The sequence below is a fragment of the Anas platyrhynchos genome, chromosome 2, assembly GCF_047663525.1.
Source record: "Anas platyrhynchos isolate ZD024472 breed Pekin duck chromosome 2, IASCAAS_PekinDuck_T2T, whole genome shotgun sequence".
Taxonomy (NCBI): Eukaryota; Metazoa; Chordata; class Aves; order Anseriformes; family Anatidae; genus Anas; species Anas platyrhynchos.
The window spans coordinates 12,634,722-12,706,810 of NC_092588.1; the positions used below are offsets into that span (position 1 = coordinate 12,634,722).

General features: G+C 40.0%; 2 long non-coding RNA genes across 2 annotated transcripts in view; both read right to left on the minus strand.

Moving 5' to 3' along the window:
* Window positions 1–13,369, minus strand: part of LOC119716186 (uncharacterized) — a 17,660-nt gene extending 4,291 nt beyond the window's left edge. Inside the window, exons 1-4 of the long non-coding RNA XR_011807353.1 lie at window positions 12,567–13,369; window positions 5,918–6,039; window positions 3,468–3,628; window positions 1–2,366 (exon numbers count right to left, since the gene is read on the minus strand). The exon at window positions 1–2,366 is cut by the window's left edge and continues 2,187 nt beyond it. This is a non-coding gene — a long non-coding RNA (uncharacterized lncRNA). The remainder of the gene's footprint in view (window positions 2,367–3,467; window positions 3,629–5,917; window positions 6,040–12,566) is intronic.
* A 12,923-nt stretch (window positions 13,370–26,292) lies between these two features.
* Window positions 26,293–55,344, minus strand: LOC106016957 (uncharacterized). The gene is made up of 2 exons (XR_011807175.1): window positions 55,201–55,344; window positions 26,293–26,650 (listed from the first exon to the last, which is right to left on the minus strand). It is a non-coding gene; the product is annotated as an uncharacterized lncRNA (long non-coding RNA).
* Between the last annotated feature and the right edge of the window lie 16,745 nt (window positions 55,345–72,089).

Here is a 72,089-nt window from a genome sequence, read left to right on the forward strand (position 1 = left end):
TTCTTAACCATGAGATGTAACAAGACTTTATGAGCTTATTGTTTTTAAAGGAGGAAATAAAATGCATTAAAACAAGGAAATACTATTTCATCTGGCCATGTGTTGCAGATCAGGAAAAAAAGTCCAAGTTAAACCCTGTAAAATTATACCTTTACATCTTCAAACAAAAACAATTTTTTCCTTCTGAGTCAATTATATTGTTTGCTGTGTAATGTTATCACTAATAGTCATAGTGTGTTAGCAAGAGAGGCCATGAGTGGGTTCAAGCAATAGACACTTTTGTGATTTCTGTTGTTAACAATCTGTCAGTCAGGAACCTAAAACAGCACAAGGAAAGAAAGAGAGAAAGAGAAGAAAGAGAGAAAGAAAGGAAAGAGTGAAGGAAGGAAGGAAGGTTGGTTGGTTTAATATAGAGACACAAATTAAAAGCAGCAAAAAAGAATGAAAAGAGACCAGGATTTAAGGAGGAGAGATGAAAGTAAAAGAAAAGACAAACATACACAGCTAAGGCCAGAGTGCAAGTCCTTTCAAGTCCTCATTAACCCCACAGTAAAGAGGTTCCTTGTGAACATTTAGCCTTTTCATTGAGCTCTGCTTTTTCGGAGACAAATGTCAGCTGTGAAACACAGAACGTGACACACAGCAGTCACCCTCTAAAACCTCTTTCATATAGTGCAAGCCAAATCCTCCATGATGTTTCAGCTCCACAAGCTGACACACTGCTGCGAACTCTATGTTAGACTCTATGTGTAGATGTGAAAATTACATCCACATCTGTGTAAGCAGCCATGGGAGAACTGGTAAACCAATTCCCCTGTTATTTCTCAAGTTGCTGAAGTGTACTTGTGATTGTGGAAGGTGTACGCTTCCTCAGGGCTTACTGCTTTGAAAACCTCCAGGGAGAACATGACTTCCTCATTCATCTTTGAGGGCCTTAGGAGCAAGTGTCGTGAAATTGGATGATGGCAGCACAGCCTAGGAGGCCTCTTTCTTGTAGGCACTGAGTCAGCATCCAGGCACTCTGTTGGGCTCTCTCAAGAAGTGCTTAAGCCTTGTGAATTAATGTTAATTTACAGTTTAATACAATTTAATGCTAATTTACGAGTTAATACATTAACTTGCAAATTAATGGACTACCCCATTAACTTGAGTATGGCTTATCATAGGCCTGAAGCTGAGCAAAACCTTGAGAGGGCCAGAGTTTGTTGGGAGCCTTGTAGCACATATCCTTGACAGAGTCTGAAGCCTTTTGAATTTAAAAAGTCCCTTCCCAGGGAGAATTTTCAAAAAACTCTGCAGATAGGTTTGATATAGAGTGTTATATGATTTAGGAGGGACAAACACAGAGTGATATTTACAAGAGCTCATGGAAATCATAAGAGAGTTTTGTTTACTAGAAGTTCTTTCCTTGCCAATAGTAGTTAGCTTGTTCATTCTTCATTTATTCATGCTAAGGAAAAAAAAATAAAAATAAAAAAAAATATAAAAAAAAAAAACACTACATAGCCAATTATTTAGGAAGGTCAAATGTGTCCCAGCCTAAACTGTGAATTTCTTAAGTAACAGGACATGTCACAAAAATGACATCAGTGCTTCTTTTCAGTCCCACCCAATGATAATGAGAAGCCGTTTGAACAATTTCAGCAGAGCGAAATAAACAAAGGATTTAGTGTAGACCCTATAGGGAGCTTGCTCCAGCAAACCTGTAGTCAGCCAAATAGCTCTTTTTCAGACCAGAAATCCTACTGATATTTCCTTATTCAGCAAATAGAGAACATTTGGATTACTGCAGTAATGAGCATGAACAGGATCAAATTAGAGCAATCAGTCCACATTTCTCTTTACAGTGACTGTCACCACACAGAAGACAGCTGTCATCTTTAAATCTTGCTTTAGTGAGAATCAGATACAACTTTTGTGGTAGGGAAGAGAAAAAAGCAGCTGCTATAAGTACTTCCCAATTATTTTACTAGCAAACAATACAGGGAGAGAACAACAGGGGACAATAAAAACATTCCCAAGAGAAACTATAGGAAAATGTTCTTTGTAACAAGGAAAATGTAAGCACTGAACTTGGAGGAAGGGATCCTCTTTCTACAGGGATGAGAAGCAAATGAAAGGAGTCTCTGAAATGGAAGCACATGTGCGTACCGGGAGAGCTGATGTCACTGGGCAGCGCAGCTTGGCCTCCGTCAGCCAAGCACGTCCTTGTGCAGGCAGCGAGGGAGGGTGTGAGAGAGAGCCCTGTCTATGGCTGAGGTGAGGTGACGTCAACAGCTTGGCTCCCCTGTCCTTTGGTCCACACCAATACGAGAAGGTTGTAGCATGGGATGGCCCCTGGGTAAAGGTTCTCCTGCTCTGCCCCCCTGCCAAGGAAAGGAAAGGAAAGGAAAGGAAAGGAAAGGAAAGGAAAGGAAAGGAAAGGAAAGGAAAGGAAAGGAAAGGAAAGGAAAGGAAAGGAAAGGAAAGGAGAAGAGAAGAGAAGAGAAGAGAAGAGAAGAGAAGAGAAGAGAAGAGAAGAGAAGAGAAGAGAAGAGAAGAGAAGAGAAGAGAAGAGAAGAGAAGAAAAGAAAAGAAAAGAAAAGAAAAGAAAAGAAAAGAAAAGAAAAGAAAAGAAAAGAAAAGAAAAGAAAAGAAAAGAAAAGAAAAGAAAAGAAAAGAAAAGAAAAGAAAAGAAAAAAGAAAAGAAAAAAGAAAAAAAGAGGATAAAAGAAAATTTAAAAAATGTTAGTGCAAAGGACTGCAGTTTGGGGACACTTTCAATAATGGCCTATTGTTGGTTGTAGGCATGCAGAGAAATTTTTTAAAGCATGCCCCAAAGTGCCTGCCCCATAGAAGATACCTTCCAGGCACCTTTGCCTAAACGACCAAGCTACAGCCTCCTCTCTGCCATGTAGCATGCTGGTTGTGACCACTGCCATGCCCCAGCACAGGCAGTTGTCACAGCTTGTCATAGCTTGTCAGGCAGCCCATGGCAGAGCCCAGTTGAAGTCAGTGCAACCATGCCATCAGTGCAAGGCGGTGTTCTTGGAAAAAATGAGCCCCTTGGAAACTACCCTTTGGAGCAAATCCTTTCCTCCAGGTGAGTCAGAGGCTGCATGTCCCAGGCTCCACGTCCCAGGCTCCACGTCCCAGCCTGGCCACCAGGCAGCCTTTTGCAGGCCTCCTGCCTGCACAGTCCTACCCTACAAAGATTAGATATAATTTCTGGCATGTGAATTTGTTCTTCCTATTCGTTTTATTCTCTCTCCTCATATTTTAAGCCTTAAGATAAACAATCATTTTGGGCTCTACCAGCAGTTCCTGAGGACTGCTGGCGTTACAGAAGTTTCCACATACAGGCAAAAGCAAAGGCTCAATGCAATGAAAAGGTTAATTGATGTCAGCATGCTTTGGAAAGGGATGCTAGGAAGGAGGAGTAAGTGGTCGCAACAAATAACCAAGACAAATCAGAGTTCTCTCCTCACCTGTGCGGCAGCCTTTGTGCATGAGGTAGGGGGAGCCACTTATATCCTTGGCTGATGTTCCTGCTCCTTTGCTGTATTTCTGGGGATGCCTGTCTGATTGGGGCCACGTAGTTCTATGTGTCTTCCATACAGCATGAAAAGCTGTGAAATTAATACCCAGTCTGGGTGATAAGGAAAGAAAAGAGATTAACATAGCACGCGGAGCAGAAGGCTGTAGATGCTGCTTTGGATCAGAGCATCCAGCAGAGAGCACAGACCACCAGCTGCTACCAAGCATCTCAGCAGAGGTGAGTTTTAAAGAGCCAATATAACAGACTGGGGAACTGGGGAGCCCTTCTTGTGCATACTAGTGAACAAGGGAGACAATCCAAACTTTGTAGAGAAAAAAATTAGAGTAACAGGCAATAAGAAGTGGAAAAGCAGGTGGGGGAATTGACAGCTGCATACTAATAATAATGTCATTTGCATAATCTTATCAAGTTGCAGCTCTAATGGCTGCAGCAGTTGCATCCCCCTCCACACCTCACTTCCCACCTAATCTAGTATATTGCCTCCTCAGAAGTAGGGACTGAATAGCTCATGGAGTCTCTGCCTTTATTATTCTAATCCAAGTGAGTTTGCTTGGTAAAAATCTGTTATTTAAAGGCTAGAGTAAGCTAGACTTGATTTAGATAAAACGGATTTGGGAGTGTACCAAGAACTGGCAGGTCTGAGGAAGTGGTAATTTTGGATGAGGAGGTGGTTGTGTCTGCTGTTGGTAAATGCTATGCTAGTACACCTAGGAAGTATGGGTGTGTCGCCTGAGAGAGAGCAGGAATGAAGGAGAGAGAATGCTTATAGCCGAGGATAGAGCATAGGCAGGTAAGGCAGATAACATTTAACTAGTGGCACTAAAAAGATTAAAGCTTTACTGTACTTCTTCGGCTGGAAAGCGCAAGATGATTACAAAGCGTTATTATCCCATTATCATAAGAGCTCACTCAACACATAAGGAAAAATGAATAGTTCACTTTGTGCATTTAATTTAGTCTTTTGCCTGTTTACATTGAAACCTGGCTGCTTTAACTCCCCAAATGTTTAGTATCAAGTAGGTTCAAAGAGAAGTTTAACTCCTCAGCAATGAATTTCCTGACTTCACTCTTTCTGTTTAGAAAAGATGATAAAATGGATTGCAATGTTTTACAGAATTCCAGTATTTATTACATATCGAAGCTATTGGCCTAGCATTTTAAAAAGATTTATAGGTTTTTGTCTTCAGATGTCACATAACAACTACAAGACTAATCTCAACCAATGATGCTAATTTGCCAAAGTTGTTTCACAACTGTCTGGAGCCTTAAACCTTTCACACCGGAATTTAGCTCTTCAGGGCCTGCAAAGTATGGGAACAAAGGGAAGAAAAAAAAAAGGAAAGAAAGAAAGAAAAAAAAAGCTAATATGTGAGCCAGCTAAATCATTTGTACAGCAATTAGATGAAAAGATTGAAGCGACCCTTACGCTGACACAAGGCAGGAAGCAGAAAAGCAATAAACAAAATGGCAGAAGCTGTTGAAGCCTATGGACAAGGTGGTGTTAGCAAACACTGAGCCCTGAGGCAGACCCTACACAGCACCAGAGGCACTGCCTTCCTTCCTCTCCTCTAATGCAGAAGCACTGTGCTCTACTGGGGTTCCTCAAACATTTATAAAGCACGTTTCCCTTTCAGTTCATCTTTCTCCACATGACCTTCCTATCCCAAGCGCTCTGCAGCTCCATCCCTTCAGGGTGAGAGGGGGTGTCACTGCTGGGTGCATGTGCTTGTGCTCTCCTCTATGCCCTGCCAGAACAGAGCACTGATAGCAATTAGGGGTGGTGTAGTTAACAATTCCCTCGCCAGCGCAAGCACTGACAGCCAATACTTACAGCTTATTCTCACTTCACCTCTCTGGAGGAACTGAGCTGCTGCTGACTTCTGCTGTCTAAAGTTTCATGACCCTTTTGAATGCTCTCATGACCTTCAAAGGGTTCATGACCCTGGCTGAGAAACATTGGGTCATTTCTGTAAAACACTATTATTTTTGCATGGGTAAATATTCCTGTGTACTGAAGTGCACTAACAGCTTGAAATGGGCCTTCACATCTGTTGGGCACTGGGGTTAGGCTCATACAACCTTGTTACTGCACACTCCGGCATCCCACAGCACATCATATATCTACCTCGGTGGCCAGTGATCACAGATGCTGTACAGCATCGCGTCATTCTAAAGGGGATATAACACCTGAAAAACAGAAAAACTTTTCTTCATGGTTCAGTTTTGCTGCTAGAGAAAAAGGAACCTCTGTGTGAAAGGGGAATGGAGAAGAGTCATGTGCTGTGACCACAGCACAAGCTGCACAAACACAAAGACCACATCACCACATCATCTAATGTCAGCTGGAAAGCTACAGACAGCAGCCTGAGTCCCACATACATTTGCCCTTGCGATGCCATTGGCTGAATCCTTCTTTCACCTGGGGCAGAACTGACTGGTGCTGTTGGTGGGCATCTTGTCCTGCCATGAGGTTCTTCCATTTGGAGATTACTCTGGGCCAACTGAAAAACAGAAAGGTAACAAAACCATAGGAGAGCAGTATCAATGTGCAGGATCTGCTGGCTAAGAGTGAGGCAAGACAGGAGAAGAGAGTGGTTAATGTCTGATACAAAATATGTAGGAAGAACATTTAGGATACCAGTGTGAAAGCTCTGCACATGAAGGTTGCCTCTTCTAATTCATAGGCATCCAAAGCTGTTTCTTGGATATGATCATCCAGAAGTGATATTTTATGTCTTAAAGAAAGATAATACATCCCCTGTAAAATATTTATAGAGTAAGAGAGGGAGAAAGGCGGAGTCTCCTACAGAGAGCAATTCAGCACAGAAGTGGTGTAACAGTAATATTCTCATGAAGATCTCTGGTTTGATTCACAAATTCCAGTGTAATGGGGGAACCCCTGTATTGTACTAACAGATTTCAGACTCAGTCTTGCACCATTCAAGTCCACCGAAGAGCATCGAGCCCTGGGAGGATAGGCGGACAAGGCAAGGGAGTCAGCTCTGGATCTGGTCCCAGCTTGACCTCCCTGCTTGATTTTAAGCAGCCTGTGAACAAACACTGACTAAAGTAACAGCAAACAAGGGAGTCTCTGTAAGGTGCAAAGCTTGGATGCAAATTACAAACTTATGTAAATTGAAATCATTTAGGTTAATTTTTTTGCTAGTGAATTCAGTGACAAAGTGCTTATTTCAGAATGCTCATTCCATGCCTTAAACTACTGCTTTGTCCAACCCTTCAGTGGCAGAAGGCAATTTAGCATAATCCTTCTACTGTAATGTCCAGTTTTTCCACAAAGATTACAGATGAAACCAAAAGACCTCATTCTAAAGAAGGCTTACTGCTTTGCAAAGCTGGCCACTGTGTGCTTAACCGGACCAGAATGGCCCATTGGGGAAGAGAGGAAAATCTCACATTTGGGAGGATGCGATAGAGGAGCCCCAGACAACCAAAACAATTCTTGTTTGCCAAACAATGTGTGTAAGGCTTAAAAAATGATGAATTCAAAACACATTTCCCACTTTGAAACAATTGGAAAATACCTTTCAATCAAATGAATAATAAAGCTCACTTCCCGAAACCGGTGAGGACGATTATCAGCTAGCTTAAATCACTGTAATGCTACTCGCATGAATGTAGCTGCACCCAGCGGCTGATATCATCTGGGGATCTGATCCAGCAATCTGCGTAAGGGAGAGTGTAAGATAATAACGGGAGACCTTTAATTTTTTGGCACACAGGCCTAGTTGTTAATCTGGTCAATGTCAGTTCCCTTACCTCTTGTGTTGCACTCGGCTTGAAATACTACTTTTTTTTTTTTCTCACGGTATTTCTCCTTCTATCTTTGGCTTTCTTTGACTTCCAGCTGAAATTTGCATGTTAAAAGAGGCACACAAATTATTTTTAAATGTGACTTTTTGTAAACTCAGAAATATTGCTGAACTGGGGGACTGAATATTCTGTTGTTGCTAGTTTTACTCCACATAATGAGAGGCTACATTCCTTTAGAAAAAAATAAAGTGTGGGGGGCTATTTATTTGGAGAGAGAGTCAACATTATAACATTATAGGCCTTCGCCTGCATGAGGTGTGGTTCATGCAAGAAGGCCAAACCATTCCTGCAGTGAATATAAAGCAAGTTTTAATCAAAAATCTCCTGGTTTTAGTAAATTTGAATTTGTTACAGAAATTCCAGACTTTGTAAAGCACAGGAGAAGGGGTTACTCTGTGGAGTCACAACTATAATAAAACTTTTCAAATGTACATGTAAAAAATGGGCATTTTAATAAAATTTTGTTTTGGGAGATGTGCACTCTGTTTCACTCTCCTTTCAGTGGTGGCGATGGAATTATTTACGTTACTGTTCCCATCCCCAAGAAGGTCTGCAGCTTCCCAGCATGAAGCTGGGAGATGTAGCTTTACTGTACTAGAATAACCTTTTTCCCTGGAAAAGTTGGGCTAACTCAGAGCCGGTTCCTCTGGTCTTTTGAGTTTGTGCAAGTAGGAAAGGCCATAATTTAAGTGTGGGGAAGAATGTGTCTTTGAAGAATAAGATATATGTACTGTACACAGGCAGCAACTGACCACCCAAATTTCTTGGAGTTCATCCACTCTGCTGTTCCCAGAGTGCTAGCAAAGTGTTTTTCAATTTATTTATTTAAAACAAAAAATCATTGCTGCTACCATGTTTGTGCAGTGGCCCTGGAAAGGATATGATGTGGTTTAGGGTGTTTTTAAACAGCTTAACTTGGTTTTGTCCACTCCAGCTGGCCCCAGCATTTCACTAGAATTCAGTAGAAGGTCTTTGCATCCAGTTGTAAGATCTGTCGTGACTGTAAGAATTTAGGGGCAGCGATCAGCTCAAGCTGGCTCAGGGTGAGCTTGGAGAAATGGCTGAGTTTATGTTCCGCCCATGTTATAACTCAGCTTACTAAAAGTACAACTACTGGGGTCACGGTACATTTGCCCTAAGGAAAGTGGTTGAGGATGTTGACTTTCAAGCACAGTAGGACACAGCCCAGCCTGCAGCAGCAGCAAGCACCCCCAGCTGTGGCAGCTGCCACACCTCTCCCTCCCACTGCCACTGCAGGCTGCAAGCCCAATGCATTTTGCTCCTAAATGATGTAAATGTAGCGCACGCCCCCAGACTAGTGACAAATTCAGTTTGATCTCATGATTCAGAATACTACAGGCACCCACGTCTACCAGTGATTTGCCTTTTCTTGCCACAAAGGGTTGTAACAGCCGTGGGTGAGGCACCCAGGGGGGCAGCTGGAGATTGCAACCACCTTGGCTATCAATGTTTCATCTGCTACGTCTGTATGTCAACACCCGAAATCCAATCTGGGCTCAACCAGCTAGCGTTGGCGTGATCTAATCTGAAATTCCGGTTCTGGCCAGTCACTACTAATGAACCATGCTGGGCAGATTTTGCTTTGCAAGCGGTGGCTCTTGTGGCCAAGGCAACATGAGCAGCTGGCCACCACAGTTGGGCACGTTGGCTTAATCATCCCATAACCGTCAGTGCTACCACCTCTAGGCTGCGTAATGTGTCAACACCCTTCCTGTCCTCCTGGTAGCCACTGGCAGAGGAAAGGAGATGGCAGCTGCAATGCCAAAATTTCTCCTACCACCACACTTGAGCAACACAGACTTTGTAATCACAGTCCTCGGATGCTTTCCCCAACCTAGGCAAAACCTGAGCTGTTCATTTTTCATGCCCAGCTCTCAGCTGGTGTTGTGGTTTAACCCTTGCAGGCAGCTGGGCACCTCCCAGCCGCTCGCTCACACTCTCCAGGTGGGATGGCAGAGAGAATCAGAGACGTAAAAGTGCGAAGACTCATGGGATGAGAAAAAGACAGTTCACCAGGCAAAGCAAAAGCCACATGCACAGGCAAAGCACAGCAAAGCAAGGAATCCCTTCACCCCGTCCCACCAGCAGGCAGGTGCCAGCCAACCCCAGGGCTCCCCACATAGCGGTACCTTGGGAAGACAAACACCACCACTCCCAGTGCCTCCCTGCCTCCTTCTTTCCCCCAGCTGCCATCACTGAGCATCCCCGTGGTGTGGGATGTCCCTTTGGGGCCAGCTGTCCTGGCTGTGTCCCCTCCAGCTCCTGGGGAACCCCCAGCCCCTCACTGGCAGAGCAGCACGAGGAGCTAGGAAGTTCTTGGCTCTGGGTGAGTGCTGCCCTGCAACAACTGAAACAGCGGTGTGCAGGCACTGTTTTCATCAAAAATCCCAAACACTGCATCATACAAACCTCTAAGAAGAAAACTGTCTCTATCCCAGCCAAAATCATGACAGCTGGACTCTCCATGAACTACTATGTCAGACTGTATTATTACAATAGTTAATATTTGAAAACTGAACCAACCTTTATTTTTCAAAGGTTGGGCATTTAAAATTACCATTAGTTTTCCTCTCTTATTTACTGGCACCATTTCAGAGTCATACATATGAAGACCAAGAAAATGAAGCAACAAAATATGCCCATGCTTTAAATTGTTAGGACAGTTTGAGTCCTAAGAGGCTATATTTCCTCCTTAAGTGATTCTTATTTCTTTTCTCATTATGAATTAAACTCTAAACAAAAGAAAGAGAAGGAAAAAGAGAAAAAGAGAAAAATTGAGCAAGCAAGAAAGGCAAATCTATTTTTTCAGTTCCAAACAAGCATCTACTTTAATGATAGTGCTTATAAAAACAATATAATGTTAAATTATTTTGTATGTTTTATTTAATAAAAAGGAAAAAGGAAGATGAAATAGGACATTGAGGAAATTCTCCTTTGTTTATTTTTGTCTCTGTAGTGGTTCATTTTACCCACCAGTGTTTTTCCTTCACTGCAAGCCCCCCTTCTCTCTTGATTGAAAACAGACTCTCTAATAAAAATGGTTTAAGATCACAGTGATAACTTCAATTCAAGAACATGAATAAAAAGCACCCTCGGAGGAAAGACCCCATCTGCTCACATATGATGTTGAGGAAGGGAGTGCATAATGCAGAGAAGTGATTGCTACCAGGTGTAAGATTGCTCAAACCCTACATGTATGGCTTCTAATCTATATGGCCACTTAAAAAAAAAATAAAAAAAAAATTCAGGGATCCTATAAAACAGGTCCTATGTTTTACATTTGACCTCTTCCTGAACATCAACCTTATTAAAAACAAATAAAAAAATGTCCTGAATGGAAGCTGTAGTTTGATCTGGAGCTTATGGAGGCTGACAGGAAAACTTCCATTGCTTTTAACAGGGCAGGAGCTGGCCTCTGCTTCATTCAAAGGGAGGCCCTTATCAAGCTGCCTTGCAACGATCACTCCACAAGTGGTTTCTATTTCATTTTATTCTAATCACCTTACAGAAATACATTTTTCACCAAATTGAAAGCTTGTCTTCCCTGAAGCCCTGGAAAGGATTAGATAGCATTACATCAGACGTTTCAAACAGTAAATTGTGAGCTTGGAAGAAGCACTTCAAAGCATGGTTATGTGAAGCTTCAAGTGCTCAGGCAGAACAGCAGAGGTGAAACAATCGCAATCTCTGCAGTGGAAAGCAGTAACTCAGGGAGTGTGAGCCTTGAATCCCATTATTTTAATCTAACATATATATTATCATGGGTTTAAAATCCATGTCTGATGGACTATGCTAGATGCTGTATAAATGCGTAATACAGGGCCCAAACTCAAAGACAAAATATGAACAAACTAAAAGCAGGTTATGAACAGAGATGGCAAAGGTCTGCACTCTTTTCACAGTAACCGAAATAACCAAAATAGTTAAATGAGAGAACAATCTAAAAGTAGACACAAATGAACATGTACAAAATAAGCTTTTTTCTTAGAGAGATTTCTCATCTGAACTTGGAGGAATAGTTGAGGATAGTTACCCTGTTGAAAGCCTCTTTACAGGATAGAAGCCAGGGCTAAGGTTTTGCACTGCCTCAGTTGTACTGCTGGGAGCTGGCCGAGGGCCTCTGCCAATTCATACAAAATGCCACTTTACCCACATGGGGCTCTCCCTTTTGTCCCCAAAATGACATTAATGAGCTAGTAGCACTGTCCATAATTCACTGCCTTCCAAGCCATTATTAGAAGGCAGAAATGCATGCACTTGAGGAAAAGCATGTTTTGGGGATGTTTGAAGTGAGAGGAAGAGGCATACAAGGCTTTGATGAGGAGCTTTTATCAAAGTGACCTTTCAGGAGAAAATGATTTTGATGTGTGTTTTTTGTTGTTGTTGTTTTTTTGTTTTATTTTTAATGCTAAACATAAATATTCAATTTCAACACACCATGGGAATGAGTTCTGCCAGTTCCCTGTGCTTTTCACTCATTATTCTCAATGGGCTGGGTTTCCCAAGGGCTACAGCTGCTGGGGAGTTTTGTAGAGTCCAAACACAGTCTGGATGGAAATAGCCCTGCACAGAGCAGGAGCTTCTCTGTGGTCAAGGAGCCTCTTATTTGCAAAAAGCAAAAAGCACATGCAAGGGATACTGCAAAAGATTTTCTGAGTTGGATTTTTGGTTTTAAGTTGAAAAGAAACAGTGAAAGATTTTGGGGTTGTACTGAAAGCTGTTTCCAGTCATGGGAAGTCCAAATAGAATCATTCCTAGATAGTCAAAATCTATGGAAAGTTGTTATAAATTTTTTCCTAAAAATACTTTTCCTCAGAAGTCTTGAAGTATATTTATATCATACTGTTTTTCCCATTGCTATATGCTAGATAGCAAGCCTTGCTTATGTTCCTTGCTAAACTTGGACCAGAGATGGTATATTGTTTGCCCACAGTCATACCAGAATGTCTGAGAATGACATCTGGATTTATTCTGGTTTACTGGGATGAACTTACTGGCTTTGCTACAAGAAAAATCTTCCTTGGCTATACAGTTCACATACCCACCTTCCCAAATCTATGCTGTGTAGCTGTGTCCCTGCAGTCCTGTGTCCCATGTCTCATGAGCACCCCTTTCTTCCAAAAAGATGGTTCATGAAGTCAGGGCATCAAGGGCTGTGAGGATTTAAAACACTTACCACAGATGAGTATGTGTAAGTTAACCATTTTGTTAATGGTGGTAGGCATCAGACACGTGCATCCAGCTCAGCCTCAGGCAGCAGCTTTTGCTGAGCAGCTGGTGGGTTGGGGTTGCAGCCACCGTGCGTCAGTTGTCAGACTGCATACTCAGCCACTGGATGGTAAATTGTTCAGATGCATGGGGAGGATCTCCTCTGACACAGACCAACATTCTAATACCTCCCCTGCCTTACAGCTCTGACCTGCCTTCCAACACACACTATATTCCCAATCTCTTCCCACACGCAATACAACAGTCTTACCTCCCTTCTGCTCATACATGTATCCCCCTTTTCCACTTCTATACTTCCCTCTCCTGCAAAATCTGCCTCTCACATTCAGTCTTCTCCAGTATTTCCCATTACCACTCCTGCCTTCAAAGCGTCTTCAATCTCAGCTCTGTAACCTCATCATTTTTTGGTACCTCCCCAGCCATCTCTCAGGCATGCAGCAGCCCACCAGCATCCCCTGGAGCCAACAAGCCCCAAGAGCCTGGGTGGCTAGAGCGAGAAACATACATAGATGGTCCTGCCTCTGTAGAGATCCTCATGACAAGTGATGGCTAGGACACAAGCTTTAACAATCTTACAGTGACAGCCAACAAGATTGCGTGCTGGATAAAGCTGACTGCCTACATACTGTGCAGCTTTCTTGTGTACTGTGCTGTTTCCTTGGGCTTGACCAATTAAATATTCTCTCTGTTACACTTACCCATTTCCAAAACAACTTGATGAGGCTATTCAGTGTGAGCTCTGCAAGATGCAGCAATCTGGAGAGCTATGGAAATGCTAAGTTATTGCTATAACAATGAGTAAGTGGGCCAGAGTTATGTGCTTGTGGCTGTTATTCACTGATTTATTGCTAACAAACAGGCAGCCTTTATTTTCAATTAAATGCACATCTGTCCCTTATCTAGATTCTCTCTCAGTAAACCTTGACTACCAGCTGTATTGTAAATGCTTGTGAAACAGAAGATGAAGAAGCCAGGTGGCTCCTAGGATGGGAGGATGAATAAAAGAGACAGATCATGTGAATTATCTCAGCTGAAGCAATAAAATGTAAGTGACCCGGGAATGTCCTGTGTGTCTGGTTTTGGACCATAAAGTTTGCCTGGAAAGGATGCCATTTATCTGTATTAGTCCCTGTAGCAGACTTAGAAGTCTTTGCATGCTTGAAACTGTGTCGATCTATCATTGCTACTGTAATCTTAACAGCAAAAGGCCTAATGGCAAAGGCATCTCAAAGCTCCAAACATGGTAGCTTTGGCTATATTTGTACAAAAGTGGAAATGATTTCAATTCCTGCTCCATAGCTGTGCTAGTTGCTGTGAAAATATTTCAGTTTGTATTTCCCCATTAAATGTTCATCAGTCCATGCAGTAGTTCCTTGGCTTACTGTAGAGGCACTTGCTGCCGTCTGCATCTCTGATACGTGTAGGTTGTAGGTCTGGGCTAAGAGCCCAGCTAATAAATGTTTTAGGACGAAGAACTCAGAAAAAGCACTGGATGAAAGGGCCTCGGTTCCAGCCAGCTGTGATTCTGAATGACACCTTTAAAATTCATTTGTGAATAACTGATCAGATGGATTAACTCTGGCTTTTCACTTCATAGTGAAAATCTACCCCAAAGGCAGATTTATTCCACTGAAATACATAATGTCTTCTAAAATAAATGAAAAAATAAATTAAAATTAAATTAAAAAGAAAAAAAAGTGGTGGCAATCAATTAATATTCCATTTTTAATTATTTTGAATAAACAACCAAAATGCAGACTCTGTAACAACTTGGCAACACTATTGCAGTTTTCATCATCTCATCATAATGGATAAAGAGTTGGATCAACCGAGAAGTTGATGGTTGCTGCAGGACCAGTGCTTACCAACAGGCATACAGCCAGTCCAGGCAGACAGAAACAGTTTTCCTGTGTAACAGGTAGGTTTAGAAAGCCTAAAGAACTATAACTTGTGAGAGGGCTGGATGGGAAATGAAAATGTAGGACTTTTGTGAATTGCCAACGTGGTGCAGTTCCATAATCAAGAGAAAGGAGGGTACATAAAAAATTCATTGGGAGATGAAAGCAGATGTCAAAAAGCAATATACAGCAAGCAAAGCTGAAAAGAAAATTAATAAGCTTACAGACACACTCCTAAAAAAAATTAAGCTGTTACAGACAAGACTATAAAATAAGTAACATTAAATGTTGGTAACAAAACATATCCTAAAGATGACATAAACCTATTATTAAGCAAAGATGATAATCTTATTAATACTGTCACAGATGAGATATATTCAATAAATACCTCTTCTGTTCTTAGAAAGAGCAAGATGAGTTTCTATCATAGGAGAAAGATGTCAGATTTTCCTGGCCATTAGTATCAGAAGGGAATATTAGGTAGTATTTTGTAGGGATAAATATTTAAAAGAAAAAGTTCGAATAAGCATCACCCCAGGGTCCCATGAGAGCTGGATAAAGTGGTCCCTGGCATTCAGCTGCTCATTTTTAGCACATCTAGGAATACCAGAAAAATAGCAAGGAAGGCAGCTAATTGTGCGCCCATGGAAAAAAAAGGGGCTGGGTGGTGACAAGAATAGTCTGAAGAGCTTGACTGGGCAAAAATAATTACTACTCTCTCTCTCTTTTTCACTCCTGACCCTGTTTCTTTTTGGACACTAGCCCAGTGCCCTTGAAGCAGCCTTCTGTTTTCCTATACATCAGGAATGGAGCTGGGTTCCCACTGAGGTCCCTGCGAGACTGAGTGGCATTCCAACACCCTGCCCTTCTAAATATGTCCCAGTGCAGTTGGTCCCTGAAAGGACTTTGGGAAGCAGCTGGCCTGCTAAATGGCAACAGCACGCAGGAGCTGGGAATCAGCCAAGGGGAAAGAGTGCCAGCTGATGGACTTAAATAGGGTCCTAGCCCCAAGGAATTGGAGGGGGCCAGAGGCATGAACTGAAGAGCAGTGATGTCTGACCTAGGGAAAGGTTCATATGTAGGACAGAAGTCTGGCCCAGGCTTCTTTTGTTTTAATAGTCTGTAGACAGCAAAGAGTCTCTAAACTTTATGTTGCCTGCTATTGTTCCAACCTTGAGTTATCTGCTTCTTCTGCCTTTTATTTTATTTTATTTTATTTTATTTTATTTTATTTTATTTTATTTTATTTTATTTTATTTTATTTTATTTTATTTTATTTTTTATTTTATTTTATTTTATTTTATTTTATTTTATTTTATTTTATTTTATTTTATTTTATTTTATTTTATTTTACTTTATTTTATTTTATTTATTTTATTTTATTTTATTTTATTTTATTAGCATTTAGTGTATTTAATTATTTCATGTATTTTATTTTATTTCAAATATTTCAAATACTTCCCTCAGCCAGAGACTTTGTCAGAAATGCCACCCATAAAGTGCAGAGTTATAGAAAAATAGCACAAGACAGTCTAATGCCTAGAGTTCACAACTTCTCTTTCTTTGCTTTACAGAACACTTTTCACAGATATCACAGAATCTCTAGGTTGGAAGAGACCTCAAGATCATCGAGTCCAACCTCTAACCTAACACTAACAGTACCCACTAAACCATATCCCTAAGTTCTACATCTAAACGTCTTTTGAAGACTTCCAGGGATGGTGACTCCACCACCTCCCTGGGCAGCCCGTTCCAGTGCCTAACAACCCTTTCAGTAAAGAAATTCTTCCCAACATCTAACCTAAAACCTTTTGCACAACCAAGAGAACTAAGGGGGGCAATGATGCTTACACTGACCAAGACAAGTTAACTAGAAGAACAAACTGAACTACCCTTAGCAAAGAGAATCTCAGTAAAAAGAAAGTAAAAGAAAATTGAAGCAGACAGGACAATACTACATGGTTTCCAACACCAGATTATTCTCCTGGGCATTAAATTAGAATTTCTCATACATAAACAAGTTAGAAATGCTGCAGTCAGTGTAGCTAGATCCCACAGTGACCACTGGTCCCTAAAGCCTGAAAGACACTCATGCAGCTCTTATTGCAATTATTTTAATGATCTTGGATACAGAGTCCAGAGACCTAGCAGGATATTATTTTTCATAAAAAGGGCCAAGGACAAAGGCCAATAACTTCAGTTTATTCAAAAAATAAACTGAAGGGAAGCTCCCTGCCCTGATTACAAATATATGGTTTGGGGGAGGAGGAGAGGCAAGCAGTATTGGCCATTCACATTGCACATGTGGCCTACCACAAGCCAAAAGATGCCAAAGGGTGGAGTACAAACTCCTGCTGCTAACTGCTCCAAAGAGCTATCAGTGGGACTGTGTATCGCCCAGCCAAGAGAAGGCATTTCCTCGGGTGACATCATTTCAAGGCAAAGGGAACCTGACTTTTTTGCTGTTCCAGAAAATAAAGAGGGATGTTCCATGTACATGTAATACCAGTGCAGTAACAGCTAAATATATCACCCTTATACGACAGAAGTTACAATGCCTCTGTAATTGCTTCTCTTATTCCCATAGAGGATCACTGATGAAGCTGTGACCTCAGAAGTGTCGTCACTTAAATAACTAATATGTCTAAGTAACACTTGTTAGAGAGGTAAAGTCTTGACACTTTCACTCATCTGTAGACACTCACCAGTGGATGAGTGTTTTCAAAAACTTTATGAAAGATCATGTTTCCTGGTAGATGGCCTGAGGACATGTTAGCTAGACAGGCTTCCTCATTTTAATGAAATCAATTGAAGTTAGCTAGACAGGCTTTCTCGTCTTAGCAAAAGCAACTGATGTTAGCTAGACATTCCTAGCCTCAATAATAGTAGCTGCAATTGCTGAATATTATTTGTGGCGGGCTTGTCAGCAAATGTCTGGTTCGATTTATGAAAGAGAATTGTGTCAACAATGGGAATTTATTGTTTCCTACACTTCCTGCCTTCTGGTGTCATTGGTAAGTGATGCATTGTTAAGATAAATAACTTGTGCAAAATACAAAATTCTGAATGGATCTGGGGTCAGACGTTTACCACCATAAAGCATGAAGTGACTTTAGCTATTTAATTGAAATAGACTCCTTGACAGCCATTTAGAAGTGTTCTTCCTTGCTTGTCAGTTGTTTGCAGATATAACTTGAGCATAAAATCATAAAAACTGATTTTTTTTTGAGCACCCCAGGCTCTACATAGAACTAAAAGATGCAGAATATCACTAAGAAAATCTTAAAATAAAAAGTCTTTTTTCTTTTTTTTTCCTCTTGCTGTCTTGCTGAATTCATAAATAATTTTATTAATCCCCAAACTGAATCACTCAATGAAGTTGCTGATGGCTGAAGGGATTTTAGCAAACTCTTGACAGTCTCATTCTTTCAGTTCACTCTTTGGGTTATGATAATATCTCTATCTTTCTGTTGAAGCATGCTCTGTGGGGTTTTGTCCCCTTATAGCCCATACTTAGACATGATAAAGCAACCACAATATAAAGCAGAAAGTAAGGAGTGAAAAAAATGTGTGTGTCCTGGTCTTTTCCTGTTTTGTAACAATGTATATATACTTGACGTGAAAAGATAGAAAAGCTTTGGAGTTTTGTAATCTAGATAAACACTATCTCTCCAATTCCAGCTCTGTCTCCAAGGAAAAGTCTATCTCTAAAGTAAATTTGCATGATGAAACATCTCCAAACATGACACACCCTGTTTCCAGATGAGATAACCTTTACAGAAATGTCTGTAGTAGGACACAACTCTATAAAAATAAATACTAATTTCAGAAAATATAGGTCATTAATATAACAGACTCTTCTACTGAGTAGCTGTATTTCTGTGGGGTTTTGTTACCTCTTTTGGGCTATCAAAATATAACCTCTTTTAAAACATAGGTATAGGAATATGTACTAAAGGGAAGGACTGGCCACGGCAGTTTTAACAAGTAATAACATAGTATTTGTAAGTACGCCTTTCCTCTTTTACGGTACACAAAGATTATATCTATGTTCACATGTAAGGCTGCTAACAAAGCAACAACGGAATGCTTCATATTCACTAACATATTTAACTTTACAGAATCCTTGCTAGGTAGGGAAATATAGTACCGAAGACCTGGATTCATCCTCCTAATTTTAAATATCTAGAGAACCTTGAGAGAATACCTAGAGAAATACCTTGAAATAACTATATAAGTCCAGCTATCTCAGGACCCTTCTGTGGCCAGTATGAAACAGAAACATTTCTAGGGATAGTTAAGCCAGAATAAGTTATTAACTTAATCAAATCATAGAATGGCTTGGTTTGGAAGGGAGCTTAAAGACCATCTATTTCCAACCCTCCTGCCATGGCCTGGGACACCTTCCACCAGACCAGGCTGCCCAAAGCCCCATCCAGCCTAGTGTTGGACACATCCAGGGACCCAGGCAAGAACCAACAAATCCGTGTCCTTATGCTGAGGGCCCCAGAGCTGAATGAAGTTCTGGAGTTTCATGAGAGTGGAGTAGAGTAGAATCACCTCCCTTGACCTGCTAGCTATATTTTTGATGCAACCCAGAATACAGTAGGTTTTCTGGGCTGCAAGTGCACATTGACACTTTTTCATCAACCAACACCTCCCAAGTCCTTCTTTGGGCTACTCTCCATCCTCTCTCTGCCCAGACTGTTTTTGTGGATGAGATTGCCCCAACTAATTGATAAGTAATTTGATAATTATTTGTATGACAGACTCATCAGACACGTGAAGAAGGAGCATGATGAGGGTCATAATTTAAGCCTGACCTCATGAACATTGAGAGGCTGAAGACAATGCCTTTGCCATGTGATGCCTGCAAATTTACTTCTATGCAGAGCTGACATGGGGGCTTTGATTTGCACAACCAGTTTACATCCTAGCCCATGAGCTTACTTCCCTGCAGAAGAATCCCTCTTTGCTCTGAGACTAACAGAGGCAGACCCTGAATACAGATCTACCTTCTAGAAATCTCTCATCATATGAGCCAGAGTTGCTTGTTCCTGTGAAAAAAGTTGTTAGAACTGGAGGTGAATGCTGGCTGGAGCTGATGCATTGTACCAAGAAGCAAACAGCTTTCAGTGAAACAATGAGTACATCGCAACAGCCCCTGTCAGGGAAAGATAAGAGATTGTTTTTCAGGCAACATTTCTGGGGAAAAAATATATATATATATTAAAAAAAAAATGGGTGGGACATTTACATGGAGTTCTGGTTCTTTTCAAGTGTTATCTGATACAACAGAAACATACAGCAAGAAAGAAGCAGGGGGAAAAAATAAGTCATCCAGATATATAAGTCATAGGTTTAAGTGGTGGTGTGATCGTATTCTCTTATATGGCACTGTCATTCCTTGTAGTGAGACTATCTGAACAGATGCTGATGTCTCAAGCAACAAAACAGGGTGGAGACTCAGAGAAAGGAGGCAGAGCATGTGATGGGTGAGGGAATCCAGGTCTTTGACGATCATTAGTCTCTTACTTACTGGTATATGTATTTCTTTGGAAGCGGGAGGAGCTCCTATGGTATTTCAAGCTGAGAAAAGAAACATTATACCGAATTATCCCCTGCAGTGAGTGTAAGGCAAGCCACTTTTAATACAGCAGCAAAGCATTCCTAGGGAAGTTTCTTTGCAAAGTTTCTTTTCTCTGGTTGATTTTAAGAGCTTCTTAAAAAATTGAATATCATTAATAGAATCAGGCATAAATAGGAGTCTGTCAAGAAAAATAATTTTGTTAGAAAAAAAAAAACAAACAAGCATATGAAAATTATCAGGCTTCCTTCCTGCTGTTTTACTCAGAAAATGAGAAGATACCATTGCTATGGAGGAGCTAAAAGGGAAAGTTTCCTCCGAGCAGACATCTGTTTCAGGCAGAATGTTTCATGCTCATGGTTTTTTGTCTGTTAATAATAAAGCACTCTAGTCAAATGATCCTATCCTTATGTGGAGTGACTTGAATTAATAGGAAGAAAAACATCTTCATGAACCCTTGAAATGAGGGGAGGGATAAAATGAATATTTATAGTTGTCTGCATTTTTATTTATTTATTTTTCTCTTCAGAGAAGGAACTCTAAATGTCCAGAAGGGACAAGTCTGGAGCATTGTAGGGTCATGAGCCAACACTTGGAGACCACAAAGCTAAGGGAGAACCTGGTCTCTTTGTATTCTTGGCACCTCTTAAAAATACTTTACCATGGGCACTGCCATCAACTGCATTCACAGTTGTGCTTCAATTCAAAACAAATTTTTTACCATTTTTTAATGGAAAGATATGAAAAGAAGGCAAATAACCCCTTCCCCATGTGATAGGGATAGTTTACACAAATCCAGTCTTTGAAGCTAAGAAACATCTTGCACAAAATTAATGTAATGAAACTGTAACAACACCACGTCTGAATCTTCTACAAAGTGAACACTTTGGTCCTTGAATTGCTTCCTCTGCCCATCAAACCCATGTGCAAAGCGGGATAAGATTCACACAGATGACTCCAATTTCAATCTATTTCAGGCTATTTCTTCAATTATTTTGCCTCCTGTGCTAGCAAACTGTGTGAAGGCCTTCCTTTTATTAAGTTTAAATTTACCTGCTGGCAGCTACGGTTGTAACCAAGTGCCAGAAGAATGGAAAGAGAATGTAATGCATTGTGGTTGTTGCCCAGAGTTGCTATGGGGACAAGATGGGTCTGGAGAAAAATATCAGGGAGGGGTCCTGCTAAAAACAGCATCACATCCTTGAAGAAAGGTCCCCAGAGGAACACTGAAATCTCAGGTCAGTAGGATGGGAATCCCCTGGTGGGTGTGCCAAGCAAATGGAGAGATCTGTGAGCATCCAGAAAGGGATCTTCCCTCTTTCAGCATTGGTGCAGCATCACCTTGAATATTGCGTAGAGTTCTGGGCTCCACAATATTAAAATGATGTTAAGTTACTTGCAAGCACCCAGAGGAAGGCAACAAAGTTGTTAAAAGGGCTGGAGGGCATGTCCTGTGAGGAGAAGATAAGGAGAAGATAAGGATGCTTGGTTTGCTTGGTTAGTCTAGAGAAAAGGAGTCCCAGAGGTGACCTCACTGCTCCCTGCTCCCTGCAACCTCCTGAAGAGGGGAAGTTGACAGGGAGGTGCCAGTCTCTGCTCCCCAATAACTGATGTTATTATACATGGGAATGACACAAAGCTACATGAGGGAAGACTCCAACTGGACATTAGGAACTTAGGAATTTATTTATTTATTTATTTATTTATTTATTTTTTACTGCAATGATGGTCAAACACTGGACCAGGCTTTCTGGAGTGGTGGTTGATGTCCCATACCTGTCAGTGCTCAAGAGGCATTTGGATATGCCCTCATTAATATGCTTTGACTTCTGTTTAGCTCTGAAGTGGTCAGGCAGTTGGACTAGATAATCTTTGAAGGTCCTTTCCAACTTTTCTTCTCTTATGGCTGAGGTTGGAAGGGACCTCTGAAGATCATCTGGTCCAACCCCCCCACCAAGCAGAATCACCTAGAGCACATTGTGCAGGATGGCATCTAGGTGGGTTTTGGATATATCCAGGGAAGGAGACTCCATAACCTCTCTGGGCAGCCTGTTCCTGTTCTGTCACCCTCACAGGAAAGAAATTCCCTCTCATATGCAGATTGAGCTTCCTGTGCTTCAGTTTGTACCTGTTGCCTCTCATTGCCTTGGGAAATACATTTCCCAAGAGCAGAGAAATGGTCACAAGTAACCGAAATACCCAGTCTCTCTTCAGTCGGTTCATCAGATGAGCCAGAGAGACTCACAGCAATATTAAGTTTCTCCTGGTGGTCACAAAAAAATGAATAAACAGGCTGGCAGCCAACGCTGTGTCCTCTAGCACAACTAGGAGCAAGAGCACTGTTATGGTGGCTTAGCTTTATTCACTCACTTGCAGCTGCCTGTCAATATGCCTTACTTTCATTTAGGAAGCTCAACAAATCTCTGAGAATCCAGACCTATAGAGCACATTTTTCTGCTTGTATATCTCTGTGATCATGGCCAGCTTATCCCAATAAGAGCTGAGGGGAGCTGATCTCTTCCAGAGGTCTTGCCCTGGTTCTGAGTATTCCAGTTTTTGTAAGCTCTGCTCCAGTATCTGAAATTCATTCTCTGTTTTCTATGGTAACAATGGGATTTCCAATGCTAAAGCCGGGATGAGTTTCCCACTGAATGCTGGAGCTGGAGTCCCCTGAGTACACAAGTTGGCCAGAAGTGGTGTTAAGCCTCCAAATGTATACATGTGTAGCCTTCTGTTAAATAAATTGTATATTTAATTAAATTTGAGAGGAGATTTATTAGGCAGGGATTTAGCCAGACCCGATGCTGAAAAAAATTAGGTTTCCTGCTTTCACAAAAGCTTAGAATGTGTTCTTTTTATTTTTTTATTTTTTTATTTTTATTTTTTTTTTCCAAGGGGGGTGTAGTATCTCAAAATCACCTTGACTAGATTATGATTTTAAAATAAATAAATTTAGACAGGCAGAAAGTGTTGTAAATATTTATATTTTCCTTGACTTCTATTTGACTTCCTCTGATTTTGAAAGAGGAAAACACTTTTTTTTTTTTTTTTTTTTCCCTAAAGGCACATAATTGTTTTTTAAGTATTGGGGTTTTCTAATAGGACATTTTCTATTGCTTACTATCACTTTTATCTTCCAGCTCACAAATGACAGATAGTTCATTATATTTTTCAAAAGGACCTTCATAGGTGTTTTATTGTCTGCTAGAAGACAGGCATGAAAATTTCTGTGTCATGGGAGAGGTCCTTAGTGGGCTAGGGCAAAATAAATGGGTGTCTGATCTGTTTGATAATTTTGCATTGAAACATTTTTCCAGTAAAAATGACAAATTGTCATTTTGAAATTTTGGGGGAGGGGAGCATTAAAAGGATTTAATTACCTTTCCTTTTAATTAAAAAAAAAAAAAAAAAAAAAAAAAAAAACTGATTTTGATTTCAAGATTACTTTTTAAGTCCTGTTTTCAGCTTCCAGTGATTTTTTTTTTTGTAAAATTAATAATGGATGGTAATTAGAGAAATAATATCCAGATAAAAATTAAAACATATCCCACTGGTATCTAAACAAATCAAACAAATCACGAGGATTGTCACAAAGTTCCTTGTTCTTTTACCAAAGAAATGAATTAGTCAGAATTTCTTTTAAATTATGACACAGGATGGGAAAAATATCAAGAATTTTTTTTATTTTTTTTTTGTCTGGGATGGAAGAATCATCCCCACCTGGCCACATCTTCTACCTGATACTTGCAAGTCACATCAGTTCCTATTGTTCCCACTTCTTGGTGGCACGACCATGCTTCTCTCCCCTATCCTGCTTTAGAGAGGAGTTAGGCTGCCATGCTGCAACTGCAAGTCCTGCCAGCACTACTGGCTGAACTTCCAAAAAGTGTCTCTTTCCCTCTGCAAATCCATGTGTTTCATCTTTATTGTTTTGGGGACATTCCCTCCTGGCAAGACCTCAGGTTATTTCCTCCAACTGTCTTGTTACTACTGTAAATTCAAATTCGGAGTTATTAGTGGGGCTCTGCATAATCACGTATGTGCCTGGTTTCAAAGTGTCTCACCAGCTCCACCAGGATATCACTATGACTGTCCCTCTGTCCTGTGTATCCATCAGCAAGATGAAGCCCCCCACGTTAATAGCTTTGGATTCAAAAGGATGTTTTGGTTCTGGCTTGGTTTCCCTAAATGGTGATGTTCCAGGGAAGCAGAAGGGTTTCAAATTCAGGGTTCTATGTTTGTAGAGGCAGAAGAGGCAGATTCGACCATTGTTCACCAAATGTATATGAGTGCAAGGGGAGACATCAGGGCTTTCAATGGTCAGGTCACCGAGTGTTGTTGGCATTGCTCACCCAAGGGAGATACAAATTCTCCATGGAGTGCTGATACAGTCCCACCTACAACACAGGTCCAGCCATCATAGGGTGAGTGCCATGCTAAGGAACAATTTTTGAGAAATACAATAAAATGGCTTAGCTATTGTAAAAGGGACTGTTAATCTGAAAGAAAGGGATCCAGAGGATGACTCAGCCATGGCTTTCCTGTAAGACACTGCATCCTTCCTCAGAGACACTCAAAACTGAGCCGAAGAGGGATCTGAGGAAGATGACTAAGTTTTCCATTGTCTTAGCAGGGAGTCAGTCAGAGGCACACTGGGTCTTCAGAGGTCTCTTCCAACTTGAATTTTTCTGTGATTGTGTGCATACACTGCAACACAAGAGAGGCAGTGTGAGGAACAGTGGTGGGTCACGAGCCCTGAAAGAGAGAAGGCTGGAGTAAGACATGAAAATCAAGTCATGTCCTTAAGCATGTTAACAAAGCCTCAGTGGCCAGTCATGTAACTAAATGGTTAAGCCCATACTGATCCGGGCTCACAATATGAAAGAATTTACTAGTTTAAAAAAAAAAAAAAAAAAAGATTTTAAAACTGACATCAGGCTATCATCCTGAGGAGCTTATTTATAGATTGCAGAGCCTAAAAGGACTGCCTTAATCTTCTCATTTGATTCCTTCCTAACATATAACATAAGATTACTTGCAATCATTTTTGTTGTGACAAAGGCATATCTTCTGGAAAAAGCTTTTACCAAGCACCAGCCACAGAGATTAAATGGAAGGAACATAAAATGTTCCTTGGGCTAGAGGTAACAGAGACTGCTGAGGTCCCTGCCAAAAGCGCCAATCATTAAGGTAGTGGCTAAGAATAACTAAGCTACATGGGATGAAAGGATTTCTGTTGGACTGACTGCAACTGTGGGAACAGAGAGTGTGAGAGAGAAGGCCAGAAAAAATCCAGAGAAGCAAAATACTAAATTTGGAAAAAATCAAGCAACAAGCTTCTGGCACATTTGGATTTCCCAGCAAGGAAACTACCTCCTGCTTGCTCTTATTTTATTTATTTATTTTTTTTTTTGTGGGGCAAGAAGACCTGGCACACACTTCTCGCAAATAAATAGGATTGCATAAAGACTCTGCATGGCTCTTTCTGCTTCCCTTCCCAACAGAAACACAACAGCAAAACCCTGAATAACTGCTAACCATTGAAGCCAGAAGGAGCATGGGATTTCCAGCATTAGAAGTTTATGGTTTCTTTGCAACATTCAAAGAATAGTTAGTGTGGGTTCTTCTGCCAGAACAGCTTGTGTGACATAAAACTGTTCTTCAGAAGCACACAGAAGTCATAGAGAACACACATAATTTTCTACCTGTTCACAGTGAATTATAACATGCTACACAAACTGGACCCAAGTAACTACCCATATGTGCCACTGCTAGGGAGTGGAAGCTGCTGGTGAGTGGCCAAGCTCAGTGTGCAGCAAGGATGAGAAAGCTGCCCAGGAGCTTGAAAAGACCTGTGATCCCTAATGCTTGACTTGATGTTAACATATCCAGAAGACACAGCGGTGAACTCCAGGTCTCCTGTGGAAGATATCCTATTTGTCCTGTGGCATGTGTCACCTGTCTGTGCTGAGAAGGAGCTTCTGCAGATCTCTCTCTGGCCATTAATTCAAATTTAAAGTAATTCACATATTGTTCTTGATTTATGCTAGTAATGTCTAACACCTCATTCTCCATGTCATGTTTCAAGCAGAAAGAAAAGAGCAGCTGAAGCAGGAGATGCCTGTAGTACATCACCAGAGACTCCCCCAAGCTACTTACAGCAAGTGAGTAAATATACAGTAAATAAATCATTGAGAAAGGATTTATTATTTATTCCTAATTACAATAAGATGTCTATCAGTGCTTGCTTCCTAATAAGTTTTTTGTTTGTCTGTCTGTTTGTTTGTTTGTGCATTCATATCCTGTCAGTGCTTAACATTTTCCTATGGGTGGTTGGCATTGACTTCTGCTGTGGATGGGCAGGCACTAGGAAGACAACACTCTCACTGTCCAGAAGTCCTGGTAAGCTGTGACGGGTGGATAACAGCATCATCAGCTCTGGTTCCAAGCAAAACTCTCCTTCATCATGCAGCTGGTCCAGACTGGTTTAATGCAGTTAAAATTCAGATGCCTGCAGTACGTCTACAGCTCATGGTTGAGTGAGATCTGTAATTAAAAACAGGAGACAGAAATCACAAAAGTACTGAAACATAAGTTCCCTAACTAGCTTCAATGGGACTGATACCTAAATATTTCTGCTGATAAGCCTTAGGCATTGGCTCATCTCTGTCCCATGAAAGATTGTAAAGAATTTGACACTATCACTGTGTGAATGTTGAACATGTAGCACAACAGGACTTTCATGGTTGCAAGGGGTTTTGGCTCTCTAACCATACAAACATACCAGTAGTTTTACTGTTCAGAGTGTGATATGATTGCCAGGAGGATGGGGCTGAACTAAGCCGTGACTAGAATTGAAGCAGAAACAATATGAATAAAGCTGTAATCAGCAGTAACTTTCCTGCACCTGCATGTCTGCAATGCCTTGGTCTTCCAAGAAAGTAGAAGTTTTCCATGTTTTTACTTCAAAACAGGTTTTTGTTAAGATAGGAATTCTGTATAGGAATTCAGTTGCCTAAACACACACCAAATGCTACCCTAGGTGCCTTGCTTATCAAGACATATGCACAAGGCAGATGGGACAGGATCTATGGGAAACTTGCACCCTCAGAGGCCAGCACCTGGCTAAGAAAGAAACCCTGAGAAGCCTAAAACAGTACCTGATATGTATGTTTAAGCAACACAGCCAGGCTCCAAATGTCTATTTTTTCTGAGCAAAAGAATCATTATTTAACCTTGGCGGGCAGCTAAGCACCACACACTTGCTCACTCCCCCACAGTGGGATGGGGGAGAGAATTTGAAAGGTAAAAGAGGAAACGTGTGAGTTAAGGACAGTTTACCGGGCAAAGCAAAAGCCACAGGCACAAGCACAGCAAAGCAAAGGAAGGAATGCCTTTGCCCTGTCCCACCGGCAGGCAGGTGCCAGTCACCCTCAGGCCAGCAGGGCTTCCTACGTAGAGGTGCCTTGGGAAGACAAACGCCACTACTCCCAGTGCCTCCCTGCTTCCTTCTTTCCCCCAGCTGCCATTGCTGAGCATCCCCATGGTGTGGGATGTCCCTTTAGTCATTTGGGGCCAGCTGTCCTGACTGTGTCCGCTCCAGCTCCTGGGGAACCCCCAGCTCCTTACTGGCAGGGCAGCACAAGGAGCTAGGAAGTCCTTGGCCCTGGGTGAGAGATGATCTGCAACATCTGAAGCATTGGTGTGCTGGCACGACTAATTTCATCACAAATCCAAAACTTAACTTCTTATGAGCCTGTATGAATAAAATTAGCTCTATCCCAGCCAAATCCAGGACAAAAAGTAATCCTGATGGAGGCTGCCTGCAAACTGCGTATCAGCCAGCGGATTGCACTGGTTATCTGAAGGTCTACCAGCAGGGTTCAGTGGTGGGGATACTGCATTGAGGACACACCTCTGGCTGCAGGAGGAGCATGAGGTGGGGGCACTTAGGGAGTGTTCTTAACACGAGGGACCTGAACGAAAAGTTTTGCGTCTGAAGGAATCAGTCATACTTTAGACGCAAGGCAGCCTTCATAGGAAAAAAGTCCTCTCCCAGACAGCAGCAGGAGGGAGACGCTCACCGTGTCATAGGCAGGGTGGGGGATCACAGCTCATCCGTGTCTGCCCCGGTTTCCCCAGCGCATGGCTGAGTCAGGGAAGCTTTGCTGTCAGAGAAAGTGATGAGTGATATGATAGAGTGAAAATTCCTCTGTTTACATCATTGCTTTCTGCACACCCACTTTATTTCCTCATTTTTAGCAAAGTGCATAATAAAAGCTGTTGTGAAATACTGTTCCGCCTTTCACCATCTGATGAGTTAATAGTAATACCGATTAAATTCAGCATGCAAGACAGCCAAGTTGCATGCGTCTCCCACTGTCTGATTCCCTTTAAGAACCGCTACATCACTTTTAAGTCATTTCCTTTCCCAGATGAGGCAGTTTCACTAATATCAAAGAGTTTGATCTAAACTAAGCAGTTTTACAATAAACCAGACAGCCTCGTTTTTGATTATCATTAGCCTTTAACCTCAGAGGGACTTCTTCAGACAGGAGCTGCAACTTGTTACCAGATGTCAAAAATGTTCGTCATCAAAACCTCAAGTGACAACTTGTGACTAAACAGCATGGGCTTTTTGATTGTACTCTAAGTGACAGAAATTTTTATTTAGTGTAGCAGTGCCCAATGTGGCAGAAAGAAAGGGAAAGGAAAGTATTTCAAAAACCATGTCACAACAGGCTCTAAGTACCCTCAGCTTTATGATTTAGCCGTTGGATTTCTCCATAAACTGCTAATCTGTGGTAGGAAGGGGCAGCATTTGTGGTTTTCTCTAGAGAAAAGCAGAAGTGGTCTACATTTTATAGTACAACAGTGAATGCTGAATGTGTGACTCAACTCAGATAAAGTTCAGGAAGGAAATTTTCAACAATTCCAGTCTAGGTAAAAACACATGTCTATTGTTTAATTTCTACAGACAGGACAGACCAGGTGAGATGGCTTTACTTTTGGTAGAGGGAGAGATTTAGGAGAAGCAAGTGTAATTCTCTGCAAATTCTTTATACAGCTTAATATATTGCATGTGACAATGAAACCACAAAGCTAAAATCCGCTATCATGGAAAGCTGTAGCTGACTTTATACCTGTTGTCTAAAAAGGAGATGAAAGCAATCCCAAGGGAAAACCTGGAGCTGCCTTAGCAAGGTTTATATTTCCATGATTGTAATCCCAGGATGCAGTAATCTGGTTCTAATACCAAGTATTATCAACAGTTACCAGAACCATAGTTAAGCCTCCCACACCAAATCATCATATAACCCACAGACAGCCATGTGAAAAATCTTGTTCCTTTAGGAGACAGTTATTTCTTTGTTTCTTTTAGGACAATGCCAAAACTCACAGATTTATTCAGTATAAATGAGAAATTCCACCCCTCATTAAACAGATATGGGCTGTAGAAGATAATTAACCACTTCTTATGGCTTATCCAACCCACAAAATCTGGGTCAGCTAATGTTCACCACCCATATTAATTGCCCAGAACAGACTGACTGGTTTTGGACCAAATATTGTCTCACCAGCACTTAATATCCCCACCATAGCATGAAAAGAAGCAGAAACCTGAGAAGAAGAGAAAATTAGAATGGTGGGAAGAAAAACAGTTTCTTAACTTTGCAGTGGACTCTGTCTAATGAATCCCCTTTGAAAACCACCCTTAGTAATAAATTAGGTTGTAATATATTGCAGATGGATCAACAGTGGCACACATAGCTTTATGTATCTGCCACAGGTGTTTGATTTTGCATTTGACAGCAGGTCAAAGAGTAACCATGCAGGGAATAATACTGCAATAGAGAGCTGCCTTCAGAGGGACAATTCTCTTTGGTACCAGCTTTCAGGGTTAAAAACTTGTTGCTCTAGATTGGAAGGAAAACTAAACCTCTGGTTTGTTCTGTGAGAAGGAATTATGTTTCTATGACTGGTTTAGCATTGAAAATACTTTTTTAAAAACAAAATTTGGATTTCTTTCTGCATACATCTGACGTGTTTAGAAATCATCTAGACATAAACTTTGTTATAATTCAGTAACTTTAAGAAAATATTTTATTTTGACAGAATAACACTTGCTGACAATATTTCATTTTAAATTTTGTGACTAGAAATGACTGGTTCTTGTGTGGTCTTTTATAAATGATTTTTTCCCATTGCCTTATGCATTAGATGGTCTCTCCTTACCATTGGATGGTTTCATAATATGAAATCTTTGGGTGTCTACAGCATCAATTGTGAAAATATGTTCAGTATTTTTTTTCAGACCTACTTATCAAAAAGCCAAAAAAAAAAGTATTATAACAGGTGGGAGAATGTCCTGTTCTACCCAAATGGACTAAAAATCTATAGAAGGGAATAAAATAATAAAAAAAAAAGCAATGACAACAACAACAACAACAAACATACTTAAGGACATCAGAGAAATATTCACTGAACCCTATACAATTTGTCTACATTCCTGATGCTGTCAGTACCACAGTTTTCTATAGCTTCTCAAGGAGGACTAGGAAGGATTAGCCATTTCCTGAGTTCCAGCTGTGCTTCTAACAGTAAACAGCCTATATGTGTTTTGAGTCATTTAGCCTCATTGTCCCTCCATATTTCTGACTCTTGATTAAAAGAAACAACAACAACATGCTCAGGAATATCCAGAGACTATGACTGTAAAATGTGATAAATAGTATCTGTGTATCAGTCATATCTATGCTCAGAAAATTGAAATATAAAGGCTGGAAACTGTTATTAACCTGTGGTATGTATAATCACAAAATCACAGAACTGAAGGGGTTGGAAGGGACCTTCAGTGATCATTGGGTCCAACCCCCCTGCCAAAGCAGGTTCCCTAGAGAAAGTTGCCCAAGTAAGTATCCAGACAGGTCTTGAATATCTCCAGGGAAGATGGTTTATGGATAATGGTTTATGCTCTATCCCTATCTGCCTTGACTGTTCACTTTTGGAGCTAGGGTACTTACCTGGCTGGACCTGAAGTCTAAATCAGCATAGGAACTCTTTCATTCTTACAAGGATTATTCCTGAATTTCTACAGATGCTGTTCACTATGATCTTGGAGTTAAAATGTGTGCAGGACAGTCTTTGCTTGGCATTAGTTATAAGACTTAAAATCAGTTTCTCCTGCATTCCAGCTGATGCTGCAGATAGGGACATACTGGAGCTGTTATGGTCTCCACCATTTGGCTGCAGCCTGGACAGTGTCTTGCAGCCAAACTCTTGCAGGGCTTTTTGTGGGACAGCAGAGCATTTCTGTTTCTGACTCTGATCAGATGTTATATTTTTAATTGGATTTCTACAGTCATGGTCTAATGACAAATGTGTGTGCTCTACATTATGCCCTCTCATGACTTAAAACTGGGAAAGCTGCAGCAAAGAGGCTCTGTTAATAATAAACAGTATTAAATGTCAGCCAGATGAAACTGAAGAATGGGAAAAGAATAGTATGATGCAGGGAGGCTTTCTTTCCACTTACTTTCTTTTCACTGTATTTAGAGGACTTTCATACTTTCGCTGCCTTGAGGAATATTTCTATACTTAGAAATTTACTGATATGAAATAGAAGTTCACAACTCTTCCTAACGGCTTGAGTATTAGTAGTATTAAAACAATGTTTTGGTATCACCTTCTCACCAACTTGCCCTGCTGTAGTAGTGTTCCTGTGTTCAGATGTTTCTTTTTTCTTTTTTAATTTCATTTTTTTCCTTTTTTCTCAATAGATTTTTGTTACATGTTGAAAATAGGCTTCCATTGTATCCCATATTTTGCCATGAGAGGCTAATTTTTCTACAAAGAAAGAAGAATGTTTTATTGTTCTGGCATTTTGTCTCCTTGGATATGGTTTGGAAACCAAATAATACATTGAAAACATGCTTCAGCAGAATAGAAACCCAAGAATCCTCATTTTTGTTTATTTTATTTAATTATTGCAAGACTCCTAGCAAAGCTAACACCTCATGGCTTCAATGGAAGGTCTTCAGCAAAACTGAAGAGTAAGATGGACAAACACTATACAATGTTACTGTTACAGATCAGACACTGCAACGGTCATACTTATTCTATGGAATTCTTTCTCTTTCTTAACTCTCTTGCCCTTTAAAAGGACAAGACAATTCTGTAATTCTGTGATAAATATTAAGATACATGAAAATTAGAGACTTGTTCAATAAGTATGAGAAATTACAAAGGCTGCTCAGCTTACACCAAAAATTTTGCCTCCAGTTGCCCATAGCAAATAAAATTACTTTCAAATGTTATGCACTCAGACTCTGCAGATTTTTATGGCAAGAACCAGAAGAATAGAATTGAGACATCCAAGATGTAGGTCAGGGGTTCCAGGAAGTTCTGTAGGGTTTATGTAGAAATGTAAAACAACAACAACAACAAAAATCTGTGAGCAAAGGAAGTTGTAAACTGCTATTAAATTTGAATTTGAGGTTTTAAAAATATTTAACCCTATGGTTGCTATTTTAGGGAAGATTAATGGTTATTTCAGGGATTTTATAGAAACAAGTAGTCTGGCTGTCCTGTCAGCATATGCCTCATTAGTACAGAGCCAAAATTGAGGTAATTATTTTTGTGTACACAACTAACAGAGAGTATTACACTGGCAACTCACATCACCTCAGAAACCACAGGACCCATCATCATGAGCTTTACAACTAAGGTCTTGTCTAAATGGAAGGCATTTTCTCTACAGAACCCTTCTCAATGTGCAGGACACTATGAAAAGAAGTGTACTAAAGTATTCAGATTTCTGTAATGCTATTCTGAAAAGTAAACAGGACTGAAAAATTCATTACAAGATTTAAGCACTAAAATTCTCAAGAAACAGTTTATTACTTTAAGGACAAATATCATTGACACGAGACAAAGAAACACTTGAGTATCAGCAACAGCATTTATAAAGAAGAGCTCTCCCGTTAATGGAGCCAGAACAAACCCTCAATTTTTGTGTTTGTCAATATTCATGCATGCACACAAAACACACAGAAAGATGCATTATGGGGGAAATAGCATTGCTGTGGGGACCTTGGTCACAAGTGTCCCACAGAAGCAGTGCCCACTTTATTACTCTGTACATGGTCCAGTCCATCTCTGGTATATTCTGTGCTCCTATTTCTATTCCCTTTCATCTAAGCAGTTTATGTACAAGGAAACACTTGTGAACCCATCAGCCTGTTTTGGAGAAGTTATTCAACTCTAACCTCCAACAAAGTTAAATTCATGGCACTAAGCCAAACAGTGATTTATTAATGTCTGTCTATCAGCAATGTATTTGAACTGCTTGAGACTGCCTGGATAAATATTTTGCCCCTGCTCTTTGCCACTGAACTCAGACTACATTACTGGCACCATTCATGGGATGAATCTCATGGCATTTTCTCCCATGTCTGCTATGTATTTTCTGTGTTCAGGCAACACTTGAAGCTTCTGGCCTCTCTGGACTTCATGTCTGATCTACATATGCTCCTTGAACTGCTGTCCTGTGCTTTGAGGTGTGTTTCTGGAGCATCTGGTCTCATTCACCTTCCAAGCTTTGTCCTTGCCCCTCAGACGTTTATTGTTCCTTAAAGCACAACAATACTGAGCAATTTTTAACTATAAATACTGAGGACACATTCACCTAATATGTTAGTGGGCAAAATATCCCAGACCTTCCCAGATTCTTACTCTACCATCTCACTATCACTTTATCAATCCTTCTGACTGTCACCATCTTTATCTAAGTCTGGGTTGTAGGTAATTTCTGATTTACTCCCCTGGTCATAGGGGGTTCATCCATTTTGCCAATGGATGCTTTCCTCTGATGAAAACAACCCTGAGAATCTGTTGCTCCAAGTACACCATTGTTTTCTCAGATCAAAATTGGCAAATAAAACTATGTGTGTTTCCACTCCATAACATCATTATTTTTAAAGTACCCTCTTCAAATCTCTATAAATGATACAAAGAGTGAGGACTATGAGTTCATTTATACCACATTCTGTTTCCACCAGTCTCTAGGCATTTAAAGTACTGCTTTTTCTGGCTTTTTTCAGGAACCTTTGCTGTTGAAATATTTATTAAAAAGCAGATATTTGTTGCAATTTAAATGATTAAATTATGAAAATATAATAATCAATTTAAGTGCTTTTGCATGTACTGCCAATGACTGACACAGAAATAGTAAATGTTCTATGCCAACAATGGAGGCTACCAGGTGTTTTTGTTTATTTAATTCCCCCCCCCCCCCCCCTTTTTTTTTCTTTCCCCAACAGAAACTGTGGTAATACAGGCTTTTAAAAAAATACTTGGAAATGTGATCTTCTGCATTAAAAAAAATAGGCCCTGTTCATACTGCCTGCCAGCAATGTATGTTTGAAGTATTAATGTACAACACCTAAAAGAAACACAATATTAATACAGAACACTGCATTAAAACATTAAAACACCCTTTCAAGACAAGCCAGCTGTCTTATCCTGAAAAAAAGCCAGGAAAACCAGATGTGGAGCTAATCAAATTGTTCATTGTAAATGAGCTACCTGGCAAATTTAGCTTTTTTTTTTTTTTTTCTTTTTTTTTTCCTCCTCCTAATGCTTGAGAAAAAGCCTGTTTTTCACTTACTTATTTGTTACTTGAGTTTGTCCAATACTTTCTGCAGACAAGTGCTTTGGCTCATTGTCCAGGCCTCAGTCTTCCTTGATCAAGAAATGTTAGGACTGAGAATATGTTGTATGAAGGTTTTTCCACTATGCTTCTGAGTCATCTGAAGGCAGGTAAGAGGCAGATTATTGTTTAATGAAACTTTTCCATGGGGAAATTCAGGCACATAGCCAATAACACCTCTTCTCTTTGGGATCCTGCAGCAGATAAATAACCTAAGCACTGTTCTTTCTGAGCTCAGGAGAAGGAGCAATCATCCAGTCTGCCATTGCTGTTGAGCCATACTCTAGCAACCAAGACAGTCAAAGAGCAGAAATAGCAATTTGTTTAATCTGCTTGACTTGCACATACAACTTCTTCACTGCTTTCCTTGAAAAAATGGACCTGTGGCCATTGCACTCTCCATCAGGTCAGGCTGAACTGCTGAAGTACTCATATGAGCAGTCTCTCTGCCTTGTTTGGCTGGAGTATCACAGAATCACAGAATTATCTAGGTTGGAAGAGACCTCAGGGTCATTGAGTCCAACCTCTGACCTAACACTAACAAGTCCTCCACTAAACCATATCGCTAAGTTCAACATCTAATAACTTCATAATGATCAAGGATTAGTTAAATAATTAATTAATAATTAATTAAGGAGTTGAGGTTAATCACAAGGGGATCTCCACTGGAATATCTGAAGGAGTGAGACGTAATATCAGGAAGATAGGTGACCATGGGCCAAGACACCTATTCAAGGATACAGAACACAGCATATCCCAAAACACAAGGTTACTCCAGCCTGAAAACAATCAGGGAACCTTAACTTCAGAAACCTCTGCTTTTTCCTTTTTTCCCTGCCCACATTTCTTGAATCTTCCTCATAGGTGTAACACACTTATTTCAAGGCTGCTCTATGCACCAATTTCAAGAAAGTGTTACAAAAAAAGGCAGCCTTACTGCACATAAATGTTGCAAATACGTGTTAGGTTAAACAAGGTGGTCAGCATAAAGGTAATGCTAATTAAGCCCTGGATATGGTCACAGCTCACCCACTCAGGTGGGACTGTGTTGAACCATTGCATGAGAAAATCTAACATGAAAATTGATTGTAATGGTTTTGTGTTTTTTGTTTGTTTGTTTGTTTGTTTGTTTTTGTTTTTCTTAGTGATAGACTTTTTGATTTGGATTTTTTGGGGAAAAAAAACCAATGGTCATTTCACCACTTATGACTAAATAATAATCCATCCTATTGAAAACGTCAGAAATTCACCATTGTTTGTCTAAACTAGTAATGACAAAAACCTATACAGTAAGTAAATTAGAAACTTTATATGTATATATATATATATATAAATACTCTAAAATTCACAGGCTTCCTCTCATCAGCATGAAACTGCAAACTCTTTCACTAATGGAGAGCAATGCTAGTCTACTCAGAGTCATTTGAACAAGGGATTCATGTGACACAGATGCTTTTATCTCCTCTTTCCCCCTCCTTTACTACCTGACAGATCTGGGAATCAGTCTCTATCTCAGATTTTCCTCACACTTGCCCAGCCATTTGTTCCAGGCTACTTGTGAGTCCCATGGCTTTGCAGGGAAGCAAAGCAAACACAGCATTAACAAACAACAAAGAGCTGGCAACTGCAAGCAGCCATGAACCTGATTCACAACCCTCCAAAATTATATGGTGTTTGGACAAAGAAAATGCACAAGGGTTTGTAGTTTGGCTGCTTTCTTTGGAATTGTATGATTTCTGAGGATATCCAATATTCAGCCAGCAACCTTTCAGGTCCAAGTATAGCAGTCATGGAGGGAGCAAAGCATCTCACTAAAGTCTGCCTCTGACACAGCACTTTTAATCTGGTAGGGAGAAATTTGAAAATTTGAAACCTTTTGGAAGCTTGAACTCTGATGGACGTGGTTTATTCCAAAGGCAGAGAATAACTTGATCTCTGCACTAATCAGGATCATCATGGAATTACTGAAAGCATTTTAATTTTCTTTTTGTCCTAACTTAACCATTTCTAGTCAGGAAAAAAAAAATGGCATTAATTCCTTATCAGTCTTCCAAATATTTCTTAACACATGTGGGAAAGAAAGCAGCAGATAAGAGGAAGGCAACATTTCCATTTTCCCTAACATATTATGGTCAGGAAAAGGCACTGACAGACTGAAGAGGACACCAAGACAGTCAGGGGGCTGGAGCTCACAATGTACAAGGACTGTGAAAGCTGGGTTTATTCAGGTTGGAGAAGAGGTGGCTTAATGTAAATCTGTCTAGTAAGAGCATGTAGAGCAGATAACATCATTGTTTTCTCAAAGATGCATAAGGATGGGATAAGAGACAACGGACAACAGAATTACAATGTAAGAAATTCCAATAAGATATTAAAGAAACAAAATTTCACTGCAAGGATAGTCAAATCTGGAGCAGGGACTCAGAGAGTAGGGTCTCCATCTATCAAGGTATCTGAAACATGCCTGGACATGGCCTTGCTCCAGCTGGACATGCCATGAATAGCGGGTGGAACTAGGGACCTCCATAGATCCCTTTGGAACTATATCACATGGATCTATATAATACACATCTTATTCTATGAACCCATGGAAAGTTCCTAGTTTTTCTGCTGTAGTTTTTAGTGTACATTTATTGGGTTTGGTTCAGTTGAGATGGGCACATGCATCCAGATTTGCTTTACACTGAATGCTGGAAGTAAGCCCCCACTTTGAGCATCGTTTGAATTCAGGGGAAAAGTGCCAGAAGTGCCAGTCATTGCCAGTCATTGCTGCCAGCCATTGCTCAGCAGATTATGCAATGTCACCCACACAAGGTGGGATATAGTCCTCTCAAACATCCTGCATGCAGTCCTACACTGGAGGGATGCATTTTCTCACCATCCCACACCTGCTTAAAGCATAAACTACAATACAAATGCTGCTAAAATTTGTCCTGTTGCTAGGATTAAAAGCATAATCAAAACCCTATTGGAGTCAGTAATGTGGCTTCCCAATAATTTCTGTGGCTGTTATGTGAGCCCATATATGAACACTTGTAACTTCCAGTAGTGAAATATCTTGTCTGTTTTAAGTGGTTTTGGCCTCAGCAGACATGAGTACATCACATATTGTTGTTTTAAATACCTTCTCAGATATCTCATAAGTATCATCATGCCACCAGCATAGTAAAGTGAAATATTTTGTTTTAAAAAACACTACAGTGTTTTACAGGGTAAACTACTACTTAATTATTGTGAATAGATAATACTTTATTAACCCGTATTAACACAATCCATCCAAGTTCCCACTTTTCAAGAACTGTATTCAGTTAGAAAAAAGTTTGATGAGAACATTGTTGAAAAGGAAAGGGACTTTGCAACAGGGTGAAGAATGGAAATGTTCTAGACAAGATACCAGGGCTGAAAGTCTGGTCAACAGGAAAGTTATGGTCTGTTAAGAAGTGACTTCAGGAAAGATCTGAGGATTGGATCACCAATGTTTTCGAAAAGTTATTTAAGAAATCTTATATGTTTTCACAGGATGAATAGATTAATTCTAGTTGGAAGGGATCTCAGGAGGTTTCTAATCCTAACCTCTGCTCTATCCATGTATTATCATCAAAAGCCTGATTCCATTTTAATATAATCTCTTTGTTGGTACAGGCAGGGTGTTGTGAAGCGTCCCCAAAGCTGTCTCTTCTCCATACTGAAAAAATCTTTATCCTCAAGTTCTACTCAGAGGGAAAGTAATGGGGTGACGGCAGGGGATAGGGAATGCCGTGGTGGGGGTGGGGCTGGAAGAAAGCCGAGACTAGGCAACATATCCACTTTCTGGATAAGTAAAAGTCTGATTTCCTGAAGTCTAGTCTGCATACTCTATATTACCTTCCTTAGGCACAGCAGGAACTTCACAGTCCACTTTGAACAATGGAGTGATAGAACATCCCAAGTTGGAAGGGACCCACAAGGATCATTGAGTCCAACTCCTGGCTCCACACAGGACCACCCAAAAATCAGACTCTGTATCTGACAATGTTGTCCAAAGGCTTCTTGAACTCCACTGCCCTGAGGAGCTTATCCCAGTGCCCAACCACCCCCTCAGTGCAGAAACTTTTCCTAACACCCAGCCTGACCCTTCCTTGTCACAGTTTACATATAAGCATATTATATACACATATATAAAGCAGGAGGTTTGGAAATTATTCACAAACTTAGAGCTTTAGTCTCTTCTGCTGTGCAAAACTGGAATATGATGAACCCCCCGTTTTCTCAGGGCTGTGAAGTGGGTGCTGGTACACTGTCTCTGCCTTGGTGGGAACATTTTGGTAGTCGCTGTAGCTTGCTTTGAAAAGTATCTTTGATTAATAATTTATGGGTGGTCATGAGACAGTTTTCTTACTCAATATAAATGCTCTCCTTAATTCCAGGTTATTAAGCCTATCAGGAAATAATTAAGCCCCCCCCTTCCCCCCCCCCCCCCCCTTTTCCTTTCTCTTTCTTTCTTTCTCTCTCTCTCTCTTTCTTTTTGTAGGGGTTTCCTTTGATCAGTAACCAGATGCTGGAACGGATTTGATTTAAAGTTTTCATGATATCAAGGATTGATAATCTGAGATTTCTTTCTGCTGTCAGGAATATTTACCAGTCAGCAAGTTGTGTCTGCAAGTTGTTACCAGCTGGTGATAGCTCTCAATTTGCTATAGGAGGAACAGGACTTTGGCAGGCTTCCTCACAATATGGAAATGTGGTATGTGGCAACAGGGATATCAAACAGTGGCTGTCAGTCACCACTCAGTGCTGAGGACATCAGCCACTGTGGAGATGGGGAGTAGGCCTGCAGGCAGAGCTGGGCACCCTGGGGAAAGAGGAGAGGAGGACAACAGGGGAGAGGCTGGGGTTGGGATGGGAAGGGGGGCCAGGAGCGGGAGGAGAAGGATTTAAGTGGAGAGATAGACAGAAGTTCATCACAGGAGACAGTCGGGGTGGCAGGATAAAATGGATTTTTCTATCTGCTCACTCCCAAGGGCTACAGAGGGGTTGGCTGTGCTCCAAGCTCCACAGAGGGCTGAAACTCAGATGAGGAGCAACTCCCAGCAAAGGGACAGATCTTCTACTCTTGCCTCCCTGTGTCAACAGAGTTCTCTGAAGTCCGCAGAATATTTTACTTGCCAGTGGAGTAGCAAGAGTGGACTTCATCTCTGACTCCTCCACACAGCAGCATACAGAGCTGAGTCCAGGCCACCCACACAGCACCATCTCCTCTCAGCCATAAAACTACCCCAGCTGAAGAGTCTGGCTCCATGTCTTGTTCTGATAATGATTTGCCACTGTGGACATGAGAGAAGAAGAATTTGGTAGCTGCAGGATTAATCATGCTGTGCTGCCCTCATGCAATACTGGTCACTGAGGTAAGAGCCAAGGAAAGAGCAATGAGCAACAGCAATTTGCACTGCGTCAGGACTGCAGGATGAGCTCCTCTTTGTCAACACCAAGAAAGAGGTGATATAAATTCTGCAGTCTACGGAGGGGGGACCTTCATATTTCAAAGCAGCAAAAGTTTTCATGTGGCTATACAATAGAAACAGGTACTCCAAGAAAGTTAATATTCCTAGCAGTTGTAGAACGAAGTTCTTGATTTAAGTTTTATTTGACAACTCTACCTGATGCTACATCCCTGACCAAATTGTCAGCAGCAAAACACCTTTCTAGCACTCTGTTACTTGTAAGTCTTAGCCCCCTAATGAATCCTATCAGAAAACAGACTCACATATTGCTAATTTGCAGATTTACCTTTTGCCTGTGCATCTTTGCTTATATTGTGAAATGCAATTCCATTCCAGTCCTTCTGGTGATATTTGACTGAAGTCTTGGTCTGATCTTAGTTTAGCATCCTCAATTTAGTATTCTTAGTTTATTTTCCGCAATTGTTTTTCAGATTTCCCTATCAAATAACATCACAATTCATATTCATGTTGCTTTTTTTTTTTTTTTTTTTTTTTTAATCTGAAATCACATCTACAGGCTCTACATGTCAAATACAACTGGTGGAATAAAAAACATCCTATGCTATGAGTAGAGCAAATTTTAAGGAGAATTTATTGTTTGGTGAACTTGTGTGGTGCACAGAAGATAAAAGTAAGAAAAATCTCAGCTTGTGATTCTAGGTATGGAACTGTAGTTATCTAAGGAAAGAGCAAGGAGTTAGATAAAGAATGAACGGAAGTGTGTGTTTTGGGGGTAGGGGGGGCAGGGAGGAGGGAAGGAGAAATGGAGCTGTAAAGCTTTCTGCAATCTAAAGAGAGAAGTACAGGTCTGCAGGCAAAGGACACAAAGAAGAGATTTCAGGCCAGCTCCCAAATTCCTTTTTGTTTGAACATTTTGTAAACAAATGTGGAGTCTTCAGCATAGCAGGAGGTGATGGATGTGCACTGCTGAAGACAGTAAGTGGTTTAGGAGCCAACAGCTCTTTTGAAGAAAGGATCTAGGCATCAAGGAGAAGGTGAGACTGACTTTTTAACAGATTTAGATACCGTCTGGCAGAGCAGAACAACACATAGACTCTGAGAGCCAATGCCTAGGGAAATTCCCAGTGCTGTGAGCCCCGGCTCCACTCTATCTGGCTCTCTGGGGAGAGCATGGGGAGAATTTAATACCTGTAGAGAGATCTTCCAAGGCCTGGCCAACTCTGCTGGAAGCTGCTAAACCATCTGCAAGATGAACATGGCCTCATTTTACACCCTGCCCAATAAGCTGCTCAGGCAGCATCAGCTCTTGCCCTGTGTTTGTAATCTGATTTTCCAGACATCTTCTTCCTGACCTCAGGTCTTCAGAGGGTGATGCTAGCACAGAGAGAGGCTCGTTCACTGCACATCAGAAATCCAAATCTCTTGTTTTTAAAATGTATGACCTGCTCTCCATTTTTTCTTTGAAATCTTCTAGCTATTCCAGACATCTGACTAGTCTAAGGTCAAAACACACTAAAACAAACAAACAAAATAAAATCAAAGCAACTGAAAGACCCATTCACAGGGAAAGGTTTCGGTAATGCAGTGCTAATTCTTTGCTTTCCTCACATGAAGCATCAAAAGCAACAGCATAGTCTTTATCTTCCCCACACCATCAAAGCAACTGAGATAAGAAGGAAGAGACACACTATACCTTCGTTTACACCACAGTGAATTCACGGCATTGCTCTCAGCCCACGGAGCCAAAGGAATCTATTAAAAATTATATCTACCCCAAGCAGGTCTAAACAGAGTTGAGACCTACAAACTGTGGAGGTCTAGGTGAGTTGAGGGGGGGGAGCTGATTAAATTTGATAAATTTAATAGCATTTATATTGTGCCAACATGCCTACATCAGAAAGAAGACCTGAGGCCAGTGAGTCTACATGCATAAAATACTTGCTTAGACTAATGCATTGATAGAAAACTGCTTTATTTTGATACAGTTCATATTGTTCTGTAATTTGCTAGGCCAATGTAAACAATTTGCTACTAGTATAACTGCCCATTCCCTCAAGTATTTTCTCTGTTGCTGTTTCAATTAAACCACTGTAGTTAAAGTGGCAAAACTCTCAAATACAGACAAGCCCCTTTTAGAGGAAACCCAAACTGCCTGCCAAATAGGAATTTGTACTGCTCAAATAAACTCTACACAAACAGAATATTCAAACGCTTCCAGTCAATAAACATCAATGATATTAGCTCATAGACTGCCAGAGTGGGCTAGTGGTATGAAGGCAGTTAGGGGACTAAATATGGAGATGCAACAAGTATATAAAACTGCCTAAGCAGTCTAGGTGGACCTTTCTTCTTTCATAAGTGTGTATCTCCAGACACCTGACTGCCTTTGTAGATCTGCCTGAAAATATTAATTTTTTCAGGTTAGGAAAGCAAAAGCCAATTTAGAATTAAATTTGGCCAGTGACATCAAGGGCAATAAGAAAGGGTTCTATAGGTACATTGGTGATAAAAGGAAGACTAGGGAAATTGTGTGCCCTATCCGGAAGATAACAGAGACCTGGTCACCTAGGATATGGAGAAGGCTGAGGTGCTCAATGACTATTTTTCCTCAGTCTTCACCAGCAAGAGCTCCAGCCACATGGTCCAGGCCCCAGAAGGCAAAGGCAGAGATTGGAAGAATGAAGAACCAACCACTGTAGGAGAAGATCAGGTTCAAGACTATCTAAGGAACTTGAACGTGCACAGTACCATGGGACCTGATGAGATACATTCATGGGTCCTAAAGGAACTGGCAAACTGGAAGATGAAGTTGCTAAGCCTTTCTCCATCATATTTGGGAAGTCGTGTCAGTCTAATGAAGTTCCCACTAACTGGAATAAGGGAAACATAACCCCAGTTTTCAAAACAGTAAGAAAGGAGGAACCGGCAAACTACAGGCCAGTCTCACCTCTGTGCCTGGCAAGATCATGGAGCAGATTCTCCTGGAAACTATGCTAAGGCACATAGAAAATAAAGAGGTGATTGGTGACAGCCAACATGACTTCACTAAAGGCAGATCATGCCTGACAAATCTGGTTGCCTTCTATGACAGAGTTACAGCATTGGTGGATAGGGGAAGAGCCATTGACATCATCTACTTGTCTTTTTGCAAAGAATTTGACACTGTCCTCCATTATATCCTTCTCTCTAAATTGGCAAGACATGAATGTGATGGATGAACCCCTCAGTGGATAAGGAATTGGCTGGATGGTTGCACTCAAGAGTTGTGGTCAATGGTTCAATGTCCAGATGGTAACAAGTGATGTTCCTTGAGGATCGGGATTGGGTCCAGCACTGTTTAGCATCTTTGCGGTGACATGGACAGTGAAATTGGGTGCATCCTCAGCAAGTTTGCTGATGACACCAAGTTGTGTGGTGAGGTCAACACACTGAAGGGAAAGGATGCCATGCAGAAGCACCTGGACAGGCTTGAGAGGTGGGCCTGTTTGAACCTCTAGATGTTCAACAAGGCCAAGTGCAAGGCCTTCACCTGAGTCAGGGCCATCCCAAGCACAAACACAGTCTGGACAGAGAATGGATTGAAAGCAGTCCTGTTGATAAGGACCTGGGGGGTGTTGGTTGATGAGAAGCTCAACATAATCCAGCAATGTGTGCTTGCAGCCCAGAAAGCCAGCTGTATCCTGTGTTGCACCAAAAGAATTACGTCCAGCAGGTCAAGAGAGGTGATTCTCCCTGTCTACTCTGCTCTCATGAGATGCCACCTGGAGTACTGCATTCAGCTCTGGGGCCCCAAGCACAGGAAAGACATAGAAGTATTAGAACAAGTCCAGAGGAGGCCCATGAAGATGATCAAGGGGCTGGAGCACCTGTCCTACAAAGACAGGGTGAGAGAGCTGGGATTGTTCAGCCTGGAGAAGAGAAGGCTCTGGGGATACCTTACAGCAGCCTGTCAGTACCTAAACGGGGTCTACAGGAAAGGTAGGGAGGGATTCTTTTTCAGGCGGTGTAGGGATAGGACAAGGGTTAATGGTTTAAAAATAAAAGAGGGCAGGTTTAGAAATAAGGAAGAAATTATTCACTCTGAGGGTGGGGAAGCACTGGAACAGGTTGCCCAGAGAAGCTGTGGATGCCCCATCCCTGGAAGTATTTAAGGCCAATTAGTTCTTGGTCTGGAGACCTTTTCTGTGCATTTACTTCAGCTGCCTGCTTAAAATGGCAGATTAGCAAGGATCCATCAGTTGCATACAAAATGGAGTTATCCTTCATCAGAAGAACTGGGAGCCTAGCTTTATTAAGCACCGAGCTGCAGCCTGTTTCACTGTGGCAAAGGTTGTGCAACCCAGGACACTCTGGTACCTTCTCCATTGCTGAGGTGGAAAAAAAAACAACAAAGCATCAAGTCAGGGTTGGGAAAGAAAGGGAGGTGTGTGAACTATATAACCTCTCAAGGTCCCTTCCTAATCTGCTTGCAAGGATTCTGTGCTGTGGGAAGTAAATCCTGGCACACACAAGTAGAAACCTTGTGCTATATTTGTTGGCAGAATTTGAGCAACCTCTGTTCCCTTCTCCATAACAGCTCATGTACTACTGACAGCAGTACTGTGGTTCTCATGTCCCAGCTGTATTCCAGCATTAGAGGTCACAGTGAGCATTAAACACTGAAGGTTCAAAAAAAGAAAAAAAAGAAAAAAAAATTGAACTTTTTTTTTTTTAAGAGATGTTTTAACTGGAGAATAGTGATTCCAACAGATTTAAGTGTAGCTCTTTCTCACCTACCTTGCCTTGTTTTGCCTAGGCAAAGGATACCAAAAATAAGATCCTTCCAAATAAAAATATTCAATTTTTATCCACATCTGATGTTTTCCTTTGCAAATTCCCTAGACAATTGTGTGCTTTAAGCAAAATCAGTGCCTGTGCTCAGTAATAGATTTGGTATTAGTGAAGATCCACTGGGATATTTTTAAAATTCACTGGTGTGTGTTCTCTCTATGGTAAAGACTTAGAAAGAGTACAGCTTTACCGTTGCTGGATATCTCTGAAACAGAGCAGACTTGTTCTTCTAATTTCTTCATAAAGCTGGTGTCAGACTGCTGACATAAAACACGGAAGTTACTTCCCCTTAAGATCATTTGATATTGCAGGCTTACATCTCACATGGTGCATGTACATTAGCATTTCACATTGTAACATATTTATACTTTTGAAGCAAATCCCATCTTTGTCTCTTAGTGCACTTTGGTTCCTGTTGTACAGCATCCTCAGATTGTTTCCCAAATCCCATTCAGATGGAACAGGACTAGAAGAGGCCCTCGTGGAGTAATCTGCTCTGATTTGTATGGGTGCTATGGGAAACAGTGTAGGTGTCAGATCCTCAACACTGATTATTTCACCCTATGAATTTGAACATAGTAGAATCTGCTCCATGTTAATATGGACATTGATCTTCTGGGGCTCTATTGCATCTTCCTTCTTTTTCTCTTCTTTCATTTGTTGTTGGTCCCACTGTCTTTAATTATCATTCATTTTAAAATTTGTCAAACAGCTTCCATTTAAGCAGACTCTGTGGAATGTTAATGACCCCTGACTTAGTGTTGCAACACTTCCAGCTGATAGTTTCGTATTTTGCCTTGATCTAAGCAATTTCTGACAAGTTATAACAGTTAAGTATTTTCCACTATAGTTTTGACGTCCATATTTATTTATTTTTTCTGAAGAAGTCTGAGTCTTCTAATAATTCAATTGCAAATCTGATTCTGAATAATATTCAGTAGTAAGCATGCAAGGAAATCAAATACATGTAAAACGTAGGTCCTCAGGGGACTAAAATGAGCTCTCTTGAAATAATACTTAGGAATAAATCCATATACCTCTACATCTCTTGTGCAGAATATTTGTAATATTTGATGACCCACAATTTTAAACAAGGGAGAAGAAAAGGTTTATCTATGTCTCACAGATATACTCTTCTCAAAGTGGAGAATTAATCCCATTTACCCTTTCACAACTGAAATTAGAAATTTGAGACTCCTCTGTATAGGAATGGAGCAAGTTACTTTAGATGGCATTTCAGCCCTCTAAAATCTGAATTGCCCAGTGGAGATACTTGTGTTTCTTAGTTGAGCATGCCGGTGTCCATGGTGACCTGTCTACTGTCAAACTGAAAATGTTATCATAGACTTGCACCAACAAGAAATTGAATACTTTCCATTTCTGATATAACTTCTGTTTTTATATAACACCAGGATACAACAGGATAGCAAAGTGGTTGGTCAGTAGCATACTCTACTTACTGCAGCTTTCATAATGGATAATGAAGAATCAGGCAAAAACAACCGTGAGAGCTATAAAAGAGTTTACATTCATGGATCCCTCAATAAAACATTTTTTGCATTAATTACTTCTAAATTATTGCATTAATTTCTTCTAAAGAGAAGCTGACGCTGCAGCTTTGGTAATACTCTCTATGAAAGAATGGAAAAAGAAGTACTAAAAAGATACAGCCTACTGGGAACATCAAGATATTAATGGAAAGAGTGCCATCATCCAATGGACATGAGCTTAGGTGCTAGGGTTCAGTTCTCCAGTCTACCAGAGACTTTGGTGTGACCTTGAAAAACTTACTCAAAACTTTGAAGCATGTAGTTAACTAACCATTATCAAAGATGTTGACTTGAATCTTTGGTCCTTCAGCTACTTTTGTATAAAGGGGAAGTAACAACACTTCTCTACACTTCTCTACTTGCATTTTAAGTTGTTCCATTCCTAAGGAGAAAGGGAAGTGATATTTAAGACTGGAAATCACTTACTGCATTGTGATTGTGATATTATGACTCCACAGCTGACAGACACAATCAAGATCTGCAAGAAACTTGACTGTGTCTGCCAGCATTTGTTCAAGTTGAAAATGAGTTACAGTAGCATTAACTAAATAACCAGACATTTATTCCTTTGTATTAAAAACTACTGTGACTTAACAATACATGTTTTTCTCAAGACCACCAAGAGAGTGGAATCTGTATGAGGACCAATTACTTATCTCTGACATACACAATTGTGCAACAGCATCTGAGCAAGGTTAGCCAAACCTCGTGCTTTTGTATATGTTTCAAATAGTGCCAGAGATTCCCTTTCCAATTCCAAGTTTGTCTCCTTCTTTATTTTACTATATTTCTGTACTTAGGAATCTGGACAAATGCCACCAAAAACTTGAAATCCAGAAATTAAGTCCAGAGTAAATAACAGACCAGTGTCAAACTCCCTCACATTGGTCTGATGCTGGCAATGAAGTGTCATAGCAGTAGTAAAAGTCCAGCACTCTGGATACTCTGACTTCTTTATCTCAGTGTTTAACTAAGGCTATGCCTATCAGGATTGCTTTAGAGCCAATCATACCCATGATTACAGAAGGAGTTTCAAAAATGTCTAAGTCCCTGTAAAATTAATATTGCTTTTTTTTTTTTTTTTTTCTCTCCATAGAAAAGCTCTGCCATCTGTGAAAAGCTGCAGAAGAGCTGTCATGATATAAGAAAAACATCAGTGAAATATCCTCTATCCATATAGCAGATTATTTACCTACCCATCCCTTTTTCTTTCCATTTTGTTGTCTCCTAGAAATACAGAATAGAATACTAATCTGTTTTGGAAAATATTGACACATTTTTATGAGTCAGGCCTTTGCATCACTTTCACTGCAGACCAGAACTAAGGCATCTTGCTGCCCTCAGTAATGAGCTGGCACAATCCAATGAATAAAGGCAAAGCACCCTGCTCTCTTTTACAAGTCACGCTATGTTCACAAGGATCGCTCCTCTCAACCACTTCCATATTTCCCCCATTGCAAGCACAGCAGATACAATTAGCCTCTTGTTCTTAGGAATAATCTGTTAAGGAAACCCATGTTTTTCATTAGCTCCAAAGTGTTTTAAATGGCCTGGTTCTACTCTGCGCACAGCAATGCTCATACTACTAGAAGAGTAGAAGTTACTTTTGCACATTGACATCTCATATCTTGTGATTCAAGGTATCACTTTCCTCTGTCACGGTATTCATTCTCAGCCTGGTGAATGTGATGACAGAAGTGGCACATGGGGTGATAATGAACCCGACACGGCTGTATGGTTATTTGCATCTGTTTCTTTTGCTGACTGTTTTTACAAGGTCAATGGGAGAGTCTACATGCCGTGCTTTGTGCCATAAATCCTTGAGACTTGTTCCCCTCACCGTTTCCCCTCCAAAAGGAAAAAAAAAGTTGTAACAATTAACTCATGCAAAATAATTACTGCATTTGTTGACAGATCACATTTCCATCAACGCAAAGAGCTTTGACGTTGACATGAGAAGGATTTTTTTTGAGTCCACAACACTCTTGCTGTATATTAATATGTTACCTTTGCTTAGGACAGCTATTATTCCTATTATTATAATACTAATGAAGCCAGGGAACAAAAAAAAAAAAAACAAACAACAAATGATACTTGCTTTCCAAGACCAATTCCAGGGTATTATGCCTCCACCCATCATTGCAGAATATTCAGGGCAATGTCAATGTGATGGCAGGAGTAGAACAAACATTTAAATGTTAGTTACAGACCTAGCTGTGATTGAGTAAGAAAAAATCCTTTCCTCTGCCAAAAGCAGAGCATAAGGATGGTGGTTGCTAAATATTGCCAGGTGTTCTACAGCTCTTGCATTTTGACACAACTGAGAAACATAGTGGGACCGAACACAAATTAGGACTGATTTTCTGTCATGTTTGCTCAAGGAATAAGAATGAAAGCTGTTCAAAACATTTGTATCAAATCAGTGTGCCAGAAAATTGAGTTTGACTAAGGGAAATGGCCATAAGAATCAGTGCTGACAGCAGATGCTTTCTTATTTTTCTATATTCTTTCTTCTTTTCAAATGGTATTCTTAAAGAATGGACTTTTTCCTATTTTGGCTGGGGAAAAAAAAATGTCATTCTGGTTAAAGAATCCACCAAATTCAGACACACTTCAACATACCTATTCTATCAGCTTCCATTTACCTTACTATCATCAGAGTGTATTTTTCAGAAGCATTCATACACTCTCCACCTCCGGTTCTCCTCTCAGAGTAGTGAGCTGAAATGATTTCTATAAGCATATAGCTCTCACAAAGGCCTTGTTATGAATTAGCAGCTAATTAGTGCCAGCTAGCCCACACCTGGGTCTGAATCCTCATCCACAAACTCTAAGAGCTTCTACAAAGAGATGTGAGGTCTTTGGTTGTCCTTTGCTTTGTCACTCAGACCAGGAACCACACAGTATATGCTTGGGTGACATCTATGTATTTCTGGACAACCTTGGTACTCAGCCTGGCATTCCCTCAGGTGTAACACTTGAGCTGGTTGCCCACAACCTTCTGATTTCACGGAGTCCCATTCACTCCAGTGGGATTCTGTAGAGATGCAGGAGTTTGTTCTGAAAACTTAGATGATGATAAATAGAGATCATCATAAGTAAGGTCATTCAACTTTGTAAAAAACTACCAAGTGGAGCTTAAAATATAGAAGTTGTTCTTGAGCTCTATCACCGCAGTGTGACACCACTGATACTGTAACTTGTCTCAGTGCAGGGTTTGTAGCAACGTCCTGGTGAGCCAGAACACTTGAATGCAGTACACAGCTCCCTGTGTCAGTACAAAACTGATGTGGTAACACCATAGACAACCTGTGGTAACCACTGTAATTGTACCAATGTGTTGCTAAAATCTATTTGGGTTAGGTGAGCTATGGTCTACTCCATTATATGTTAATTGCAGGGATGGGAAACCTGGGATTGAAAAAGATTGATGAAAATTCAGCACCAAGCTGCTCTCACAAATGTGCTGAAGAGGAATATCCACTGCCCAAGCAGTGGTGGATATATGACTGAAGCTATGGGGAAATAGATTTACTTCCCATGCTTCTCTTACAAAAAGAGATGGGATGGTATTGTGATAACAGAATGGTAACAGAATAACAGATGGTAACAGAAAATTATTCTGTTCATTGAGTCAGGACAAAGAGAAGACCCCATGGCAAAAGGCAATATATATCGTCTTGAAGGCTCTTAGCACAGGTTCACAAGTGGTGGTTGAACCCTATAATCCTTCTCTGGGGCCTGGTATATTAAGTGCAGCTCATGAAAAGAAAAAGCATTGGAAGCTCTGTTGCAAGGACAGAGCTGAAAAGAGGCCACAGCAGGTCCATGAACGTTGGAGCATGAAGTAGAAATCAACTGTGTCAAAATGAGGCAAGCAAAAACATTCATTTCTCTCTGGCTTACCATTTCCAGAATATGGGCTGTACTGCCATAACAGATCTCCCTTAAATCTGCCCCAGAGTAAGCCAGACAGCTGCATACATTACATCATTATCCACAGACAACCAAGATTCTCCATGTTCTAATCTTATATTTTTAATAAACCCACCAATCTCTCACCAAGCAAGCAAAGCAAAGATTTGACAAGACTTATTTCTGCAGGACTGACTCACATGGCGTTATGCCTCCTCAGAAAGGGCAAAATGTTCAGACAAATTAATGAAGCAGTTCCTGCAATGAGTGAAACATGCCTACGTGGACTTGGGCTCATAAGAAAACTGCATATGGGTGGAGATTAGCAACGAACTGGGGGTGACCAGACAGGAGACTGTTAAATGAAAAATGTCTGGATGTTGAGGCAAGAACCTGGTATAGAAAACAAGGGAAGTAGAAGGGTTCTTGGAGATGGGAAACGTAAAGAGGAAAAGACCACTGAGTTGTGTGGAAAAGGGTGAGGAAAGGACCTTCCCACCTCATCTCTTCTTCCTTATTTCTGATATTTTGCGTTTAAATATCCAGCTGACATTATTAATGGAAAATCTAAGCAGTTAACTCATGGGCCTCTATACCTTGTCCCCAAAGGATTGTGGTCTGCACTTTTTGGAGGTGTCACTTTAGTTCCCGATGCCAAGACCCAGGGTCCCTGCCAGCAGCAGCAGTGTTTCCAGGCAGATGGGGACTCTATGCACTGCTGCTTGGCAGCATGGCCAGGTGTAGGATGAACCAAGCATCCTGACTGCTTGTGAATCCTTGCCTGTGCAGGACAGGTTTACCCTCACCACCTGGGTGATGCTTAGTTCATCCTAGCTGTAGCAGGCTGCAGAAAGATACTTTTCTCCTTTGTGCTTCTATAAAGCATCTTTGGATGACTACTGAATGGGCTTGTTGCTTTCCCCTCTCACCTCCCTACACAAACTCACCCAGCTCCCAGTAGACTGGTTTCTCTGAACATTGTGCCAGTGGTGAAAGCTCAAGGCTGAAAAGCTTTAGTTTTTTTCCTTGTTATTAGTCAGCCTTACACATGGCACAAATTTTCTCAAGAAAGATCCCTACATATATTTCCTGTACAGCTGGTCAGTTAAGCCAGAACTGTTTCCCAAATGCATCAACAGATGTGTCTTTGCAGGCCTAGAGAGTAACATCTTGGACATGAGTATTTCATCTTCAAGGAAGTGAATCCCCTTTTAAGAGTTTTAGTTTAGATAAAAGTCTTTAAACTGGATTGAGTTGGTTTCTCTAGCCATCAGCCTCATCAGTTCAGTAAGTGGTTAACTCATTCACTCCTGTGACGCCTTTTGGGCTGAGGTTTGTTATTTCTTTGTGCTGTTAATCACCTGATAACACTTCGAAAGACATGTAGGTACCTAGGACTGCATTTCTCATATACTTGCTAGAGACAAAATCTGAGCAGCTTCTGCTGAGCTACAACAATAAAGACATTAAGGAAATCCAATCAGTTCCACAAATACGAGGTGCAAGACCTCCTTTTGTTCAGGTAAGTATTTTCCTGCCCCTGTTCAAGAGAAAACAGTGGTCAAATGGTTAAGCTGTATGCTTTAAGAAAATATTTGTTAGCTGAGCTACAGATACTGAAGTTACACCTGAGTAAAGTCCCTATTATTCCCAAAATGAAGTGGAGCATATACCACACAGACTAACTTAGCAAATTGTACCTACTGATATGACTGTCTGTTCCTAGTAAACATTAGCAGACATCCCATTTTCTCAGGTAGTGTAAATTTGCCAGCTACATGAGCCTGTTTCCACAATCTGTAAAAGGTCTGCTTCACTTTTCTCAATATCATAACTGTATTTAAACAAACGCCTTGGTAACATTCAATTCAAACAGCTGGTCCCTTCCCTCTCTCTTTTACAGAATACCTCAAGCACTCTTCCGACAGAGTTAAACACCTTCCTACAATCCACACCTGGAAACCACAAGTATGCAGAATAACAAAAGTTAGTAGACCAAGGTAAATTTGATATCATCTACTTCTTCAGGTGAGTCATACTTCACAACCCACTTTCTTATGGTGTTTAGTCATTAAAAAAAAGAAAATCTGAGAAGGCTTCCTCTTAAGTGTCTCTAATTCCCTCTGCTAGTTATCACTGACATTCAAATTTGAAGGCTTACACAACTGTTTTATTGTAATTCTTGGAACTAAACCCTTGTGCATCACAGCTTTTGTGCAATAAATATATGCTAAAGTAAAATTAATATCCTCTGTTTAGTCTGAATTCATTGGCACAATGCCTAGAGTGACTAAGGAAAGCGACTAGCATTTATAGAACAAAGCTGGAATTAATTCTTCTAGGGAAATCAACTGGGCTGAGAAAAAGTGTGAGAGGTGGAAAACAATGAGACTCTCACTATCCACAAATCAAGAATCATCATACGTAAACTGGGGCCCAGGAGTTGGAAAGAAGATAACATGTAATAGCTCAGAGAATAAAGGATCTGATCCAAACTTCTTGACTGTTAGTAGAAGTCTGTACGGTTCTGTCAGTGGGGCTTGGATGATGTCTGTATACACTGAGCTGCTAGCAGTCATGCATCCAAACTCTATTCTCATTCATCCTGGTGTAAAAACAGAATTAATACATCAGAATACAAATGGATACACTTCTCACCATGGGGCAGACAAAGCAGCTTTGTAAACAAAGCAGCTGTACACACCCAAAAAAAAATTATATTCCACCCCACCCATTCAGTGTGATGACAAGGAAAAAATTGCCTGGATTATCCAATAATATCCCAATATAAATGTTTTGGTCAAGACTTTGAGCCATAGAAATGTAGTTGAAGGGCTTTCATAGCACAGACTGTAAAGGCTGCAGTGATGTCTACCTTGCTGTAAACTAGGTCTGTGCTAACGAATAAATTTTTGCTATGAATTCAGTAGCAAAAACAAACTCACATACCCAAAATGCTTGAAACAGAATGACTAACTAAGTTCTACTAATCTGTAAGCAGTTTATAGTTGAAACATTTGAGGGTTAAGTAATGTCATGAGTGGGGTCATATTATGGGTGAACCTGGAAGCAGCTGAGCCTGAAGGAAGATGTTTTAGATTAGAGGACATGGATATCTGTTTTGAAACCAAAACTTAATCACTGTTCCTATAACAAGTATTTCCATAATATTATCACATCAAAGTGATGAGTTGTGTTTCTTCAGAGAAGAATGGTACATAAAACCAGTAGCAACATTGAACATCCCAGCTCTACTGAAGAAAAATTGTCTTATAAGCTGCAACAAAGTAATTACAAAAAGTCTCTGTATTAAGACAAATTGACTAAAGAGAATGTGGTAATTTTGGTTGTTATTGTTCAATATTTATTGTATTAGAATATTTCCCTAGATCTACCAACTGAATATTTAAATTAAAATATAACACTTATCTGCATGAATAAAGAAAAGATAAAAACAATGGATATCAAGCAAATGGGTAACATAAACATCAAAAAAAAAAGTTGGAAACCTAATCACAATTGTACCTCTAGTTTCAATTCCTTGAGAAACAGCAATTTAAATGTTTTTATTAATAAGTATTATAGAATAAAGGGCTTGGTGCATGAATTACAATTACTTTGATTATTTATTTATTTATTTATTTATTTAATGTGATGCAGTTAACCGCTAATCAAACAGACTTTCTTGTATGTTAGTATGTAATATCTTTCTGGTATCAGATTGTTTCTAAGAACAATAATAACCAGCAATGATAGCATATGAAGTTCTAGTTGAAGGAGAATGGAGCACTCGATAATTGATTAAAGACATCCTTCAACCCTTGAAAGAGTTGACAAATAAAATCACAACGAGTTTTATGGCCCCAAAAGGAAAACAAGTCTAAAAGAAATTCTGGAGGAAAGGTTTAACTATTCATACACAGTTTGAGCAGGTCATGACATTTTACTCATCATTAAGCCTTGGCACTGTAGTAAATAAAACTACAGGGGATTATATCTCAGCTGTCAGTAATACACCATATGATTGTAGTTGTTGCAAGGCAGTAACTAGATCCCAAAAGTACGATTATAGGGTGCTGTGTTGTTCATTATCAGGACTCTGCAATGATGTTTGTAGAGATGATGCCATGTGATGCTTACTTCTCTTTAACTCTATTTAATGTCTGTAATTATTGATATATGCATTTATTACCAAAAAGTTAGCATTAAGTATAAATAGCATTAATAAAGACAACTTTTTATGTTTACTGCTATTAATACAGCATGATACCGGTAAAGCAAAGCTCTGTATAAAACTAGATTTATTTGGAAACTCAATATTTCCATTCCCATTTCTGTGCTTTAACCCAGCTGGCAGCTATGCACCACACAGCCATTTTGCTCACCTTATCCTCCCAGTGGGATGGGGAAACTGGGAAAAAAATGTGTGTTGATATAAAGATGGTTTAGTGGGAGAGAAGGAGAAGGAGAAGGAGAAGGAGAAGGAGAAGGAGAAGGAGAAGGAGAAGGAGAAGGAGAAGGAGGAGAAGGAGAAGGAGAAGGAGAAGGAGAAGGAGAAGGAGAAGGAGAAGGAGAAGGAGAAGGAGAAGGAGAAGGAGAAGGAGAAGGAGAAGGAGAAAACAAGTGATGCACAATGAAATTGCTCACCACCTGCTGACTGATGCCCAGACTGTCCGTGAGCAGCTGGTGCCCCCGCCCTGGCTGCCCCCCCCCATAGTAATAGCTCTGCATGACGTCAGATGATATGGAATATCCCTTTGGCTAGTCTGGGTCAGATGTCCTCATTCTGTTCCCTCCCAGCTCCTCATGCACCCCCAGACTCCTCACTGGTGGGGCAGTTTGAGAAGCTGAAAAGTCCTTGACTTAGTGTAAGCACTGCTGTGCAACAACTAAAACATCAGTGTGTTATCAATGTTATTCTCATCCTAAATCCAAAACACAGTGCCATACCAGCTACTAGGAGGAAAATTAACTCTATCCTAACCAAAACAAAAAAGAGAGATTAACCTAACCAAAAAGAGAGTTTACGATAACTTTGTAACAGACTAAATTAAGGGAATCTATGGTCAAATCATGGCAGCTTAAGGTGTTCTGTGCATCATCAGAGGAATGATTACTGCATATGTGTAGTTTTAGTTATGGCAAAATAAAGTTTAATTAGGAGTTCATTCATATGAAAAACAAAAAAACGACATTAGCTCATTGCTGTTAGACTGTTATATCTCTTAGTTACAAGTATGTGCACATATATTTACCATCAGTCAGCTTGCCTGCAGGAACACATTAAACCAAGATAACATGATGGTGGTATCTTGGGCTTAAACCAGATACCTCATCTGTTCAGTTTTATGAAACTTGCCAGTCTTGAGACAAGTGTCTCAAGAGTGTGTGGCATTATTTTCAAACACTTACTGCAAAGAGCACCACCACATCTACATAACTCGAGGAAAAAAAAAAAAAAAGTTATTTAATAGGTATTAAGTCAAAGGAAATTTTGAAGCAATGTATTTTGCAATTTGAGCCTATAATATACACAGAGGTAAAACTTGCTATTTCTACATTCAAATATTAGAAAGAAATACATTGAGGTGAACACACATACAAAACACAAAGTGGAGCTATAATTTCATGCCTCACTGTAGTTATTTACCTGGAGTGTGGTAAGGAGTTTGCTGCTTTGCAAACTCAAGGGGAACCGGGACTCTGAATGTGGTGTCCTTTCAGCAATGCCTGAAGTGTGTAGAAACATTTGTAAGACTGGCAAAGCTTTTAAAGGCCCAAAATCAAGGAGTGGGTTACTGAGACTCACTTGGGAAACGATAAGCAGGATGATGCATTTGCTAATCAAAGACAACCCTAGGTGAATTCAAGAGAATCCTGTGAAAGAAATGATCATCGCTAATAGCCAGGTCACCCCCTGGGCTCCTTGTATGGGACTGAGAAGCAAAACTCAGGGGCAAAATTGTGCAGAGAGGCAAAATAAGGTCACATGGCCTGCAGGAGGAGGCTGAACTTGATATGGGAGACAGGAGTAAGGTGACAGAGGTCTTGGGTTTTGTTATGGCCTGGAAAGAGAAAAGCAGGGCTTCTGCAGGAAGTAGCAAGGTTTGGAGAAGACGAGAGGGAGATAACCTTTCTTTCACAGCTTTGTTTAGATTTGGAGGTGGTCCTAATGTTGATCTTGAAGCCATTTTGGTCTGCAAAGCAGTTTGTTTTTCCCAGGCCCTTCTCTTTCCCTGGATTGCCTTTTAGAAGACAATGTGAAGCAAAAACAAACAGTAATTAAGTTCAGGTAACACTAAATGTCTGACCCGAATTCACAAACACAAGGGGTCTTTCAAGATGAGGCTGGAAACTTCATCCCTAAGTCAATTGTCTCAGTATTGTTGCAAACTTCAAGCTGAGATCATCTAACACACTGAAACCACGGGTAATTGTATAAAGAAAACAAGGTACCCTGAGGATGGTGTTTGAACTTTAACTGTGTACATTCTGGCTTTTGTTGGCTTAAAAGAATACTGCTACCTATGCTTATTGCAAGGTCCTGAAACAATTGATTATAATATAAACTTTGCTTTGTTAACAAACTGTAATACTCAGTCCTGAGAACTAAAAAGCGCCAACTTTCAGGTGTTAACAGTTCAAAAAAAAAAAAAAAAGGCAGATAGATCTTAAAAGGTGAGTTTATATTGATCTATTTACTGTAATTTGCATATATATAATGCAGGGGGATTTTTCTTTATGCTACAGGAAACAAGGAGTTTACATCAAAGAGCTCTGAAAGGTGTTCTGTAAGTTCACAGAGTAAGAAGCCCCTTTGGTCTAGATATCTGGATAGAAATCTCATGAAAACAGGCTCTTCCATAATGTTTCCAGTCATTTCTAATCCTAGCTGGCTCAGAAACATCAGAGTGATAACATTTCTCAAGTTATTTCAGTAGTCCTGGTTTTGGTCAAAGCCAGGAAGTATGTAAACTTCACAAACAGAAGCCTAAGAGCCTCAGAAGAAAGGCTTAGTTCAGATTTAGTTCAAGCATGGGTAAAAATTTAGAGCAATTCTCCTTTTATAATATTAATAAAAATGCTTTGTACTCCCATTCCAGAATCATGTACCCCAAGGCCTAGTCTGTACTTCAATTTTTAAACTATGCAATTCTGCAAACACAGAGTTTCTTGCTGCCACGGTTAAAGCTTTTTAAGCTGCTCTACCTATATGAGGCATTTTGTGCTACTATGGATTATCCTGATTCACTGAACCAAAATAAACCTCCATTTGGAGTATGCTGGTTTGGCTATAGAAGGGAAATATTTCAACATATACATGACTTTCTACCAGAAGGAAAACAATGTGCTTTTCTCATACCATGCTGCTCAGTGACCCTTTCTCCATTGCCAGGGGTGCAGGCAGTGTTGCATTGTGCATCCTGCTCTCCTTGCTGCACATACAATGTCAGTGACAGACTACAAAGAGCATCTTGTGCACATCCCTCTGATTACATTTTTTTGATGTTATCCTTTGTTCATGCCTAAACTGGGAGTTTTTTGAATGTAATTCACTCTTCGTTATTTCATAGCTTACTTTTAATCATCTTAGGCTTGCCTGAAGCTTTGAAATCAATCCACTTGCTTCACACTGGGGCTTGTGAACACCTAAGCCTTGAGACTGGCATTCTGCATTAAATGATCAATTAACTCTCCTTTTCTTGCCTAAGCAGAGTGTGGAGATCTGTATGGCAGATGCAGTGACATCCAGTAGCAGCCATGTTAAAACATTGAGAATGTTGGTTTTCTTCTTTTGCGTAACATGTTGTGACTTAATTTAGTAGTAACATGACTACTATGGAAATGAGCATGACCAACCCACATCAATCTAAGTCAAGATAGTAGATAATTGCTTATACCAAGTAATCATGACAATTTGTGCTTTACAAGTTTCCCATGTACTTTAGAAGAAGCAAATTGCAGTCCAGTCTGCAGCTCAGTGTTGAATTTGCCAGTAGAGTTATCAGTCCGAAGAAAACTCAGATGTTGCCAAACAGTACTACTCAGTAGTATTGTTTGTCTAGCCTCGAGAATAGCCTAGTCTTGAGTATAAATGACAAAACTTTGCCAGGAGGAAGAATACCACACAAGCCACAAGACACAAATATTATGAAACCCCAAAGGTTCATTTGAAGTCCCTTCATTAAAGTGTAGAGATAAGAAAGTATTACGAAGGAGAAACACAGCTGGTCTGTGACTAGAGAACAGCTGCAGAAACTCTTCCCTTAAGAAAATAAATAAATAAATAAATAAATAAATAAATAAATAAATAAATAAAAATCACCTTAAATTGCTGTTGGCTTCAGCAGGATGAAGGTCTAATGGAGCAGACCATTCAACGTGGTCCTTCTAGCCCATCACAACACTTCTCCATGTTTCATCCTCCAAGTCACTCAGATACATGTCACAAAGACAGAAGGTTTTTTGTGAAACAGAAGTACTTAAAATTTGCAAATCATTTTGTGATCTGTGGATGAAAAATGCAAAACATTATTGCTAATGACATGAATCTCTAGTTCCTCAGATATTGTCCAGAAACCTTATGAACTGCTGGTGAGAGAACCTTTCCTTTCTTCAAGTCAAACCGCATCCTGTACTTCAAAACACACCCTATATATCTGAGTAACAGACTGAGTAAAACTCGCAAAAAATCTTAACACAGGAAAAAAATAATAATTAGGATAGCTCTAAATGCAGCTTAATGAAATAAAAATATGCTTGGATACCTTCATTCAATTCTATTTACAATTAATATACTTGGTACATGGATGTTTCTCCCCACTTAAAGTAGAAGTGTTCCTACCCAAGTAGGCCTTGGGTTTATTATAAATGTATGACCCTATTAGATTCATCTGATTCTTGCAAGGTCAAGGACTCAGAATGAAGAAATAGAAGCCAAAGTTTGGGAGCTACCAGCCATATGCAATTAAGAGGATCTGAACCTAATAAAGGAAGAGATCTGAAAGCAAATTTTTCCAGGGGCAGTTTGCTTTTAAAGTATTAAGCATGAGGGTAGATTTTTTTCTTTTCTTTTTTTCTTTTCTTTTCTTTTCTTTTCTTTTCTTTTCTTTTCTTTTCTTTTCTTTTCTTTTCTTTTCTTTTCTTTTCTTTTCTTTTCTTTTCTTTTCTTTTCTTTTCTTTTCTTTTCTTTTCTTTTCTTTTCTTTTCTTTTCTTTTCTTTTCTTTTCTTTTCTTTTCTTTTCTTTTCTTTTCTTTTCTTTTCTTTTCTTTTCTTTTCTTTTCTTTTCTTTTCTTTTCTTGTCTTCAAGGAAGACAGCCATCCTTGAGCTCTAGCTGTCCCCTGAGGCAGCTGGCTGACTCCACCGCTGCCCTGGTCACTGTTGGTGCTTACAGCCAAAACCCCATTTGCCATCAGTCCTTCCCTTTGGGCTGCTCTTGGTGGGTGCTTTCTGCTGGCAGTGTCTGTGGCTGGCTCTTCCTGCTGACTGGAGTTACTGTAAGCTACCCTGGTAATTGCCCTCAGCTACTTTTTCCAACAAGGTATACTCCTAAGCTGTCATTCCCACCACCTGTCTGCCGCTTCACCCATTAAGTTTCCAGCTGCTGCTCCAGTTTGTAGCGGAGGCTCTCACAACAACCCCTGCAGTGATCCAATTCTTTTATTAGGATTAGTGATATGCAAAAGCCACAGGCTCCTCAAAGCCTGAGGACACCCTTTGTACAATCATTTTCATCCTCTGAAACTTAAAATCTGTCCAGCATCTTCTCTCTTTTCCACCATATCAGCATAGCTGGAACTAAACCTTCCCCAGTGTGCAAAATGAGACCATGCTTTCTCTCCCTTAAAAACCTGGCTGTTCATAAAAGAAATGCTTTTATATACTGACAAACATGCTCATACATTACTTTTACATAATCCTATTCCCTTGGCCTTTTCCACACTTCTGAACAGATACCTACCAGGTGTATCCCCCTCTCAGTGCATCTCTGCAGCCTCCAAATCAACACTTATACCGTAAGTGTCATTGGCAACATTGGTTTTGATGACTTTGGTTTGATTATTATTATATTATTATGTTGTCCTTCTAATGAATTAATAATTTTTAATGCTGTATGATCCTGAAATGAAGAATTTTATATATATGCAAACGTTACCAAACTTAGGCCTCTCTCATTCAGATTACAACTAAAGAGATCCTTCTAAGAAGGATATGCATTTATTTTGCAGAGTCAAAAACAGAGTCACATCACAGGCACAGGTTTCTTCCTTTCCATGGCACAACTCATTAGTGTCTTCCCTTATTTCTGGAAAGAAAAAAAAAAGAACAGCAAAACAGAATAGTAGGCAAAATTTAATGTGTACCTTCACAACGAACCTTAAAAAGCTAAATATTTTGTCCAGGCCAAAAAAGGCAACAGAAAGAATTAAAGCTAAACTCTGCCTGACAAGCAGCTAACAGTTTACAGAAAACATGTACATAACTAAACGCTAAGTACTCTGACAGACATAGCAAGAAAAATCAAAACTTATTACAAAATGTTCAAATAAAGAGTCAATAAAAATGTTGAACAGTGTTAGACATGGAACAGCCTGTTAAGGAATTTCCCTAAGGAATATATCCATTTGGTAGCAATTCCCAATCAACAACTACTTTTTGAAATCTGCCAGCTGGCCAGATCTTAATCCATTTAATGTGTGTTATATTGACATTTTAACTACAATGGTGCTAAATTAAATAACTTTGCAGGAATGCAACTTTGCTAAATCTGAACAATTATCTTTATTCGCCAACATCTAATCTTCCCCCCCCCCAAAAAAAAAAAAAAAAAAAAGAAAATATCTATTTGAATTTCCACTAGTAGAAAATCTATTTTCCACAAAATTGTGTTGATTAGCATAATAATATACCCATTTTATAATTCCTTGTTGATTGGTCTTGTGTGCTTTATCTTGATTTTGCCTGGCAGTGAAAGCTATCTAGTTTAAATTTAAAACTGAAACATTAGGAAAATATAAAACACTCTCCTTTAAAAATGACAGAGTAGGAAAAAGGCATTGCCAGAATCTGTAAGTTCATCTTTACAGAGGATACTCAATGTCAGACTTGGCTACTTTCTGTCTGGGATGGTTTAAGAGTAGTGAAATTAGCAATACTGCAAGAGGGGGGAGGGCAAACCTTTACACACAAAGGGCAGCAGGATCATGAATCATCAAAGTATATTGTACAACTTCCATGTATTACAGTTTCTCAGGAGATTGATTTTATGAATCACTTTCTTTCCCTTTTACATTTTTTTTTTCTATTCTTGTTATAAAATTAGCAGTTGTTATTAATATGGTTTAGACTTTTAAGAATTATTTGTTGTTCTTTTTTACGACATATGATTATTTTTTTTTAAACTGATATTTTTTCTGTGCCTGAAGAAAAAAAAAATAGCCTTAAAACGAATTGGTTGTTAATGGCAAATGATCCTTTGTGAGTAGATTCTTCACAAACAGAGCTCCTGAGCAGTGATTGTGTTCTTCCCTGGGGGAATTTTGTAGTGAGTTTGAAGTAAAATAAATCCTGAAAGTGAAAATATCAATGTGGCCTTTTCCCCGAGCACCATTCAATATTTAATTGAATTTAAATTTAAATATTAATTCAAAGCATTCAACACATAATTTAATTGAAATATTTAAATGACAGCTCCAGATTGTAAATATTATGGCTTCGACCTACTGAATTCTATTACAAAAAACAACATTAAAGTAATTTACAGCTTTTGAAAAAGATGCAGAAAAAATGATGGTAGGGAAGATGTTAGAAACTTTGTTATATACAATCCTAATGACTTTTTGAATGAAAGTCACAGAATCACACAGAATTTCTAGGTTGGAAGAGACCTCAAGATCATCGAGTCCAACCTCTGACCTAACACTAACAGTCCCCACTAAACCATATCGCTAAGCTCTACATCTAAACGTCTTTTAAAGACTTCCAGGGATGGTGACTCCACCACTTCCCTGGGCAGCCTGTTCCAATGTCTAACAACAAAGCAATTCCAGCCAATTTCATTTTTTATTTCTTGCTCTCCAACAGATAATCACATCCTTAACACTATAAGATCTTTAACGTTATATAAAAAAATGTATATTAAGGCAGGAGATAATTGTGTTCTTATGAAAATTTTGTGTAGCAGAACAGAAAAATGAACAGAGGATGCCTTCAAAGACAAGTATGTGGAAAAAAAAAAAGAAAGAAAGGAAAGGAGGAAAAGAGCAGAACAACTGGGAGGTGCAACTTTTTATTCTAATACAAAGTTTTTCACTGGTTTGCTGAAGAGTTGGAGGTATAGAACATACTTTTTTTCCAAGATACTTTGAGACCTGACAAATTCAAATTAGGCATTAAGCACATTAAGACTCTTCTGCCCTTCTGTACCTGAATAGGTCATCTCTTACTTTCAGAGTGATGAAGGCATAAATAATGTCAGAATGAATTTCTTTGGGAAAAGTGTGACCAGAGATGTTGTCCAAAGGGATGAAGATCAATTTTTGTTTTCTCTCTCTCTCTTTCTCTCTCTCTTTTCCCTCGATAATAACACTTTTAACAGGTTTTGAAATTGTGACCCATTTCCAGTAAAGAGTGCTTGAGAGAGACAGGTCAGAAAGACTCCAGTTCCTAGAGGATTTTTAGTACTGTGTACAGGAAATATAACAAGAAGAAAAGATCACAGATAAGCAGACTAAATATTTGGAAATTGTTACAGATGACTGAGCACATACGTGTTTTTGTGCTCACGTCTGAACTTGCAAACAGTTTGCAAAGAAGGAGCGTCCAGGGGGCAAAAAGTAGTTTAGCTACACTCAATCTTTCAGAAGAGGATCTCGCTACTGTTCAATGTCAAGGAAAGATACATATTGACTTTCAAGGGAAAATGTCAAGCGACCCCACAGGTATGCAGACAGTGGGAAATCAGCTCAGTTAAAATCTGTCTACAGTCACAGATGGGCAGTTCCAACCTGAATTTTGTGTCTTGGCTCATCTCTCATGGTCCTTCATCCTTGCCTAGGCCCTACATGACCATGGCCTAGCAGTATCCCTTCCTTCTAAGCTTCCTTGAGGCTCTTCAGTTTCTGGTTATCTTCTGTCCAGTTCCCATTTCTATCTTGTAAATGGCCCAGAAGGATGAATCTGCCAGGCCTGAAGCATGTCTGAAGGGGAAGACCCCAGGTCTGCCAGGTGGATCAGCAGGTGCAGAAAGATGAGGTGTCTTTTCCAAGGACAATACTGGCCACAGAAGTCAGCTCTCTTCTGTCATATTGTCATGATCCACTGAAGATAATTTGCCTGTCATGCAAAAGGAGTTGCACTTAGCAGTGGATCACTGATAAATATCTTAGATTCATAAAAATTTACATGTATGAATAATCTAATATATATCAAATAAATGGTTCATGACATGCTAGCAACATAAAGAAGAACTGTTCCTTTCTTTGAAAACTATTACCATACCCAGATATGATACTGATACTGCTGTTATAAGCATTTAACATGGGAGGTTTCAAGAAACAAAGATTTATGAAAGAAGGCAGTGAATGGGAAACCAGAAAACCTTTACAGTACACATGGTTTGATGTTTAAGAAGTGAATATATATTTATAGTGCTTAAGAATTATCAAGGGAAAATACTCTGGCTTGTTAACACCTAATCAGGGGCTTCACACTGGACTGATAAAATTAAAAGGGGATTTTGCTAAAGCACTGGAAGTTGATAGAGTGTTTTGTTACTGATAGTCTCATTCTTAGGAAGGCTAACAGTGTTTGTATAATCTAATTAGGAGGGAAATTGAGCACAAAACATTATCATGTCTTGAAACAGGGGACTCCAGATGAGTTAGTGGAAATTTTAACAGGCTTGGAAGGAAAACGATGATTAGTAGCACACGTGTGACATGGAAGGTTTGAACTCCTGCATTTAGGAAAGGGGAATTATAAGAAATGATTTAGAAAAACACGTGTAGCTCCCTGGAGCTGCCATTGTTCCCTTTTCTTCAGAAAATACTTCAAGCAGTGTTGATCCAGCGTGAGCAGAGGAAGCAGTGAAAGCAAGTACAGGGAGCAAGCTGAAGCACTGCCATAGTGACAAGTCTTGGAGGAGCCATGCTGCTGCTCACCTTGCCCTGGAAGGGCAGAGTTGGACCCATCCCATGAGCACTCCTATAGCTGCATCCAGATAGAGCAAAACCTCCAAATGCCCCAGAGTAGGCAGACCACAAGGTCCAGGAAGTCTGCAGGAGACCCAGATCCACAGCAGTGGGACCCTCTCATCTTTCACTGGGAAAAATCCCCTCTCATTGTGTGTAATCACTCAGCCCGCAACTGTGGTGCTAAGGTTACTGTTGACTGACTGCAGGAACTGTAATCACTGCGTCAATCTAACACTTTTTTGATGACTTCAAGGCAACGTGGAGACAAAACTACTTGAAGCTGTGGAAAGCTTTACTCGTGTTTTTATGCTGCTGGAGCTTGTCATCCTTGGGTACATACATATGTGTGTGCTTGTGTGTGTACTAATACGTATTGATATTGAAGCCCATCGAAGTCTAGAGGGAGTTTCCTATTTACCAACATTGTTTTTAGCTTAAACCCTGTGGGACTGACATTTACAGGAGCTAGAAACTGGGCAGGGACTCTAGAGATCAAGTTTATGCAACTGTTTTTTCCATTTTCCTCTTGATGACCTAAGTCACCTCTCCCCATGACTCAGTTTTGCCATCTGCAAGGGGGTAATAAGCTTCACTTTCCTTGGAGAAGGATTTCTTTCTGAGGATGAAAACCTAAAGACAAAAAAAGGTGAGGTGACCTGACTGCTCTTGTTCTGCACTTGGAAGTCAGGCATGAAGGCGAAAATATGTGCAGTGAAAGAAGATGGCAAACATAATCCATGTGAGTAAAACACTTTAGCTTCTGGAGGGGAAGCTGAGCTCTCATAAGAATTTGTTTATTGTTAGCAGACCAATTTCTCATCAGCAGCTGCAGAGATTAGTAATCTGCAGCTACCCAGAACAAAAATCTATACTGTCTGCACTCAGCGTGTGTCAGTACCAAACCTCTGTTAATCATTGAGCTAATGAACCCACCATAGCAAAAGCTGATTCCCAGCCTTAGACCCATGCTCAGCGAACATAAAAGTGCAAAACTCTCCTTGCCTCTCCTTCAGGAAGCAGCATGAGATTGAACTAAACTAGGAATAATGCTGGAAAAAGAAGTCTGGGGCCTAATCTAATCAGTGGAAATTCTGCTCACCTCTATAAAGCCAGATTTTAGTCCTGTACCCAAAAATAATTTTCATGGATTTTCCAGTGTGTATCTGTGTCTTTTAAGAATTAGCCCCAATCAGCTTTCCGTGAGCTGTGGCAGCCAGAAGTGTTCTCATCAGGAGCATTTGTAAGCATCTCCCTCATCACTATGTTGTATGAAACCAGTGCCCATGGCTATTGCATCCATTCCACAGCTATTGCAATCATTCCACAGAGCTATTGACCTCACAAGTGCATTTAAGAACATTTTTTAACCATGGCCAAATCAAGGTTATACGTTCCCTTGTCTGGAGGGTGTTTTGGAAGACAGTACAGCCACATACTTGGAATAAGAAAAGCAAGTGAATCTCACATGTTCAATAAAATTTTCATTGGCTTCTACAGCTACTGGGATGGGGCAGGGAAGAATCTGAGGTCCACTCACATAACCGGAATCAAGGAAGAAGACAAAGGATTAAATAACATCTCAGCTCCCCGCGATCTAGTAACAGGAGTTCTTTGGCACATGAGTCTTCCATTAACCACGCTTTTGGAACCAGCCTGATGGTCAGGGAGGGCTTTCTGCTTGCCTGATAGATTTATGATAGGATTTCACTGGCCCTCTGCTCTGTGTTTATCTGGCTCTCATTTCCAGTTAAGCATTCAAAGCAATACCCTTGGGCTCTGACTGCATGAGAACCAAAACTGCTGAACTGAAACGGCTGAAATTTGCACATCTTGCTTAGGAGTTCATGAATCCTTGGAGATAAGTGAGGAAGTCTTGTCGCTGAACGAGTTTAGATAGGCAAACTGGCCGAAGCATCAAAGTGATTCTCCATGGCTTGCCACTACATGCTAGAATTTGGGGAAAAATAGAAATGGGAATTAAAAGCAGCACAGACAAAGTAACAGTAGGGTTCAGGGAGTGCATGAAGGGAAGGGTGGGCATCAGAGGTGCAAGTCAACAAGGCTGACCTCAGACTGTGCGAGGAAAGATCATTTTGTATGCCAGTAATAAAACAGATGGGGATGTGACGTAACACTGACTTCCCAATACCTCGTTGACTAATAAAATGACCAATACCATAATAATACTTTTCACCACAAAAATCTACAAGTGCCTAAAGACTTCAAAGATGGTAGATTCATTTCGTAGACAACAAACATTGAAGAATAAGATAAGAGACCCGTAGCCCAACACTCCTACTTTAGAGTTACACAGTGAATCATTGGGGCATAATGTGAAACATACTCCTTATTTTAATCAGTGGATATTTCTTCTCCACCCACAGTAGGAATAATAATCATTTTGCATTCTTTGTGGTGGTATCACTCATTAGTGAAAGAATATAAAGGAAACATATAGCAGCAAAAGTAACAAGATTTAGCCCTTTTATAAGTATTTGCTCTTGAAACAAATAAACAATATTGAAAAGATACATATTTGTTTTTCTTGGTATAAGGCTTTACACTATTTTTTTTTCTTTAAAAAATAAAAAAAGGAAAGCAAAGCTCATTAAAAAAAAAAAAAAAAGAAGAAAAGATTACAGTTTTCCCTGCCCTGCAGCCACTGATGTAAACCACATTAAATGTTACAAAATTGCCTAATGTTGAGATGTGAATGGTGATCATAGCTGTGTTGGTTGTTTTAAGGAACCAGGCCCACAACTTTGATTTGGTTTCACTGAATCAGTCAAATCCAAACACAAATTCAACCTTTGTTGTTTTATTTTGGAAGTGTGGCTCTGGAAGTCACCCCAATAACTTTGCCTATTCATTCATTTGGTTGTTATGAATGTAAATCAGAGATCTGGAGTACTGATTACACAGTGATTTTTCAAAATTATTCCAACCAGAATACTCTTAGAATACTTTTTTTTTTTTTTTTTTTTTTTTTTTTCCTACTGTGGGTATTTGTGTGATTTTATGTAGTCTGATGTCATTTGGGATAGGTCAGGTCATCCTGAATTTGCCTCTAAGTGAATCAACATAAAATTATGGAGAGATTAAAGTCCATATTTTCATATCTTTACATGTGTATATTATTTAGATAAATATCACCAAAGTACAAACAGGTTCTACAGAAATATAACATCCAAGATTTTACTAGAAATGGAAGCTGTGATTTTTAACGGCCTGGCTTAGTTTTACAGAAAATTGTGAATTTATATTTCATTGTTCAATTGTTTATTTCCCTGTTGTCAGACATTTTATTTTTATTGATAACATCTGTAACTGAATCCACATCTGTTTATGAAAAGACAACTATGTTCAAGTTGTCTGTTCATGAGATTTTCATCCTATTTTACAAGGTGTATTTCTTACCAAAACAAAACAAACGAGCAAACAAAAAATCAAGCTCTATCTATTTGCAATAGAAAAAGATATATTCTAATATGTGAAGGGAGCTAATATAAAGAACAAAAATATTGCTCTCCAAGCAGACTGCTGCAATACAAGTTCTCCTTCACATCATCATACAGTTTTGACAGAGGAAGGCAAATTTCAGCTGATCTTCCCTTCCCATTGCTCCAACTCAAAATCAGCCAGGACTCAACCTGGTCATTTTCATGTGGGAGAAAGGAAACTAATCATCTTTTGGATTATCAATCTTAATTTCCCAGCTCTCCTCCAATGGTATTTCTCAATATGCAAAGTTAATTATAACAATTTTGCAACATTTGTCTACACCAGTCACTCTTAATGAAGCAGATTTTCACTCCTGTGAAAGCCAAGATTTAGGGTCTTAAGGATGGGCTTAGCTTAACTGCTTCCAAAATTAGACATTCTCTTTAATTGATAACCCAATGTTTCTCATGAAGCACTCATTGAATCTTTCATCCAAAGAATCTTAGGAAGGGATAAATTGTTATCAGCTGTGTCTACCTTTGTCTACTGAGTATTGAAGGAGAATTTAAATGATCATCTTAAGAGTTGACACCTAATACTTAGATATACAAAGATGAACTCAAGCACAAGAAGTACGTCAAAACTACTTAGAAGTTTTTTAAATTGTTATTTACAAATAGCATGAAAAAACTTCACCTGGATATAGATTTTAAGTAGCTATCACCATTCTGTAAATCCACATCTACAAGTGTTAGAATGAATAATCTAAACAAAATGTTAAATGTTAAGTATGCCAACTATATATTTGGACATTTAAAGAAGTGGTAAGTAATTTAAAGTGTGTATAGTGATGCATGTGAGATGGAGGAGAGCTACTATTGTTCAGTACTTTCAAAATGAAACCGTGTGTTGAAAACCTTAAATTAATGGGAAGTTTATTCTATGTTGTTACTATTTCTATTATTGAAAGTCTGAAGGTTTTTTATCCTCAGAAAAACAAAACAACATCAAATCTTGTTGCCTCATTTAAATTAGAATCTAAGAACAAGATTCAGATGTCCTAAAATTCTGCCTCAGGTGGGACATACAGAGTCTCAGCACCTAAGCCCAGGCATTCATGCTTGCATTTGGACAAGCAACTCTCCAGCCATTAGATTGACAAGAACCTAATATTCAATTCACTTGCTCAGAAACGTCCCAGACTTCAATAACAGTATCCTAGTTTTTGCCTATATCCAGTGGCACACTCTAGTACCTAAACTCTGCAAGAATCTGCAGTAGCACCTCATACAGATAAGTGTACTCTGAACAAGCCTAGAAATAAGCAGACTCATAAATAAATAAACATTAAAAGCAATGCAGAAAGTTAGCTGGAGAGCAGACATAAAAGTGGGAAGCAGCCCCATCTTACCCAGGTTCTTGAGTAACAAACACTACAAATTTCTCGTGGAAATCTCAGAAACAATAATGGAAGGGGTGTTGTGCATTTCCAATCTTTTTGAAGGCCACACAATGAAGAACACACACAAAAAAAGAGCAAGTGTGTGTGCATGCGTGTGAACATATAACTGTGTTTGAGGGTCTATGTGTGTGTTCTGCATGGAACTGTACTAACTTTTAAAGTTTTTGTTTGTTTGTTTGTTTGTTTTCTGGGCTTTCTCATTGGAAATGGGGCAATAAAAGGATGAGGAATACCAGCCACTGCTGCTCTTTATCTGCCAAGTTATTGAAATGGTAGATCCTGCCTGTCTCAAGAATCAGATACGTATAAACTGCTCCTTGGAGCATAAATTTGGAAATATCTTGAAAGATAGAGGCTACTTTCACTCCAGTCTTATCATGCATATAGAGATATAGAGAACTGTCTACTGATACAGAGAACAAAACTTTTCTGTTGTTGATACTACCAAAGGCTTGGATCTCTTAAATGATAGCCAGTAACAGGAACCAGCCTAAATTAAACAATAAAACCTTGCACTACAACAAAAACACCAAATCAACAAGTAGCACATTTTTCAGACTAAAATATGAAAATTAAGTATAAAAGGATAGATGGGAAGAGGTATTTGCCACCTCCTAAAAAGATTTTTAAATCAAAGGGGGACATTGTGATTAGATTAAGGCCCCAGAATGACAGCAACTGAGCTTTTTCTTTGAACTCTGAGAGGCTCCCAGGATGGAGTGGTGTTCAAAGACAATTCCTTTGCATGAATAATATGGGGGAGGGTTTAATTACCACCTCCTCCTCTCATTCTTCATCTTCTCTAGCCAGAAAGCTCAGGTTTCAGCAGTTTTGTTTCTCACTGACACTGTGGCAGACTGGGGGAAGGGAGGAAACACTACAAGGCTGGGAAAAAAAAGGGCTGCAACCAGTGAGCTGTAGCAAAATAAAAGGAAAGGGCACTTCCTCCTTCACCTATAAAACAGTTAAATAATAATAATAATAAAAACAAGAAAGAAAGAAAGAAAGAAAAAGCTATCCCACTGATACCTTGAATTGCTGGAAAGGGCACTATCGGAAAATGCAATTTTTGTGCAAAGCAATCCTGTGGTTCAAAAGTACTCTCTCTCAGACCTTTCCTCTCATGGCTATACTGGAAGCACGGTATGTATTTACTGATCTGAGCAGCACTGAACGTGGTTTCACTCTGGCCAAGTCACCTTGAGCAGAACTACAACAGATACAGACCAAAAGTGAGTAAATCCTCCTATTCCCTGTGTGTGTAAACACCAAATCCATGTTGCCCTTATTTTTATGTCATCACTTTTTCTCTGTTTAACGGATAAGAAATTATGTGTTGTTCCTGGCCAGTAACACTGAGCAAATGGAAGGGTAAGTCCTTTTTACATTATTTTGGATCTTTTTAAATATAATGGGTTCAAAACGTTGACTTGAGCTCATAAAATATTCACAGTTGGGAGCAGAGGTGAGAAATGTTCTTGGTGATTATTATTAATAGCTTCTGGACACCCGCGCTATCGCTTGTCTGTGCAGATCTCTTAATATATCTGCAATAGGAGTGCCCTCTCTGGGCAAAAGAGTAAGCTCTCAGCACACATCTGAGAGATAGGGATCTGGCTGCATTTCCTCCCCCCAGCTGGCTCAAAGCTTTCTCTGCAATACTCAGCAGCACATCCCCTCTGGCCGCTTCATTCCCAGCTCCCTTGCAAGCTGAGGCTCTCCGAAATGCGGTGTCCCCAGCCCTCAGCACCACACGCACTTCTTGACGCGAGCTCTCCCCTGCCAGGGCTGAGCATGAGTCAGTTGGAACCGATCACTGCCTTGTGCAAAGCTCAGGTTGGGCAATAGCAGCTGTATGATGAAGCAGATTCCTCCCAGGTTGCTCCGTTTCCAGTGGTTTCTGACTAACCTCCCCCGGCCCTGCCAGGCGTTGGCAGGTGACCCTGCTGGGAGGGGATGGCTGCCTTTGCTCTCCTCTGGCTCCTGCCTTGGGTGGGCGTGAGAGGAAGCAGAGCAGGCAGTTGGAGTGCACTTGGCTGGGCCCACCCAAGGATGTCTGAGACCAGGGGAACAGGCTTGTCGTCTGCCTGATGTCTGAATTACCCAGCAGGAGAAGCCTAGAGTGCCAAGGATGTTCCCAGGACCTTGGTTTGAGGTCAGGTTCTGACATCACATCTGCTCCTGTGCTAAATAGTAAGAGGCCCCCTAAAAATCCCTCAGGCTGAGCAGAGGCTATCTGAAGACTCAACACAGGGACATTGAAGCTCCTTGCCAGGTACAAAGTGCTGGAGCCTGTCCACACTGTGGCTTCCATGGGCTTGCTGCGCTTACATGGAGAACCACATTGGCCCACCCAGAAGCAGCCCCACAAATTCTTATACAGGCAAGAAACATGGGCCAACAAAGACACTTAAACCTGGTCTGAGGGCTACTTCAACC